At 33.5% G+C, this 72,089-nt stretch overlaps 4 protein-coding genes and 1 non-coding gene across 5 annotated transcripts; 3 read left to right on the forward strand and 2 right to left on the reverse strand.

Annotated features, from left to right (window-relative positions):
- Positions 1 to 18,345: 18,345 nt before the first annotated feature.
- On the reverse strand, positions 18,346 to 19,223 carry LOC136233494 (protein BOBBER 1-like). The gene has a single exon (XM_066023169.1). The coding sequence runs from the start codon at positions 19,060 to 19,062 to the stop codon at positions 18,454 to 18,456; it is 609 nt and encodes a 202-aa protein (XP_065879241.1). The 5' UTR covers positions 19,063 to 19,223; the 3' UTR covers positions 18,346 to 18,453.
- Positions 19,224 to 22,305: 3,082 nt separating this feature from the next.
- LOC136234146 (uncharacterized) lies at positions 22,306 to 24,994 on the forward strand. The gene is made up of 2 exons (XM_066023923.1): positions 22,306 to 23,592; positions 24,527 to 24,994. The coding sequence occupies exon 1, from the start codon at positions 22,440 to 22,442 to the stop codon at positions 23,580 to 23,582; it is 1,143 nt and encodes a 380-aa protein (XP_065879995.1). The 5' UTR covers positions 22,306 to 22,439; the 3' UTR covers positions 23,583 to 23,592; positions 24,527 to 24,994.
- Positions 24,995 to 28,211: 3,217 nt separating this feature from the next.
- On the reverse strand, positions 28,212 to 28,285 carry TRNAT-AGU (transfer RNA threonine (anticodon AGU)). The gene has a single exon. It is a non-coding gene; the product is annotated as a tRNA-Thr (tRNA).
- A 1,112-nt stretch (positions 28,286 to 29,397) lies between these two features.
- Positions 29,398 to 33,499, forward strand: LOC136232686 (uncharacterized). The gene is made up of 5 exons (XM_066022024.1): positions 29,398 to 29,554; positions 31,248 to 31,540; positions 31,633 to 31,755; positions 31,879 to 32,169; positions 33,131 to 33,499. Exons 2-5 carry the CDS (start codon positions 31,274 to 31,276, stop codon positions 33,335 to 33,337), a joined length of 888 nt encoding a protein of 295 aa, XP_065878096.1. The 5' UTR covers positions 29,398 to 29,554; positions 31,248 to 31,273; the 3' UTR covers positions 33,338 to 33,499.
- A 14,241-nt stretch (positions 33,500 to 47,740) lies between these two features.
- On the forward strand, positions 47,741 to 55,206 carry LOC136233304 (ADP-ribosylation factor GTPase-activating protein AGD5-like). The gene is made up of 10 exons (XM_066022926.1): positions 47,741 to 47,989; positions 50,356 to 50,414; positions 50,545 to 50,635; positions 50,759 to 50,813; positions 50,897 to 50,987; positions 51,084 to 51,375; positions 51,977 to 52,145; positions 52,226 to 52,317; positions 52,446 to 52,609; positions 55,001 to 55,206. Exons 1-10 carry the CDS (start codon positions 47,939 to 47,941, stop codon positions 55,110 to 55,112), a joined length of 1,176 nt encoding a protein of 391 aa, XP_065878998.1. The 5' UTR covers positions 47,741 to 47,938; the 3' UTR covers positions 55,113 to 55,206.
- Positions 55,207 to 72,089: the final 16,883 nt, after the last annotated feature.

A 72,089-nucleotide genomic window follows, 5' to 3' on the forward strand; every position in this document is an offset into this window, starting at 1 on the left:
TATGCTCCTTCTCCTCCATCTCATGATGCTGGCAAAACAGGGGAGAAAGATCCAACAAAGCACGCTGCTGGAACTCAACAGAGAACGGGGGAGAAAGGTAAAGCAAAAATGCCAGCTGCCGAAACTCAGCAGAAGCCTCCTGGCCAAACTTCTGCTGTCCGGAGCACCCACACTCAGCAACAACGAATTGCCCAAACCAAACCCAAGTCAAATCAAGTTCAAGCCAATATTAAGAAGTAGAACTAGCAATAGTCTATAGTCTTTGCTTGTAACTTATATTTTATGGCATGTTCATGTTAAGCTGAGTAATCTTATATATAAGCATTTTCTATCCAAACTGTCTATATTTATGCAATGCTTACTTGCTGTGTTTATATGCTGAACTGTCTGATATAATTATATAATTATCCATTGAACAACAAACAAACAAAGCTTGTGAACTAAAAAATTAAAACAAGTTAATATACTCAGCACACTTCCAACTCTGATACCTATATTTGAAACTGAGTAATGACTAAATATTCCAAGCATTGACCTACTTCTGAAACCTGACCTTAGGCTCATCTGAATTAGATCTTGGAAGGTCTAGAATTGAACTAAGTCAGTAAAGGCATGCCTTAATTTCACTCGATTAGATCTTAGAAGGTTTAGAGTTGAATTAAGTCAATAGATGCAACCCTTACGGGGGAGTAATTTCAGAAGAATAAGAAAGGTAAACAATCATGAGGGATGCTCAACACTGAGTTCCTTAATTAAATATTTTTTCCAACATCAAAATGGGGGAGTTTGTTGAAACACCTTTCTACATGATTTTGATTTGACAAAATTATTTAAGTTAATCCCATTATTAAGACAATTAAATTTAAGTGCTTTGATTTAATTGTACTAATGAGTTTGTTCAATGTTGAGTAAGCTTACTAACGAGAACAAGAACTAAGTGTTCAATAAAAAGAAAGACAGAACGAAGTCAGCAGGAGCAAAGACACACAGCAGAAGCTGAGTAGAATGTAACTCAGCTCTGTTAAAAGAAAAGTCTTCTTCAGAATAACGCTTGAAGGCGAAGCCGACCGAAGAAGATGAGTAGAATGTAACTTAGCATAGATAAAGAAATAAATTGAAAGCAAAGCCGATCAAATCAAGCTGAGTAGTCGTCAGGACAGCACCAATGATCCGTTGACTAAAAGACAAAGTCCGACACAGGTCTGTAACAATTCAGAAGCCTCGGAAATCCGCCTAAAGACCTTTTCGAGACGCATGGATCAATTAGCATTTGGCAAGAAGATAAAACTGACGCTAGAAGACGAACCTGGCGGAAGAAGACGAAACTGGCAAGCCTGATGCCTACCAAAATCAGACGACGGGATTGGCCTGCAATTCTGGAAGCTAACCAATGAATGACGTTAGAAGACCGTTACTCCTAACAGATATTTCGGAATTCAAATGATTTGAAGCTTCAGAATGCACTATAAAAGGACAAGTTCATCACTTGTATCCTTACGACACATACAAGCCTATACAGACAAAAAAGCAAATCTTCATAAGAGTGAAAATCCAAAATAGAAGCTGTCTGATATCCCCCACCTTGTTTACACATTCCTATCTGTATTGGTGTTTTTTTTAACAGTAGATAAAGATTTTAATTCTTTTTTATTAGGGAGAAAATATTTGGTGGCATTTTATTCCTAAATTTCATTAAAATCATGAAATATGGCTTGAAAAATCATGAAATATGGCAGTAAAGGGAAAGCACCCAAAGAATAGATTGCGGCAATGCTAAAGCCTTCGCAATACCTACGTCGGTAACTCCACTGTTCCAAGAGTTGTAGCAAGCCATGAAACTCCCTTCGAAGCTGCGAAGAACAGCCCCTATGTCGACTTTATTCTCACTGGCAAAGATACCCGCGTCACTCTTGCATTTAATGAAGCCTCTCCCTGGCTTCTCCCATACCAACACTTGATTGGATGGAGGACAGATCGCGATAGCCTTGGTCTGCTGATACGATTTTTAGTCTGCTGCAAACCGAAGTGAGGACTGGACAGCAACCTCAGGCAGGACCAGTTTGTTACTCCATATATCAGCTCATTCATGTACTTCTAGATTAACCATAACATACTAGCAATCTTACAAACCAAAGCATTAGGTAAACAATAACACAAAGGAACGACATGTTACTAAGATATTCATGGTGAAAAACATCAATGTTTACCCCGCATTGAGCCCAACATACAGAAGCATAAGTACACCCAACAAACAAAGGATAATCATGCTCAATCTCAGTTAGGCAAAAAGGGCAGGAGATGATTATGTTCATACGTCGCATAGTCAAACGGTACGAATGGAGATACAATTTGAGCATAGCTTCAACAAAAATGTTTTAATTTCTGGAGGCAGATTAAGAGTCAACAATTTCTTCCAACCCGTAGCAATAGACGTTGTAGTGTGATTAGCTTCCAATAACCAAATTTAGAAGTATAAAAGCGATCAATTGTGTGCCATTAAATTACAAAACGATACTAATAACTGCCTAACTTTGCTTCTTCCCAATTCAAGAAAGTAACAATCTTAGCTCGATCCTATCATTCTCATGGCCATTCAAAACCCGCGATGTCACTTTAAACTTTTACCGCTATTAAACCAAGGATGGTTCCAAATGGAGATTGAGTGCCAGCCGAGATGGTTTTATCAAAAATCAAATAAATAAAAATTTAATTTGCGAGACATCTTTAAAAATTTCAGAAAACCAACATATTAAGCATAAACAAAATCTTCAAATTGAATCTTATGGTGAATAATTAACCCAACATTATACTCTTAGGCTCAGAATTAATAAAAAATTAAAAACTAATTAAATAATGGGAAAATTACAAAACTGGCCCTATTTTATAACCCATTTACGTTTTTAGTGTAGTGCTCCAACTTTTTACAAATATAGGCAATTTTAGGGAATTTGGACAAATTTTCCCTTTCTTTCCCAACCCTGTTTTTCATCCTAAATTATCAAAGGGTTCGATTGCGATAGGAACGACGATTACGATTGCGATTGAGATAGCGATAGGAAGGAAGACGAAGGCGATTGCGATAGGAGGGAAGGAAGACGGCGAACGGCGAACGGCGAGGAGAACAAGGATAGGAAGCGAACGGCGGCGAAGCGGCAGTGATAGGAAGAGAAGGAAGAAGTCGAACTGTGAGAGGAAGAGGCGGAAGAAGGCAAACGGTGAGAGGAGGAGGAGGAAGAAGGCAAACCTCTTTCCGGCAATCTCGTTCCACCATGGGTAAGGGTAAAAAAGAATCCGGGAGCAAACGAAAGGTAAACAATCCTAAAATTTTCAACTGATTTTTTTGAATATACTGTCTATAAAAAAAAAGTCAAATCCACTTGCATTTTCATATATTATCATTCAGGTGGCAACTAATGGGTTATGCCAATTGGATATCTTGTTTTTTTCCCTTGGTAGGCATTGAGGCATTGTTTTTTTCACTTAGATATATGCTTTAGATGTCTTAGTCATTTAGGTATGGCTAACTTATTAGGAAAAATGAGTAACCATTTGGACTATATGCTGAAAGTTTGCACAGTTTTAGGAAACAAGAGTTCTTAATATAGTTGGACTATTTAGAAAACATTTGTGTAAGCTCATTTTTGGTATTCATTTGGCTATGCAGAACTAAAATCCCTATCAAAAGACATAGTAATACCAGTTTCACATTTCAATAACCCCATCTCTTTTATTCATTTCAAAATATGGCAGTTGCTCTGCTCTGTAAAATTTATTTGTGCCTTATATTAAATTCACACATGGCACTAATGTTTATTCATATTAGGGTCTAAAAATATTTTAAGTGCCCTCAGACACTGGGCAGGATGGCTTTTAACCTTAGTTTATGCATTATGGCCTATTGAGCTAAGGAAGACAAATAAGTATTCTGAAATACTTTATTGAGATGTCCAGGCAGCGTGCATCATATAACAAGAGGGCATTTCTTGTATAGTGTTCTGCTATGTGCTACAGACACCTGTTTTTTTAATTGCTAGAATTGCAGTTGACAGACTATATATTCTGTCGCCTGTCGAATTTTTTGAATATACGACAGGTACGACGGACTATATAATCTGTCGCCTGTCGCATTTTTTGAATATACGGCAGGTACGATAGACTATATATGCTGAAAGTTTGCACAGTTTTAGGAAACAAGAATTCTTAATATAGTTGGACTATTTAGAAAACATTTGTGTAAGTTCATTTGTGTAGACGAAGCCTACCTCGCGAGCTTTCACCCGCATGAGGTCCACCATGACTACTACGGTGCTGTTTGGACTCGAAGTCCACTAGAGAAAACGACTAGCTCGGCAGGGCCGGTGTCGGAGATAGAGTCGACACCCGAATTTTAGGTCCGAGAATGTTACTGAGATTCCTTGCGGGAAGCAAGTGGGTTCGGGAAGTTAGGTACGCTTGGGGAAGGTTAATATCTCCTCGAAAGGAAATATTAAGCACCCCCAAAATCGCCCGGTGAATCCACCGGCCTCCTACTTAGCATTTTTAAATACAATCAGGCTATTAATAACTCTTTTAAGCTTTTTAAATTCATTTTGAATGTGATTTGTTTGGAAAAGATCACTTTTTTATGCCATATTGCAGATTTGTATACAAAAGAAAATAAACAAAACATATTACAACCCCAAAAGCAATGATATAGGTACAAAATTAAATACAATTACATCCGGGCATTCCTGGGTCTTCAATCCGCACCAAAATAATATTCCTCCACACTCATATCAACCAAAATAAAAGATTAGAAACAAATAACATAATTGTACAATTAGTTATGGTGTAAAAATTGATAAAGGACTAAATTGAATAAACTTAAAAAGTTTATTTAAGGACCTAATTGAAAGAAAGTGGAAAACTTTAAATTAAGGACCAAAGTGAATAAAATATAAAGTTCCAAAATAGGGACTAGAAGGAATAAAAGGAAAAGTTCTAAATTAGGAGCTAGAGTGAATAAAATGAAAAGTTATTAGGTTAGGAATCAAAATAAATATAATATAAAGTTTTATTTATAATTATTGGTACCTAAACGATAGTGAGATGAAATTTATTTCGAGTTGATTCGTTTATCCCAAATCATTGTTACGAACGAAAAGAAGCAATTAGATAAATAATATTAACTCGTAATATTATTAATATTAGATTCAAAAATAAAAGTATAAGAAGAGTAGATTAATTGAAATAAACAAGAATGCTTAAAACAAATGATTTAACGGGTAAATCATTGCTTTAGAGTTAAATCAAATCAATTTAGGGATCAAATATATACAGAAAATATATTTGACAATCTATTGACAATAAAAATCAACAATGAAAAGTAAAATAAGAAAGGGGAAGAATAATATATACTTCGGAGCACCAAATATTAAATAATAGACAGGATTTGTCCCTCAGAAACCTTTACCTAGGTTGTGGAATGATTAGAAAAATCACAAATATTGGAACAAGAAATTAATAATCAGACGACTGGGTTTTACTCGGGTGATAGAGACAGAATTGCGGCTATTTTTAGTGTAATTTTCGTTGTCCTATCTCGCTGCCTAAAAGCTGCTGTTTATAGGCTTGAATTAGGATTCAGAGTTAAACTCGGAATTAACTAGATGAGGTAGGGTTAAAAGGTATTTATCCAACCCTTTTAAAAAGGTTTCAGCGCAAAAGCAAAAGTGAGAGGAGGAGAGGACAGGGCTGACGTCATCCCTGACGCGCGCTGCCACGTGTCAGCATGCGGACCAGTCGCACGCCGACACGTGGCATCGCTCCTCCAATCGCTTTTAAATGCGTTTTAAGTCTAAATATGCCTCTAACGATCTCCGATTTTGACGATTCTTGTTGCGTTGGATTCGTTTTGACGAGACGGACATTTTAATATCCAACAACCTATGATTAAAAATTACCCGAACTAAGATTGTTGTCCATCTTCATCCCGAGTTTCATTTGAAACTTCATCTGGTCATAACTTATTCATTAGCCCTCCGAATTGAGCTCGGAAAAAGTGCGTTACGGCGCTCTCGGGGGGAGCGGCCCACTAAGATATCCTAAAACTCATTTCAGCTCTCTGAAGGCTTTGGTTTTTGGATGGAAAATGTTTGACTTTGACTTTGACTTTCTAACGAGGGATTTTTCCGTGATCCATTTCTGATCATATTTCCAATCATTTTTAAAAGGTTTTCATCACAGGGCTACGACTCCAGTGTCTACAGTTGTCCCTACTTTATCATGCATTATGAGTTGTGTGCATTTTTAGAAAACTGAATTCAAAGTAGATGTTTTGAAAGAAAAACAGTTTTTGCCCCTACTTTGAAGATGTAGAAAGAAAATGCATGTAATGGAACAAAGTATGATAAAGTAAATACTCATCTGGAGTTGGAGGATGTTGTGATTGATTCATCGATCTGGTCTCTTAAACGACTGGGAAAAAATGGGCATCTGATTTTTTATCTCTTCAGCGATCTCAGATTGTAGGTCTTTTCAACGACTTGTTGTTGTGGATCTCTTGAACGATCTCTGATTTGTAGGTCTCTTCAACGACCTGTTATAGTTGATCTCTTCAGCGATCTTGCATTGTAGGTCTCTTCAACGACATGTGGTTGTTGATCTCTTCAGCGATCCTGGATTATAGGTCTCTTAAACGACCCGTTATGGTTGTGGATCTCTTCAACGATCCTGGATTATTGGTCTCTTCAACGACCGGTTGCGGTTGATCTCTTCAACGATCTCAGATTGTAGGTCTCTTCAAGACCTGTGGTTGTGGATCTCTTCAACGATCCTGGATTATAGGTCTCTTAAACGACCCATTGTGGTTGTGGATCTTTTCAACGGTCCTGGATTATTGGTCTCTTCAACGATAGATTGTGGTTGATCTCTTCAACGATCTCAGATTGTAGGTCTCTTCAAGACCTGTGGTTGTGGATCTCTTCAACGATCCTGGATTATAGGTCTCTTAAACGACCTGTTGTGGTTGTGGATCTCTTCAACGATCCTGGGTTGTAGGTGTCTTCAACGACCTGTAATTGCGGATGTCTTTAACGATCCTGGGTTGTAGGTGTCTTCAACGACCTGTAGTTGCGGATGTCTTCAACGATCCTGGGTTGTAGGTATCTTCAATGACTTATAGTTGCAGATGTCTTCAACGATCCTGGGTTGTAGGTATCTTCAACGACCTATAGTTGCGGATGTCTTCAACGATCCTGGGTTGTAGGTGTCTTCAACGACCTATAGTTGTGGATGTCTTAAATAATCCTGGGTTAAAGGTGTCTTCAACGACCTATAATTGTGGATGTCTTCAACGATCCTAGATGGTAGGTGTCTTCAACGATCTATAGTTGTGGATGTCTTCAACGATCCTGGGTTGTAGGTGTCTTCAACGACCTGTAGTTGCGGATGTCTTCAACGATCCTGGGTTGTAGGTGTCTTCAACGACCTGTAGTTGCGGCTGTCTTCAAACGATCCTAGATTGTAGGGGTCTTCAACGACCTATAGTTGCGGATGTCTTCAACGATCCTGGGTTGTAGGTGTCTTCAACGACCTATAGTTGCGGATGTCTTCAACGATCCTGGATTGTAGGTGTCTTCAACGACCTGTCCCAAAAGTTGATCGTTCTTGTCAAATAATCCACTTGTGAGCTACAAAACCCTACTCTCCCTTCAGGAGCCATCTGGCTTGATGATAATTTTTCTGTGACCCGACTCTTCCTTCAGAAGCCATCTGATCTGCAGGAGACAAAACCCCACTCTCCTTTCAGGAGCCATCTGGCCTTGTTGAATTGATGATAATTTTTCTGTGACCCAACTCTTCCTTTGGAAGCCATCTGATCTGCAGAAGACAACACCCCACTCTTCCTTCGGGAGCCATCTGGCTTTGTTGAATTGATGATGATTTTTTTCTGTGACCCAACTCTCCCTTCAGAAGCCATCTGATCTATAGAAGACAAAACCCCACTCTCCCTTCAGGAGCCATCTGGCCTTGTTGAATTGATTGGAATTCTTCTTGTGGGCTGACTCTTTCTTCAGGCCGCTATTGAGAAATTTTTTCTGTCTGTTGATAATTCTGTTGTTTTGCTTAGGACTAAATTTTCTCATTCAATGCCCTTGGATTCTCTTGCTTCAGAAGATGTTGTTTTGGTGACGATCCCTAGAGTTTCAGGTATTCCCTGCAATAAAGCAAGATGCCCATTTTCTCATAGAGTTGACATCAAATCAAATGACGAATGTGTAGTGATGCGTACGTAGCCTAATGTATGCATGTATGAATGTGTGTGTGTGAATGAATGTGCGTGCTAGACGTGCATTTTACTCTGTGTTTATACATTGGTACATGTGTGAAGATTATGCATGAATGGATGAAATGATTTCATAGATTCTCGTTTCCAGACTCGAGATGTGGGGCATTTTTAGGATCAATAAATGATGTTTTCACGATATGCCCTAGTTTGTGAGATCTTATACTGTCTGCAAATGATGACGATAGATAAGTCTGACATGAGCAGCTCTAGGGGCAAGGTTTTAGCTTGATGAATATAGATAGGTCTGACATGAGAAGTTCTGGGGGCAAGGTTTCAGGTTTATGAGGCTCATATCTTTTTTCAGGACATGTTCATTTTTCCCTAATTTTTGCCTGAGTCGCCCTTTTCAGGTTTTCAACTCAGCGGGATCTCTCTGTTGTTCTATATCTCTCCTTTTGCCTGAACTGCCCCTAGAGGTTTTCAATTCAGCTTTTTAATATCCCACAACTTTTTCTCTATCTCTCCTTTTGCTTGGACCGCCTCTTTTGAGGTTTTTAATCCAACATTATTTTTCCTTGTTTTCATCGATGCAAGGGAATTGGATCATTCGAAGTGCATGGACCCAAGAGTCATTTCTTTTATGATCGAAAGTGAGTTGGTGCTCAACCTTTTGACCAATGGAAAAGCCTTATGAATTGGTTGACAAGTGATCAGATCATGTGGATGTACCCCTTGATGGAGATATCTTGGGTGCTAAACAGCGTTTGGGTGGATGCCCATGAAAAAACTTGAGGTGAGGCTTCATTTGCATTTATATTGTGGAACACCACCGTTGGGAGTGAACCGTTGACACTCACTATGCTGATTGGTCTGTGTATACAGATGAGGGGTGAAGAACCCGATATATTCCTCAGTTTGGACCGGAGTTCACTACTCTGGATGATTGCAAGATGCTTCTCTCAAAGTCGGCTCTTGAGAGGACAACAGAGGAGCAGAGAGACCAAGCTTCAGGGAGCATAGAGATGGAGGAGTAGTCTTTTTTACTCAAATCTTATTCATTTGATTTTTTTTTTTTTTTTTTGGAAATGGGGTTCATCCCCCCTTCCTTGATAGCATATTGAATGTTCTAGAGGAACTTGAGATATGCACTACGCAATTGTCACCCAATGGCTAGCTAGATCTTCTAGATTTAGTCAAAGTATATTACCGTTAAGGATGACTCTTTGTATATTTTTATACTTCCCACCAATCTTCCATTTTTTTTTTTGTTTCCAACAAACCCTCCATCAACAAAAAAAAAATTTCAACCCATGTTGGTCTTGGATATGTCTACCTAATGAATTATTTTGTTGAAGTAAAAATTTATTTTAAAAATGAAATTAAATAACATTTTTAAGACTACAAACTTCAATAATTTACCTATTAGTAGCGTTTAAAATGAATACTTTAGCTTTCTTTTTTCTAACAGAATACTCACGTTATCATTAGTTGTAAAATAAAGTAAAAATATATTAATATTTTTGGAAATTTTTATTTTATTTTTATTCTTTTGGTAAATTTATTTTTTTTATTTAAAACACTAAACTATATTTTTATAGAATTTATCTTAATTTTCTCCCTGAGAATTTCCTAGTGATGCCTCATTTCTTCACCAAATTCATCAATCGATTTTCCTATTGATTGAGTTTTCTCCCTTTTCAAGTTACGGTTTTGTATTGGAAAAGAAAAAAGGAATGATGTCTTTTTTTTCCTCCTTGCACCGTTTCGATATTTTAATTTTTCTTCTTTTCTTTTTTTGTTCAATAAATTTATTTTAATTGGATTTCCTATATTTATAAAAATAGCACGGACTAGTTCATTCCGGTCTGTCTATTAATATTAATTAATAAATTTATATTTATTTTTAAGTGTAAATTTAACTTTTTATTATTTAAAATTATACATATATATTTAGGTGACTTATATCAATGAAACGATGTAAACATTTTTATATAGATAAAATATATATATATTTAGAAAATAGTTTTCAAAAAAAGTAAATTCATTCACCATTTATGTTTAGTTCCTAAAATTTTGAAAAATCTCAAACCCTTACAAGTTAGAACAGCACTCCCTCTCTTCTCTACCTTCCTAAATCTTCACCATTTTCCGATCAAATTCTGAGATTCATATTCGTGTTTCTTCTGTTTCCGAAATGGCCAATAATTTAGTAAAACACTTCTTTTCTCATATGCAAAAACGTTTTCTGCAATCATCTGCAGCACTTTCTTCCCCCTCTGCATTGCTTCTTCTTCATTGCTTACAGTTCAATTCCTCGTCGATTCATGCGGTTTTCCTTTAGAATCTTCTGTTTCAGTCTCACAGAAGATTCAAATAGACGAAAAGAATCAAGAGACTGTTAAATCTGTAGTCGGACTCTTCAAATCTCATCATTTCAGCGCTTCTCAGGTGGCCGAATTGATTGCAAACCGGCCCCAAATTCTCCTATGCAACGATCAACGCTATCTGCAGCCAAATTCTCCTGTGCAAAGATCAACCGAAATATGGTTAACCGAATTAAATAAACTGGTTAATAGTTTTTATTAATGAATTGCTTAACCAACCACGTGCAGTCCAGTCCTATCTTTCACTGTTCTATTCCCAACATTCACATGTTTTGTTGAAGCTCTCTGGAGCTACTAATGACTGATTGAAATCTCAACTGTCATGTCGTAGTCTCTTCTAGAGTTTGGTATGATTTCTTGATTTCTTATAGAAAAAGAACTGAAATAATACAAAATGTTTGAAGAACTGAAATAATACAAAATGTTTGTCTTAAAGAACTAGAGTAACTATATCGTTTGGCCAATTTGTGAATCTGGACATCGAAATTAAACAGCACGAAACTACATAATTTCAACAGCAACACAAAACTGTACCAACAATGCACAGCGTGACTCGTGAGCTTGATTTTATTGGTACTTCTAGTCTGCCTAGTAACGGATCCAAGATTCACTTATAAGAGTGTTCTAACCCTTACGGTGTTTAATTGCTACTTTCGAGTGCAAAATAAAAAAAATAGAGAGTTTTCAAATTTACACAATACCAAAAGCAACCTCTCTAATTGTTAAACAATGTTTTTTTAATGGAAAATGAATAAATGTAAAATGGTCCTTAAAACTGACCAATAGACATACCCGTTAAAAAATGATAGTATCATTCATTTTTAAGTAAGGATGCATATAAACAACACCAAACATTTGTTTTGTAATAAGTTTCATTATTTATTTAATGCATTCTTCAATGGAAAATGGGTACGAAAGGTAAAAACGCTAATGAAAAAACATGTAATTCCTAAAATATAAATTTGAGAAATGATTCTTATAATTTCCCAAAATAGCAACTATTTCGATCATATCAGCTTCTGATCCACTACCACCAGACTTTCAAGACAATGAATTGGACTTTTCCAATCAGGATCAATGTCTATTTTATGCTTTTCAAATTTTTTATTTTTAATATCATACCAAAACACATGTCATTTACGTTCATATTCTGAAAGATGAAGCAAAATCTTATCTTCTTCCTTTGAATATCTCAAAAGCTCTGCACTCGCAAACAAATGCAAGGGTTCTCTGACAAAAAATAACTTTGTCCAAGTAAATTCATCAACTCCAGCCTTCTTCCTCATGTAAAAATAAGCATGAAGTGGCTGATGTTGGATGAAGAAGCTAATGCAAAGAGAGGCTTCTAAAACATGCAATTCCGTTACAACTCCCCTCATTGAACTGATTGGGCAAACAGGTCGAGGCACTAAGTAGAACCTCTCTTCTCTCATGTCAAATGCTACAATCTCATTCAATTTTTCAAAAGATAACCAGTGCAAACTACCATCTGCAAAATAACCCATATTGTAAGTGGGACAACCACCGAAATAACGCATATGCATTTTGTAATTGAGGTAAGGGAAATCAGGACCTTTTCTCCAAATATTTGATTTCAAACTGTAACTCCAAACTTGAACTTCTTCCTCCGGTTGAAGTTTTCGTTCAATAATAATAATAAAAAAAGCCTTGTAGTCATCAATAGAGTCATCATAACCCAAACCCAATCCAAGTACTGTTCTAAATTTAAGATCAACTATTACTTTTAAAGGACAATCAAGAACCTCCTTATATTGGCGGATGGATGGATTCCACAAAGCAAATCCTAATTCACCCTTTCGAATTGAGAGAAGGAACAAACCGTTGCAGTAACCATATACACGCCCCCACAAGGATGATACTCCTTTTTCGAGGAGTAGAATCTCTTTTTGGAAATCAACATTCACATCACAAACATAAAAATTCCACATATCAGTGAAAATTAGCTTGCTCATATTGAAATTTTGAGAAGATCTGGAGAGGTGTGAATGGATAAAATAAGGGGTGTTGACAACTGCATATAAAGATTTAGAAAGACATTTCAAACGCAAAATAGACTTCACAGGCAGCCGTAGCAACATTTCAACAATTAACTCTTGGGGGAGTTTTGTCATTAAGGGTGATTTGTGAAAGACTTGAATCTAAATTAATGATAAAGTATGTTTAAATATAGGATTTAATTTGAAATACAAAAGAGGAGCAATAGACTAATTCAAAGCAGATATATTTTATAAAATCAGTTTGTTGAGACTTAACAAACCGTGTTCCTATCCATTTGAACAGGAAGAAAGACTGAATATTTTTAGGGTTATAAATTAAAAAAAGTTATATTCACAAGGTTATTTAGAAAGATATTCAAATAAACAAGTCAAAAAGTATAATTAAACTCTGAATTATTTTTACTGTTTTAAGAATTAACTCATTGATGATTGATTTTGTTATAGATTCAATCTTTATTTAATTTTTCATCGAGTTTGGATGACAAGCGTCGTTAAGGGAATCAGACTGATGGTGTAGACATTTTTACTTCCATGTGCGCAAATATAAAAATAAGTTTCTTGACTAGGGGAGAGGGTAAAAAGTAAAAAGAAATTACAGAAAGCGATTTCCAAGTAGGTTTTTTTAGGCTGACAATCAAGCTTAGAAGAATTTGTTGGAAATAGATTTTGGTGTTAGTGGAGAAGATCAATTTGGTGATTATGATGCTGGAAATCGCAAAATTAGAGTGGAAAAGATGAGTTTCGAAAAACCTAATATAATTTCTTTTTACTTTTTAATTTTTTATATCTCTCCTAGTCAATAAACTCTTATTTTTATTTATTCGTGTCAACATGCCGAATTGTCCTAATGATATATGTAGTCCAAACTCGACCGAAAAGTTAAATAAAAGTTTGATCCATAATAGAATCAATGAACAAAGGCTCAATGTAGAAAAATAATTGATTGACTTGATCCTCAAAACAGCAATGTTATTAGAATCGGACCGGAGATCGAACCGGATTTATAACTGGGTCACGGATCACTTGGTCGGATCAGATGACTCGGATTGGTCGAACCAGATGATGTAATAAATAAATAATATATATAATTAATTTAAAATCCATTTATTTTATGAGAACTAATGATAGTTTTATTTATATAGTTTACTAACTAGTTTTTGGTCCGTGCGATGCACGGATTCATCTTAATATATAAATATTAATAAAAATACAATCTAATAATTATAATTAATGACATAAATGTGTTATATAAATTAAATATTATTATTTGATTTTCATATTTACTTTAAATAATATTTTTATAGATAAATATAATAATAAAATAAAAACTAATATATTATATATTATATTATATTTTTTATCAGTAAAAAAGGAGGAAGTGACACATCAGTTCCATCGTTACTGTTTTATATTATATATAGATATATAGAAAATTAGAGAGATTTTAGGGATTAATTTAAATTCTGTAGTACTCTTAAATATATGGGATAAAATAATCTTTTTATAGATAAATATACATAATAAAATTAAAATTAATATATTAAATTTTTTATCACTAAAAAATGAGGAAGTGACACCTCAGTTCCATCGTTACTGTTTTATATTATATAGATTCTTGGATCATTTAAATTATTTTTGGTCCAATGAAATTAACCTAACCCATTAGTCCATGAGTAAAGTGCAAACCTAGTTTTATTTATCCTATCTTTTGCTCAAGCTTTTCCGCCTCTCTTTCTCTTTCTCTCTCTGCTCTTCTATGTCTCTACTCTTCCATCCACCGCCTCCCTTTTTCTCTCTCTTTTGCCTTTCTCTTTCTCTCTCTTAGTATCTTGGGTGATTTTAATGAGCAAGAAGCTTGAAACATGATAGAAGCATATACTTCCTTAGAATCAGAACGCTGAAAAAGAGATCAATCTATAAAGTCTCTTCCTGAAAAAACCATTGTTAAAAGCTTTCTGATTTTTCAAGCCTTCTATGGTCATTGTTGATAGATTTCACTACTGAACCGGAGTTGCACCGGTTCCCGGTTCGTCCTCCGGTTTCCAGTTCAACTCCGGTTCATACCGGTTTTTTTAATATTCAGTAAACCAGTGAAGTTCGGACCGGATTTCTTACCGGTTCCCAGTCCGACCGGCCAGTCCGATCAACATTGCAAAACAGACAAAGTTTAGGAGCTTAATTATGTTTTTTTTTTCAATAAACAAATAAAAAATGTTAGGCCTAATATTTAAAAGACCTTTTCTAAACCTTTCATCGGGTCTCAGACTGATGCCAAAATAGTAGCTGACAGCATCAACCATGGTACGGAATGAATATATATATAGCAATATAAAAGAAAAAAAATAAGAGACAAATTTGACCTTAACTTATTTAGATCATTTTTATTAATTTATATATTATAATTTTTATTTTTATATTTTATTTGTTGATTAATTTAAAATACGTCCATATTTAATATTTAGATAAATAATTTTATTAGTTCCTACATTTCTACCTAACGCATATTTGAATTATTAAACAGTTTATTACTTTAACTAAACTATTGAATATAACAAAAGTTAAGGACTAAACAGTGTAATATTAATATACGATGACTAAACAGTGTGATAGGTAAAAATATAGGGACTCCTAATTATATACTATAGACATTTTACATACTAACAACAACATTTAATCATAATCTTACCAAACACTACTAATCAATCAGCTAATAATATACGGTTAACAGCAACTGCAAATAGCTGACAGAAACAACAAACTGCTAACAGCTTAACCAAACAGGCTCTTAGTCCTACGCAGTTGAAATTTTGAAAATGTTGGTTTTGACTGTTATTAATTGTCACACCGGACCTTCCAATATCAATATTGTCTAAGATATTTAATGGGCCTAATACATCCCCAACCCCTTAACTTGTCCAAATTGGTCATTTTACCCCCTCAACTCATCGAATGTTCTATTTACCCCCTTAACTCCATAAAAGTGGTATTTCTTACCCCTTCAACTTGTCCATTTATCCCCCAACTTATACAATATTCTATTTAGCCCCTTAACTCCATAAAAGTGGTATTTTTCACCCCTTACAATCCGTTAGCGAAGCCTAAATTGATAACTTTTTTTAAGCGTTAAACCTATATTTATGTTATTTTGTAAGTGGAACCTAAATTGATACTTTTCTAAAAATCATAGGCGTATTTTGGTACATTATCCCTACATACAATGTATTTAACTTGTTTATATTAATGTTCTTGTTATTTGTATTTTTTATTCGTTCTTTTTCTTTTCAACTTTTTTTACTACTATAAAGGGATAAGAAATACCATTTTTATGGAGTTAAGAGGGTAAATAAGATCATAAGTGGTGAGAAATACCACTTTTATGAAGTTAATGGGGTAAATAGGATATTCGATGAGTTGAGAATAGGTAAAATGATAAATTTGGACAAGTTAAAGGGGTGAGAAATACCATTTTTATGGAGTTAAGGGGGGTAAATAGGACATTCGATGAGTTGGAGGGGTAAAATGACCAATTTGGACATATTAAGGGGGCTGGAGAAGCATTAAGCCATATTTAATGTGTTACTAATATAATAAAAACAAGACAAAAAATGCAAGGATGAGTTGAAATAGATGTATATTTTTATGTAAGCATGATATATGGGTTTATATGTAAGGATATAAGTGGGGCAAGGATTCTCCGTCCCTGGTGGTGGCCTGCCCCGACGGGGATGGAGAATCCCCATGAGACAGGGATGAGGAAATGTATCATCGCGCCCCATTAATTCCTGATGTGGGATCTCCGGCTATTTCCCATGATAATTGCTTTTTTTTGGATGAATTAAGTACATTTTAATTAGGTGATTGATTGTTTTCAATTTTTATCTTTTTGTGATTTGGAAAATTTGAGAATGATTGTTGATACTTGTTATTATTAACTGCTGATTTTTAAAAGTTTTAGGTTTTACTAATTTTTTTTAAATAATGATTCTCCATAGAAAATGGGGAACAGGAAAAAAGTTTTTAGAACATCAGTAAACGGGGAATAGAGATTCTCACGTTGATTGGGATAAATTTATCCCTGTCTAACTTGTAGGGACGCGAACAGAGACGGGGAATCCTCAACTAGCCGGGAGACGAAGAAGAGAAATGTATCTCCCACCTCGTTTACACATTCCTATCTGTGTGTTTTTTTTTTTTTGAACATGAGATAAAGATTTTAATTCTTTTTTTTCTCTCGGGAAACAAACACTACCTACTAAAGACTTTAATTCTTTACTATTTGGGAGAAAATATTTGGTGGCATTTTATTCCTAAATTTCATTAAAATCAAGAAATATGGCAGTAAAGGGAAAGCACCCAAAGAATAGATTGCCGCAATGCTAAAGCCTTCGCCTCGGAAGCGCGGACATGCCGGCGACCCAACGTATCGTGTGTCTGATACGTTTCCGACACGGACACGGCCGGAAAGGCTTGGGACACGGTGTCGGGGCCATGTCCGTAATATCGGAAAGTTGGACACGCGTATCAATGAAGGATACGCGTGTCCCAGAAGAAAAAAAACACCCCGATTCTTCAAATCTGAAAAAACATCCGTTCAACTCCAAAGTAATTCTTCAATCATCGATTCTTATTCCAAATAGATTTGGAGAGCCAGAAACCCCAAAGGACGGGGGGGAATTAATGCCATTGAAGAAATAGGTTTTTAGTGTTAAGGATGAAAGCTTTTATTATGTTTAGTTAAGAGTTTTATAATTTCGTTTATATGTATTTATTTAGTTATATTACAAAAAAAATCATATATAAAAATATATTTTTAATATTTATAAATGTGCCCCAATATTTTTAATATTTACACGTGTTCCCTACGTATCCGTGTCCTGTGTTTTATAGAAATGACGTTTTCCGTATCCGTATCCGTGTCGGATATTGTATCCGTGTCCGGGTAACATAGGCCTTCGCAATACCTACGTCGGTAACTCCACTGTTCCAAGAGCTGTAGCAAGTCATGAAACTCCCGTCGAAGCTGCGAAGAACAGCCCCCGTGTTGACTTTATTCTCACTGGCAAAGATACCCTTGTCACTCTTGCATTTAATGAAGCCTCTCCCTGGCTTCTCCCACACCAACACTTGATTGGATGGAGGACAGATCGCGATAGCCTTGGTCTACTGATACGATTTTTAGTCTGCTGCAAACCTAAGCATGGCTTAATACATCATTATTTTTTCAGAACTTGTCCAAAATAGTTGATTGGCTCCCTAAACTTTCAAAGTGTCTCAATAGTAAAATGCAATCAATTAATCATTTGATTGTAAAAAAGCAAATCAAATGTGGAAGATATGTTTCACATGTCTTAGAATGTTATTACATACTTCTATTCAATTATAAAACATTTCATTCTCTAATATTATAATCACATACCCCGATCTTGGTCGTTTTACTTTTTTAAGATGCGTGCAATATATTTTTCGCATTTAACTTACTTTTTTACAACCAAGTGATTAATTAATTACATTTTATACAAGATTAGAGAGCTAAATGAATATTTTATGCAAGTTCAGGAGGCTATCGATACACATTGAAAGTTCAGGGGCCAATCAACTATTTTGATGCAAATGATGTATTAAGCCCCTAAGCATAAACAAAATTTCAGAAAACCAACCTATTAAGCGTAAACAAAATATTCAAATTGAATCTTATGGTGAATAATTAACCAAACATTATACTCTTACGCTCAGAATTAATAAAAAATTAAAAGGTAAAAACTGAATTAAATAATCTAAAAATCTACATCATCTTCATATTGGGGAAACCATCCATCATATTAGGATTCTGAGCCATGAATTTCTTGAGAAGGTCCTGTTTTTCAATCTCATGACTAGTAGGAAGTCCCATCTCCTTCTGTCTTTGATCAAACATCATCTTCTCCACAACCGATCTTGTTTCCCCCTCCAATTCCGATAGTCGGCTTGCTTCTGGTTCTGCTTTTTCTATATCTATTTCAGGCCCTCCTTTCAACAAACTCTTCCACCAATTTTGCCGATCGAATTTCGTCATTAACACAGAAATTAGCTTTTGATCTTCCAAATTCCAAAAGCAATCATCCAATTTGATCGTCTCAAACAGCTCTCCTTCAATTATAGGTGCTTCACCTTTGAGCCCAACTTTTAATGACTTCTTCTTTATCTCGCACACGATTTCCCTCGATTTGGTGCCGGGAGGAACTGGCATTGAAACAGTTAGGTCTTGCAGAGTTTGAGTCCATGAATGATTATCCATGTCTAGACCATTGCCTTCGTTTGGGTCGTGTTTCTCCGGCTTCTTCTCCGGTGACGACTTTGGGGACGGAAGCTTCTGGGTTTGGCCTACTTCTTCATAGTCGGAAAGGATTGCCATGGCTGAATCGAGAGGATTAAATTGATGAAACTGATCTAGGGTTTTATGCAGAGAGGTTTTTGTGATGTTTGGTGGAGATTGATATAGAGTATTTATAGGCTTTTTTAGAATCCCAAAATTAAAAATCCAATCTTGAATAGGATTTCTATCCTTTTTTGAAAAGGATTTGAATTTCTTGATTGAGACCCAATACATCAGCTCCTGAATTTCGTCCTAAAAAGAAATTTGACTCCGAAATTACAAAATATCTATATAGCTCCTTGTAATCACTTAAAATGTGATCTCTTAGCATTGAATTTACTTACAATAGTTTATTGACTCTGATAACTAGATATTAGATCTTCGCCTCTGTGTTCAAATCGTCTTGACAACTCGTCGTCGTATTAATCTATAAAACAGAAATCAGAAGGGTCCGGACTCTAGCAAACCCGCTCTGATGCATTGTGGTTTAGACTGAATTGAAAGGTATGGACTAGTTATGAGATAGTAGTTAATGTACTGTATCTTGTGTCAATACATATTTATATATAGGGTTTTTAGGTTAAGCGCTTCATCTGATTAGGAACCTTTATTAGTCTAGGATATTTGTCTCTTAAGGAATCTAAGTCATGGAAGGAATCCTATCATAAAAGATTCTCGAAGGTTCATCTTGTGGAAGAGGCCGAAGCCTTTCTCAATGCCTTTGGGCAGGTTCCTTTGCATGTGACCTTTAATCTTAAAGGAGGCAGTGATGACGTCACTCACGTTATGCCATTTTGCATGATATCAAATGTCATCTCCCCCCAATTTTTCTTTCTACTTTTATGCATTTTTTCAGGATTTTTTATTTTAAAGGATATTAAGGCTATCGAAGAGGACCTTTTTATAAATTATCCTTAATTAATTGTACTTGAATCTGTACTTGGACAATTGCGGTTATTTTGCTTCATGCGTGGCTGGCGTGTCCTTCTTCCACCTCATCTAAAATGTTGCGCTGATGGCTCGCTTTATGGGGAAGTGTTTGACGTCTTAATAATGAGAAGCTTTAACTCAGTCTTTTCGTTTTCTCAGCGTCTCTTCATTTTCTCACTACACTTATTTTTTTACATAAGCTTTACCTAATTTCTCTCTGTCTTCTTTACCACATTTCAACTGTTAATGATCTATAGGCTTTTTTCATTCCAATGCGTTTCAATCTTTCTTTCTTTTCGTTACAACGTCTTCTTCTTGTTTTTGTTTCAATAAAGTGGTTGATATCGTGTTTAAGTAAATTTTTCTTTTTCTTTGTTATTTTCATCTTGTTTATCCATCTTTATTATGTAATGGGTCGTAAGAGTTCGTTGGCTGGAAAGGGTAAGGAAGGAATCCCAAACTGGTAAGGGAAAAGCCTTCGGGGCGAAGAAGGGTGATGTTGCTGGGGAATCCAAGAAGCCTATAATCTCCAATCTTCAGAATCATGAGCAACCTTCTATCTTAAACGAGCTTTCGTTGACTAAACTGGTAACTTGTTATCCCGAATTTGCCCACTTAGGGATTAGTGTTCCAACTTCTAATCAGGTGATGACAAACGTCTTTGAATGATGCCTTAGTTTTTATGAGATTTTTTTTTTTTGGAAATGGGGTTCATCTTCCCTTCTCTGATAGCATATTGAATGTTCCAAAGGAACTTGAGATATGCATTGCAATTGTCACCCAATGGCTAGCTAGATCTTCCAGATTTAGTCAAAGTATAGGAAGATTTGGATTTCATGCTGACTTGCCCTTTGTTTTGGCACCTCTAGACTCCTACTACTAGAGGTAATGATAACTCTTTGTAGATCTCTATATTTTCCACCAATCTTCTACCTTTTGTTTCGAATAAATCCTCCATCAACAAAAATTTCAAATCATCTTGGTTTTGGATATGTCTACCTAATGAACTATAATAATTTTGTTGAAGTAAAAAGTTATTTTAAAAAATAAAATTAAATAACATTTTTAAGACTTTAAACTTCAATAACTATTAATCTAATTTACACATTAGCAGCGTTTAATATGAATACCTTAACTTTCTTTTTTTTTAACAGAATACTCAAGTTATCATTAGTTGTAAAATAAAGTAAACGTATATTAATATTTTTGGAAATTTTTATTTTTATTTTTATTTTTTTGGTAGATTTATTTTTTTATTGAAAACACCAAACTATTTTTTTTTATAGAATTTAGTATTATCATAAATATTTTAGAAAATCTCTTTTCCCTCGATGAAACATCTTCTTTTTCACTGAGAATTTTCTAGTGTCGCCTCATTTCTTCACCAAATTCATCAATCGATCTTTCTATTGATTGAGTTTTCTCCTTTTTCGAGTTATGGTTTTGTATTTGAAAAGAAAAAAAAGGAAGGATGTCTTCTTTTTCCTCCTTACACCGTTCTAATATTTTAATTTTTCTTTTTTTTCTTTTCTTTGTTCAATAAATTTATTTTAATTGGATTTCGCATATTTCACTGGATCTTTTAATCCGTTTAAATTGCATATGTTGTTTCTTATTTTTTCATTTGTATTATTTTATGATTTAACAAGAGCAGAAACGGTAGATCTTATACGTAGATCATTACATCTATGTGGTTGCAAAAGACAAGACTCAGGTCCGAAGATTCGAAATAGTTTAAATGTTTCATCTGTTTGTGTTACTTGTACTTTTAGTGATTTATTTTGGTCTTTGTATTACTTTTCTTATCTATGTGGGTATAACTAGACATGTTCACGGGTCCGGATACCTGCCCTGACCTGTGTTCCTTGGACCGGGCTTGGATATGAAAATTTGTCTCTACACCCAGCCCGGTTCAAGCCCGCTAAATCCTACCTCTCTTTTGGACGGGTTTGAGATTTATAAAAATAGCACGGACCAGTTCAATTCGGCTTGCCTATTAATATTAATTAATAAATTTATATTTATACATATATATTTAGGTGGACTTACATGAGATGAGCTTGAGATTTGATTTTTGAACCCGAACCCCATCCGGTCTGAATCCACGTAAATTAGAAGTGGGCTGGACTGGAATTGGACTAGCATTTTTAAACAAAAGCCTGTTGAGCCCGATTCCAGCCCGGCCATAAACAGAGCTAGGCATAATCAGTATTTTTTTTAAAGTTTTATTTTTATTTTTTTTATCAATGAAACGATGTAAGTATTTTTATATAAATAAAAAAACTATATACAGTATATTTTAGAGAATAGTTTTCAAAAAAATAAATTCATTCATTGTTAGGCATTTATATTTAGTTCCTAAAATTTTGAAAATCTCAAACCCTTACAAGTTAGAACAGCACTCCCTCTCTTCTCTACCTTCCTAAATTTTCACCATTTTCCGATCAAATTCTGAGATTCATATTCGTGTTTCTTCAGTTTCCGAAATGGCCAATAATTTAGTAAAACACCTCTTTTCTCATATGCAAAAACGTTTTCTGCAATCATCTGCAGCACTTTCTTCCCCCTCTGCATTGCGCACCAACGGAGCTTCTTCATCATCGCTTACAGTTCAATTCCTCGTCGATTCATGCGGTTTTCCTTTAGAATCTTCTGTTTCAGTCTCACAGAAGATTCACATAGACGAAAAGAATCAAGAGACTGTTAAATCCGTAGTCGGACTCTTCAAATCTCATCATTTCAGCGCTTCTCAGGTGGCCGAATTGATTGCAAAGCGGCCCCAAATTCTCCTGTGCAAAGATCAACGCTATCTGCAGCCAAAACTTGAGTACTTCGTAAACAAGGGCTTTGCAGGTGAGCGTCTTACTATGCTTATCATGTCAAACCCTAAAATTTTGGCGAGATCTCTAGACTCTCAAATTAAACCTTCTGTTGAATTCTGGAGCTCTAATCTTAGTATTCATGAGAACTTTGTAGGGCTTGTTAAGCGTTTTTCGTGGTTATTGACCTCTAATTTGACTGGTAATGTACAACCAAATATTGATCTTTTAAGGAAAGAGGGGGTGTCTAAGCATAGTTTAGGAAAGCTTATAAGTTTGCAGCCTAGACATATAACACAGAATCTTGATAGGACATCTTATGCAGTGAATACTCTTAAGGATTTGGGTTTTGAACCTTCTGCTACTATATTTGTACATGCTCTTAGGGTGATCCTATCAATGAGCAAGTCAACTTGGAAGAAGAAAATTGAGTTTATGAAAACTATGGGATGGAAAGAAGAGCAGATTTTGTTCGCTTTCAGGAAAAGCCCTTCCTTCTTCTCATGTTCAGAGCAGAAAATCAAGAATGCAGTTGATTTCTGCGTTAATACGTTGAAATGGGAGCCTCAGGCTGTAATTGATAACCCCATACTAATCAATTTATCCATTGAGAAAACACTTCGTCCTAGGTATAATGTTTTGAAGGTTTTGGAGCTGAAGCAGCTCTTAAAAGGTAGCGAAAACATATTGTCTCTGCTAACTCGAACTGAGAAGGATTTCCTGAAATATATCCGTAAGTACAATGATGAAGCCCCAGATTTATTGAAGATGTATATTGATAGCAAGACTGCCAAAACAATTGGTGCTTGATGCAGAGCAAGTAAGTTTTATATCCACAGTTTAGAATTCATCAGTAGAAAAGTAGCTTCTGATTTGGCGAATGAAAGATGATTTGCTCTTTGTGATTTTTATTAGTTATTTTGTTGTTTAAGTGCTACAAAAAGAGGTCTTTCCATGTTATTTTGCATTTTAGCTTTAAAACCTTGTTTGTGGATGGTTATTTGTTTTTTGTTCTTGCATCCTTCTTTTGTTTTGTCATTTTTACGCGTTTTGGAGACATACTTATGGTCACTGGTTTACTTATTTCTTCTGATAACGGTTTTTTGGAACTGAAAGCATCAAGGGTGTCAAATCGGGTAGCATGTCATAATCGTATTGTGTGAATTATATATTCCACATGATTATATAATATGTATTTGTAACAAAAATGATAATCATGTTAAACGGGTCGTTCTCTTCAGACGATTTGTTTTTGTAAACCGTATTATCATGTCAGAAATTCACATTTGACAGCCGATTTCAGCACTTAACAAATTGAACAGATAGTATTGATATTTGGTAACTTCTCTAGTTATGATGGTGCTAAAAAATCTTCATGGTCTTTAAATAAATTTAAATGTTAATAATATAGTATTAAGTCATCTATTGATAATCTTCATGTTACTTTGCTACTTGCTTATGGTCACTCACTCTTTTTCTTGTATTTTCTAATAATATCGGTTCGGAATTTAACATAAGCTGCAGAACTGCAGATTTGAGCTCTGTTTTCAGGCACCTTCTGTAGTTATAATTGTTCTTAAATCTCCGAGTTCTGAAAATAGAACTAAAATCCTAATGATATAGTGCGCATCATCGGTTCATAACGTTTTAATATTTTAAATCCACAGTGAAATGAAAACTTTCAAAACAGTTTGTTTTTATGGATTTTAAATTCAATGCCTAAAAATACATATTTTGCATTCCAATGTCTCTAGGAATTGTTCATTAGCTCCCTGCAAACCTGGATGGGCAGCTTTGGTAGAAATCAAAAGGCTGAACCTGAACCTGAACCTGACCCCGAACCCGACCCTGACCCGAACCCAGCCATCGGTGAAACATGTGGAGAGGATGATGTTTGACAGATACAGATGGGAGTTGAAGATTGAAAAGCAGAACCTCCTCAAGAAATTTCATGGCTCTGAATCCAGAATTGGACTTGTTCAATATGAAGATGATGAAGAACCCTTTTAAGAAAAGACTGTAAGGATTAATTCTACAATTTTATTTATTATATGTAGAATAGTTTGTAGTATATCATTAAAATGTTCTTCAAGTTTGTTGTTTTCTTTTGTTTAGTGCATCATTTAATCATTTATAAGCATACATCATCATTAAATTTTAGAGGCAGAGCAAATTTTCTCGTACTTGTCAATTTTGTCAGAGCAAATTTGAGGTATATGGTAATTATAACCTTTTTTTTCCCAGTTTTACGTTTATATTTATCATTTCCTGATTAATTTGAAATGTCTATATGAATTTAGGGGGCACCCTTCAAATTGGTTATAAAAAATGTGTTTATGATGACAACTCTTTTATTCAATTATTTTGTGATTTTATTGCATTTCGATTTGGTAAATAAGGTTTTGTGGAGAAGATGTCATTTGATTAACAAAAGAAGCAAATGAGTTATTGATATCTGATAGTCCTAATTTTGAATTCTTTTTGGGCCAAAGGCCCATAGTTTTGGTCACAAAGACCCTAAATCCAACACAAAGAGGAAATTAATTTAGAGGAAAATCATATCTTATAAAAAAAATTACAATTATGTCAAATCTTATTTTTCATTTTGAATTTTATTATTAGGTAAGTTATCCATAACTAATTTTTTTGAAGAAGGTTGAAAGAGGATAGAATACTCTATGACATTTTTAAAATAAAAATGAGCCTATATGATATAATTGGATTTAGGTTTAAAAATACTTCTAACATTTCGGGTAAGGAGCAATTTTACCCTAATGTTTAAAATAGTGTAATTTTATCTCTAACATTTGTAGTCAAGAGTAATTTTACTCATAACGTTTATAATTTGGGTCAATTTCAAACACTATTATAAAACATAGATATTTTTGTTCTTTATTTTGCACCAATTGCATATTAATTCGTGTTTTTTGTGATTTAATAATAGAATTGAAGATTAATATTTATATAAATTAAGTAGATTTTTTGAATTTTTTTGCCTAATTTGTACAAAAAAACAGTATATTTTTTTTCACATCCCAACATATGTTTGTGATTTGTTCCTAATAAAATGATGCACGTGTGAAGTGTAGATGATAAGACGAAAAGACAGTTTGATGATCAAATTGATCCAATTTACTAACGTTATAGGTAAAATTGCTCTTGGCTTCCAATGTTAGGGGTAAAATTACATCATTTTAAATGTTAGAGATAAAATTGCTAATATCCAAAACGTTATTGGTATTTTTACACCTTAATCCTGATATAATACAAATAAATAAAATTGTCAATTTGATTAAAAATAAAATATTATTATCATTTATGATTTGAATGTAAAATACTGGTTAATTTAAGCTCATGGGCTTATCAAATTTATGCTGATCCTTCCGTTTGTTTGTCTCATGTTTCTAGTATTTGTTTATTAAAAAAAAAAAAGAAAAAGGTTAACATGGCAATTGAAAAAAATAAAACATTTTGAAATCACATATTTTTCTTTTTACCTTTTTAAAACAATCACCATATCCACCACTTCTTTCCATTGTCAAACACTCAAAAATATTTTGTTTTTTTTTACCAAAAAAATTTCAAGCATGGTAAACAAATGGGTCTTAATAATAATAATGTAGTATTTTCTCTATAATTCTTAGGGTAAATTACACCCATGGCCATTAAATTTTATCCATTTTAACATTGTGGCCACTGAACTTCAATTGTTAACTGTATAATCATTAAACTTTACCATGAAATATTCAAGAATTAAAGTTATCAAAATGACCGTTAACGATCTCAAAATAAAAATATTTAAGAATTAAAGTTGTTCAGAACGACATTTACTATGAAACCAGATTTTTTATTTTCCAAAATCACCTTTTTTGGAGCTTTCTCTCTCTAAAAATTCACTTTCTCTCTCCTAACCAAACAACACATAAATGACCTCAAAACGAAAATTTTCAAGAATTAAAGTTCCTCAACACATAAACAACACATAAATGACCTCTAATTGAACCTTTTATTTTCAGACTGTTAGTGGTCGTTTTGAGACATTGAGTGGCCACCGGTATTAAAAAGTGTAAAATTCAGTAGTCATACTATTAAAAATTGAAGTTTAGTGGCTATAATATTAAATGGGTAAAGATCAGTGGCCGTGGGTGTAATTTACCCCTAATTCTTATGACCAATTTATCTGCTGAATCTAATTGATCTGGCCCGGCTTGACAAAACTGAAGATTATTATGAGCATTTTTGTATGGATTTGTCAGGGTCAATTTCACCTATGGTGTACAACCTTTGCCTCATTTCATATTTTGGTGTACAACCTTCAATTTGTCTCACTAATATATACGAACTTAGGGGTGACCTCACACTGTGGTGTATAGCCGGTGAAAATGACCGATCAATGCCTGGTCAACGTGCCACCTCAGCATTTTTCACCCAACTATTTAGAAAAGTAGGACCCCCTCTCCCTTTATCTTTTAATTTCTCTTTCTAAGTCCCCCTCTCACTCATCTCTCTAAAAAACGAAATAGAAAAGAATAAGTGTTTCTTCATGAAACTGAAAACACCAAAAAAAATTAAATAACGTTCACATACAGTAAATGAATCCAAAAAACCCAACATCACAAAATAAATCATAGGAACACAAAGAAGTAAATCGAAATCAGAGAAGGGAAGAGAGTGTAGAGAGAGAGAGCAAATCTTTAGTTTCTCAGCTTGCATGTCGGAATGGAGGCTGACCGAACCCCATCAGACAGTTAAAAGCATCATCGGGGTAGTTAGTCATCGCCGGAATCCGTTCGACAGGACCTCTCAAAGGTCCGCTTAAGAGAAAATTGGGCACTTGGTTTTGCTATGTGGATTTTGAAACTTTGCTGAAACGTAATGGAAATATTGCTTCATGTTTATGCTTTAACTTACCTATTAATGTTGTTAGTGTTGATAAAAAAAAAAAAAACTTTGTAATTCTATTCCAGTTTGTTACATTAATCTTGGTTTGAAATCAGTAATAACTCTCAGCTCTCAATTTAGAACTCCTTGGGACTAACATTCTAAATAAAAACAAAATATGTTATTGGCCTCATGGTAATTAGGGAGGTGTTCCACTTTTTGAATGCTTCATGAACATCGAGGGAAGGTTTTGGGTGTTATTTTGAAAATTGTCTTGACCAGTTCAACAGTATTATTGTACACCAAAGTGTGAAATGAGGTAAAGGTTGTACATCATAAGTAAAATTTACCCGAATTTGTCACATAAAAATCTTAGATATAAAATTACAAAATCATATTACAAAAAGTAATTATAATTTGTCACTATTTTTTATATATCATAAATAAAATATGATTTTATATTTGAATTTTAAAATTAAGAGTTTCTTTAAAAAAATATAAAGTATTTTCTTTTCATAGTTAATTTTTTTTTGTGCTGGAAATAAAAATCTTACAAACTGCTTTCATTGAGAGTCGAACTCAAGACCTCCCGCTTACTAAACGGGTGCTCTAACCAACTGAGCTATGAAAGCTATACATAAAAAATTACTTTTATCTATTTTTATTTTTCTTTGGAACAAACACTCAGTATATTATGAATTTTCTTTAAATTTTTTATACCATATACTACCTTATTTTTCATTCTTTTATATGCCAAAAATATTTTTAAAATTTTCTTGTAAATAATTTCCCAATTTTAAATTCATTTTTGGCGAGGGCCCATAATTTTGGTCCTAAAACCCCAAATCCAACATAACAAAATTAAAGGGAAATTTACATAAGAATACTGTTTTTAAAAAATGATTTATAATTCTATCAAATTATTATTCAAATTATGTAATCATCATTTTTAATATATTTTAAAGACTTTGATTTATAAATCATTAACATATACTAAAAGTTTAATATATCAGTTGTTTTCTAAATTTGTTCAAAATAGTTGATTGATCCCTAAATCACACGTTGTTTCGTTAGTTCCTCTAAACTTACTTAAAATATTATAATTAAGTCTATAAATCTATAAAAATATATAAAACAGAAAGTTAATTTGTTTTAAAGACTTGAAATCAAGAATTAGGCTTTTGTTTTGTAAATTTTGAATTTTGTTACGGATTTAGACAAATTACAATTTATATCACTTTAAACAAGTTCAGGAGGTAAATGGATCACTGTAAGCAAGTTCAATATGCCAATAGATCATTTTAAACAAATTCAAGTGGTCAATAAATTATTTTAAGCAAGTTGAAGAGACTAACGAGACATTTGTAAATTCAGACGGCCGATTAAACTTTGGGTCAAATACATAAATATCATAATTAAATACAAAATTACAATTAAGTCATATCATCAAACTTAATTCTTAATATGTCATTATTTTCTATAATTATAATTTAAAAATTCTCGACCCCAATTCATAAATAAATCATAAATCGTAAAAATAAATTCTAGACTTCTAATTTATAAAATCTAATCTTTAAAATATATTAAAAATACTAATAAAAATATAATTCAAAATAATTATGTAACATAATTAACACTTTTTTTTTTAAATTGAATTTATATATAAATTTCTCTTAGACTTTCTGGAAAAAGTGCAGAGGATTTTAATGTATTGAGCCTATATTAAATTAAGCCCATACCGACATGTGTGCATATCGTTTTTCAAACGTGTCTAGCTGTCATGGGCCCTCCTCCTCCTCCTTCTTCCTCTTCATTTTTTCCTCTCTTCCTCATCCACACAGACAGAGGCCATTGAAGTAAATCAATTATTCAGTTGACTCAATCTTCCTGACCTTGATCTGGTAAGTTCCATTTTCTAAATGCTAATTCTATATACTCAACTTCAATTTACAGCAAATGGCATGGAGTTTTGATGCTGATTTTGCGCTTTTTAGAGGAAATTGATTGATGATCTTGTCTTTATTTATTTCTTTATTATCTGATCTAAGAACTAGTAATGGAAACAATGATCCTGTTATGAAACTAAAGAAATTTCTTAAAACAATGCCTTGATTTCTGCGTGCTTCTCGTGTTTAGGGGTTTTGTGAAACATTAGAAACACTCGAATATGTGTAGTGAAATTTAGTTGATCGAAATTTTCCTGTAATACTGATGATTTTAGTTTAATATTTCTGTTAGATTGAGCTTTCCTGTTTATTTCTTTAGTTGCATCCTTGTAATTTTGTGCTCTTTGATAATAGAGTTTAGTGATGTGCTAATAATGGGGTTTCATAAATTCTTTTATTGAATTGGTTACTGCTATTACTTGATAGTAAGATGATAATCTATGTTGCACGAAAACTGAAACTGGAAATGTTAAATCTAAAACGAAGACGGAAACAGGCTGGAAATGCAGAAACACTACTCAAAAGGGGCTAGGCTTCAGTCATGTCGCCTGAGAAGCCAAAAGGTGGGTTTGCTCAAGAGGCGCATGCTTGAGTGCGCCTAGATGCAAATTTAGAAGCTACATAGGTTTTCTAGGAGTCAAAGTTAAACTAGGATGTTTTAATCTTAGCCCTTTCCTATCTATATGATCTTTGGCTGAAATTAAGTTAGAATAAAAAAAGAGGAAATAAGATTTGGACAGCAGAAATATTGTAAAGAACAAATACTCTTCCATTTTGAAGAGTTAAAAAATATCTCCAAATGGAGACTTTAGTTTAGTCTTGATGAAACAGTAGTTATTAGACTATTAATTAACTTAGGATTTGGTTGAACTTTAGTCTTTAGATCTGTAATTTTTATTATGATTATGGAAGAGTTAGTAATTAATTTGGAATTTACTTCGTGTACTTTATGATTACCATTATGCATAGTTATTAAAGGCGCGCCTCGGCTAAGGCTCCAGCCTTAGCGCCTTGGTCAGTAAGGCGCGCGCCTTGGCTACCTTAGGGTATTTTAGGGCTGAGGGTATTTTAGGGTTTTGAGGGTGTTTTAGGGTTAGGGTATTTTAGGGTTTTTTAAGTTCAAAAAATAAAAGAAAAACAGAGACAGACAAAGATTGAAAGTTTTTACTACACATATCGCAGCAGACATTATGCCTTAGTAGTTAACTAGAACTTAACTCATGCATTTTATGGTTTTATTGTTGGTATTTGACTATTTGTGACTAGTATTATGAATTTCTGAATATTTTTTTGGTGCGCCTCGAGTCGCTCGGGCGCGCGCCTTAAGTTGCGCCTTGCGCCAAGGCTCCAGGACCCCCCTTGCGCCTTAGTGCGCCTTGCGCCTTTAATAACTATGCCATTATGGATATTGGATATGTTTTTAGTGCGCCTTGCGCCTCTAATAACTATGCATGAAAGCAAGATGGTAGTCATTAGTGGGCATAAATTGGCATTACTTGCATCATAGCTCAATGAGCTTGCGGAACCCTTAGGAAGGTCGTTTTTTCTTCTGAAATTTGTGCTGCTGGATATAGAGCTGAACATTTGATGCCTTGTATTAACAATTAGTGCATGTGATGATTAATATCTTGTTCTTGGTACTTGGCAGATTATTGATTATCAACTTCCGCAACAATGATTGACTTTAGTACTTTAGATCGAGGGCAAATCACCTTAATGGGATCTGCGTTTTGTACAATGCTTACAATGCATTTTACACTGCAGCTCCTGTCACAGCATATGTTCTACTGGAAAAACCCGAAAGAGCAAAAGGCCATAATCGTTATTATCCTTATGGCTCCAATATATGCCATCGACTCCTTTGTAGGTTTGTTAGATATCCAGGGGAGTAAGGAATTCTTCATGTTTTTGGACTCCATCAAGGAATGTTATGAAGCTTTGGTAAGTATCTCGTACCCAACGGTGATTTTCCTTTTGTATTGTTGCTCTTTTGGCTCATCACATCACTTGTAGCTTTGCATTTATACTTTCAGGTGATTGCCAAGTTCATGGCCTTGATGTATAGTTACCTGAATATATCCATTAGTGGTAAAGTTGTGCCAGATGAAATAAAAGGAAGACAAATCCATCTTTCTTTTCCAATGACTCTTTTCCAGGTGCAGAAATGAATCGAGTATTTTTACCTTTCTTGTTTCAAATTTACGCAGATATATACACACAATTAGGTTTGTGCATCTAAATTTATATTAACTATGTTGGACATGTTTTGAAAACTGCAGCCTCGCACCCTCCTGCTGAACCACAAAACTTTGAAGCTCCTCAAGTACTGGACATGGCAATTTGTTGTCATCCGCCCGATATGTTCCATTCTGATGATAAGTCTACAGCTTCTTGGGATTTACCCTACTTGGTTGAGTTGGACATTTACAATTATCCTCAATGTCTCGGTTTCGTTAGCTCTGTATTCCTTGGTGTTGTTTTACCATGTATTTGCAAAGGAGTTGGCACCACATAATCCGCTTGCCAAGTTCATGTGCATCAAGGGGATTGTCTTCTTTTGCTTTTGGCAGGTAAGATCTACTCCTGCTTATTTTCATGTTTCTGCTGCTTCGTCATGGGGAGGTGTTTACTAGGTGCTTTTAGCCACAGATCGTGAAGGGCACCAAAAGAAACCTCTAAAAATTGCTAGTCTGAACCAATTAGTTAGCTTGGGTGAAAAAGGACTATAGTCCCTTAAGTTAGATCTCGAGTTTGATTCCTAATATAAGAGAAGTAGTGGAACTTAATTATAATTGGAATCACCTAAAAGGTGTTTGAATCCGCCTACCAAAAAAAAAATCCTGAGATGAAGGCAATGAAACCGTTCCCATACACCAGCATTGCTTAGCAAAGCTGAATAAATGCTTTTACGTGTTTAAAGTTTCTGCAAGTAGACAATGGTTTTCTCTTTGGACGATTTATTCTCCTCTAATTTGCTTATCATCTTATCCTTTTCATCCTTTCACATGAATGAGTATTTATAGTTGGTTCTTGAGCCTAATACATCCACAGTCCCCTAAACTTGTCCATAAAAGCATATTCCCCCAAATCTTTGGAAACGAGGATTAATTTCTGGTCAAAGCCACTTTAGTTATAAGATGCGAGGGAAGCTAGAGAGGAAGCCGGAATGCTAGCGAGGAAGATAGAATGGATGCTATTAGCCACTTGAAATTACTTACAACCTATGTTGCACGGAAACTCTTCTTCATTAGTATTTCCACGTTTCATATCCGTTTCTGGTATCTGTTTCCGTTTCGTTGCCCGTTTCCGTTTCTGTGCAACATAGCTTAAAACAACATAATTAACCCCCCTCAATCCTATGTGGCAATGGGAGATTTGGACAAGTTGAAACGTGTATCATTTTAAGCAAGTTCAGGGGGGCAATAGGTCGTTTTCAAAGTTCGGGGACCAATCGAATTTTATAACCAATTTGAATGTATTAATAAGCCTTTAGTCTTGCTATAAACCAATGTCATCCGTGATTATGTGCAGGGAGTGGTGCTTGACATACTAGTTGCTGCTGGTGTAATAAAATCTAATCATTTCTGGTTGGATGTGGAGCACATTGAGGAAGCTCTGCAGAATGTGTTGGTATGTTTGGAGATGGTTGTGTTCTCTGTTCTTCAACAGTATGCGTATCATGTCGCCCCGTACAGCGGAGAAGTGGAAAGCAAGTTGAAACTGAAGAAAAAAGAATGATATGAATATGAACATACCATTAAACTTGAGAAATCACTTAGATACATGGAAATGGATCATCATATTTTATAGATTGTTCTATAAATTTGATGTTTTTATTTTTGTAATATATAGGGATTGTAATCTGTTCTTTGTTCTGAAATTATGGTTGTAGGTTTTATATGGTTCTTGTTGTCATATTTTCTGAAGTAGTATGATGTTCAATATGGATCATGAATCTCACTGATTGGATGTGTCTGAATATGGTTCCATACATTGGTCAAATGGTGGAACGAGGACCGTCCTAATATATTTTTCGTTTCGTCTCATTCTGCGGGGATGGAGATCTTGTAGGATATGTATGACCAATAGCATGGATCTGGGTGACTAAATTTAGTCGGGGCTACTGTTAGATTTAGAGCATCTTCAAGAGACTCTTAGTGCACTCTTTAAAAATAATATAAATAACTGATTTTTAGTGATTTAAGAGTAACTAAGACATATCATCTTCAACAATACTTCTATATTCACTCTTTATTTATTATTTTATTATTAAAATTATTAATTATTGTTCAATTTACCAATAATGAAAGGAGAGAGATTTTTCAATAATATATTAGTAATAAAAAGAATGAAATAAATAGACACTAAGAGGTGGAGAGATGCTCTCTATTAATAGAGATGATGAAGAGACTCTTCGGAAGTGTTTGTTTATCTACTTTTCATCTCATGTTTACTTTTTTCCTAATATTCTTAATTTCTATACAACTATCTAGAAAGACATGTAATATGAAACGGACGGAGTAATATAAACGCTTTAGCTAACCGAAATTGTCGGTTTTTTACAATACAAAATTTAAATCTAAACCGATATAATCAATATATAGTAAAATCTCTATAAATTAATAATGTTGGGATCATAGAATTTTATTAGTTTATAGAGGTTATTAATTTATTGAGTATAAAATTAGTAATCTGGTTCAAATCGGGATCAGAAAAAATTATTATTTTAAAAAAATTATTAATTTATCGAGTATTAATTTACGAAGGTTTATACAAACTTAAATTGTATCCAACGGTTCGATTAACCCATTTTTCCTGTTCAAATTTCCGGTTTTCAATCCGGGTAACATAACAGTTTGGTCGGGTTTTTGCTCACTCCTATTTTGCATACTTGATATGAAAAATAGACCAACCAATATGTCAAATGCATATAAAATAAAATCTAGAAGGAAATGTGGAAAACGTTTCTTCTTCTCCCCTTTGCAATCAATAATTGAGCAAGGACTAGATAATGATAACTATGTAAAAATAAATCAATTGGATTAACCAAATTGAGACTGCTATCTTTCAAAAAAAAAAATTGCTTAATCAAAATTTTCTAACGTAACATAAATAATTAAAAATTATAATCTAGAGAATTTGAATCTGTATCTTTAATTTACTGGAAAATATCGAAAGATTTATAAAAACTATACATGAGATTTTCATTTTTTTTATGTAAACGTAAAAAAAAACGATGATCAATTTAACACTAATAAATTACGAGAGACAATTGTAATTATAAGCACCCTTGTGTTAATTGTGGTGAAGCTCTTAACCTGTTGGTTGAGAGCTTACCTATGACTCTAGAGGTCATGGGTTCAAATCACATCCGGGTGGGGTGGGTTAAGGGTTTTTCTTTATCTTTGATGTAATTTTTCTTTGTTTAATGTAAGTGCAATACGCACAACTTTAAAAAAAAAAAAAAAACCCTTGTGTTAATATAGCTAAAAGCAAATTATGATTTGATACCACCAAAGATAAAAGATTAGTGAAACCCAATGGCCATTTGCAAAGTTTGTCAACGAAAAATGATGAAAGAAGATTTTAAAATAAAAACTTATTGAAGGCCAGCCTATATATAATGGACAACAGGTTGAAAACAAATATGGAAAATAAAATTAATTATAGATATTAAATTTATATAAATTTTGGAACATATGATATGCCGACCTATCCTATGGTTGGTCTAAAATAATGTATGTCATCATATAATTGTCTTTTAGGCTTCATTTACCAAGATTATTAAAATAATAAGATTTATATGCAACATAATATGGTTATGGTACACCAACCATCTCCATTTCATAACTTCCTAAGATTTTCAGATTATGAATTTCTTATCTTCCCAAAATCATAAATATTAGGGAAAATTATAAAACCAGGTCAAATGGGAAGCCTATTTACATATTAAACTCATTTACTCAATCTATTACATATGTAGACTATTTTGTGTAACTTTCCCATAATACCCCCAATCTTTCATCTCTCTCTTCCTCTTCCTTACGGTTTCTTCTTCACTCAAAATGGCTTATCCTCCTTCCACAGAGATCTAACCTGCAAAATCCGCTGTTGTTTGAGGGCGTTCTCCAGCAACTTCTACTCCGGTGAGAGAAAAGGGAAGCGAACGGTGGTAGAGGAAAAACGAGAGGGCGATTTTAGGACGAACGACGGTGAGAGAAGGTGAACGACGGTACAAGAAGGTGAATAGTGAGAGCAAAGAAGAGGAAGAATGCGAACAGACGGTAGAAGAAGGTGAACAGTGAGAGAAAAGACGAGGAAGAAGGCGAACAACAGAGAAAATGGAAGAAAGAGGGCGATTTTAGAGCGAACAACAACCTCGTTCTGTGAGGCGGAAGATTGAAAAACGCAGATAAAATGCCTAATTCTATAAATCTCACTGAATTATTGTTGGTGTATTCATCTATGTTCTGATTGTTTTGTTAAATAATGTTAGAATCTGTTGTTATTTGTCATTTTTTGTTATATACCACTTAGCGAATTTTGTTAAAAACACATCCAGACTTCGCATATGCTAACTAAAATCATCAACTAAACCAAACATTCGTTTCGCAGGCTTCGCATATGCTAACTAAAATCATCAACTAAACCAAACAATCACTTCGCAGGCTTCGCATATGCTAACTAAAATCATAAACTAAACCAAACATTAGCTTCGCAGACTTCGCATATTTAGCTTCGCAGGGTTCGCATATGCTAACTAAAATCATCAACTAAACCAAATATTAGCTTCGCAGGCTTCGCATATTTAGCTTCGCATATGCTAACCTCTGCGAAGTCAGGCGGGAGGAAGACAACCGTGCGTAAATATTGAGGGTATTATGGGAAAGTCACACAAAATCAGTCTAGATATGTAGTAAGTTGAGTAAATGGGTTAAATATGTAAATGAGTTTCCCATTTGACCTAGTTTTGTAATTTTTCCTAAATATTAACTTATTTGAGGGTTATTTATTGGCTTAATGTATATTTACACATTTAAACTTTACAAGTATTACTTATTGGCATCCTGAACTTTTAAAATAACATATCACACACTTATAATTGGTTTTAATAATCTATCACATACATATAGTTTGTTTTAAAAACCTATTGCATGCTTATAGTTGCCCATTATGATCTCCTATATATAAAATTGCTGATCTGTCATTTTTAACTGATGAGGTGGATGTGCGTGCTATAGAAAAAAGAAAAGCATGTGAATTAGTTATGTACGCCAACTATATGTATGCGATAGTGTTTTAAAGCCAACCATAAATATGTAATAGGTTTTTAAAGCCAACTTTAAATGTGTAATAAGATATTTTAAAAGTTTAGAGTACCAATAGACAAAACATGCTAAGTTTAAGGATCTACATTAAGAGGGTGTTTGTTTTAGCGTTTCGCATGAGCGTTTAGCGGTTTTACACCAAACCGCTAATAATATAGTGTTTGGTTATGATTATAAAACCGTAGCGGTTAGCGATTTCGGAGCACGAAAAGCTCCAATTTGAAACGCTGTTTTTAGCTGTTTAGCTTTTGACAAAATTAACCAAATTTTTATTTCTATTTACTCCGAGTACTTGATAAAAAAATATCAATGATCACATATTGATAATAATCTAATATATAAAATCATTTTTTATTTATTTTCATCCCAACAAATTATACATTTATCTTTCATAAAATATACCATAAGATAAGATAAAATATACCATGGTTTTCGGTTTTCATAAAATATATCATGGTTTTATTAAATTTAAAAGCAATGTTTGGTTTTATTATGGTTGCATTGAAAAAAGATGAGATTTTTTTCCTAAATAGATCCATTATTTACATTTACCCCAACAATATTCTTTTTATCAATATTCGTATATTATTATTTTATATTGTTAATTAATAGGTATTTTCTTTTTTTCGTATATTAACAGCAACCGTTCTTTATAAATTTACGAAACACTAATTACCAAGTAGCTAACAGTAAACAGCTACTACTTAACTGCAAACAGCTTACTGCAACCGCTAACTATAACAGTTAACAGCAACAGCTGAACCAAACAAGTCCTAAGTCTTATTTATTCCAAATAAAAAAAGGGTTAATTACAAAAATAGGTCAAATGGGAAGCCCATTTACATATTTAACTCATTTACTCAACTTACTACATATCTAGACTGATTTTGTATGACTTTCCCATAATACCCTCAATATTTACGCACGGATGTCTTCCTCCCGTCTGACTTTTCAGAGGTAGCATATGCAAACCTTGCGAAGCTAAATATGCGAAGCCTGTGAAGCCTGCGAAGCTAATGTTTGGTTTAGTTGATGATTTTAATTAGCATATGCGAACCCTGCGAAGCTAAATATGCGAAGCCTGCGAAGCGAATGTTTGGTTTAGTTGATAATTTTAGTTAGCATATGCAAAGTCTGCGAAGCTAATGTTTGGTTTAGTTGATGATTTTAGTTAGCATATGCTGTCACATCCGACCCTAAACGACATCAAACGGCATCAGGTGTGAAATAGAAAGATAATAATCAATACTTAGGAGTCTCCAATTTATCCCAATATCATAATATCATATATATTACAATTGAAATACCAAAGTTCTAACCATAATTCTAACAATAAGCAACAACTTCTGATTCTCGCCTAATTGGTCGGTAACCTTCTCTCTATCTTGTACTTTCTCACCTAAAACATTAAAACATTTAAAAAAAACGTGAGACAAAAATCTCAGTAAGAAACTATCAGCTATGAAAACCAGCTTTACTTAACTTAGCTACATATATATCTTTAGAAATGGGTTTAATCAAAACCTTATAAAATATACTCAAAACCAAAGTTCATAATATAGTCAAAGTAGTAAACCAAAACCAAAAATATATAATCTTGTATCGATTTTTGAGTTCAAAACCTTATAAAATATTATAATCAGATAAACGTTTTATCAAACCAAATCGTAATCAATCAAACGTAAAACCTTATATCAAAATCAATAACCGAAAATGTACTCCAAATGAACTTAAAACATTGTATCCATCCTCGAGTTTCTCCCCTTAAGTATCAATCCATAACCACATATATAATCGAGACGTCTCTTAACATTACCTATCCCATATGGTCTTACCCAACACTTCTTTGCCATACCCAATAGGTCTTCACACTGTGTACACAGGCCATGTCCCTCACTGAACATGGTCTTCAAATATGGAACCACCGATCCGGATAGCTCTCGATGGATATAAAATCATAAAATCATAAAAATCATATTTGGACTTCAATCCAAAATAATAATAATAACCGTAACAGATTTCTCAATCCAAACACAATTCATAAGAAATCATCAAATTCATTTTATTCAATTGAAACCAAAAACATATATGTATATATGTAAATCAACCAAATGAACCCTTAAATCAACATAATCAAGTAAAATCTGAAATTCACATAGAAGCATAATCAATAGTTTTATTTGAACCGTAATTTCACAATAAAAAGCAAAATCATTAATATCCGTATAAACCCTGAAATATGAATTTCTGAAAATTCTTTGATTATATATATATTGATATACATAAAACTCAAAGTATAGTTGATAGATACTTACCTTGGCTACTAATTGAAAACCACACACCCGTTCAATTCGCCTCTAAACTCTGTATAAGCCATTTCCCTCCAAACGTTGCCGAAACTCAAAAACTCTTCGACTAGGACTTAGATCTATGTATAAAGATATTATGGTTTCAATTCTAAGTGATTCGGACGGTCGAATATCCGTAAATCAAAGAAACGGTGAATAAACGGTTCAAAGAAAATTGATGAATTTAAAATGAATTTAAAAAAAAGAAATAATGGATAAGTTCTGCCTCTTCGGCACATTTCAATTTATATATACCAAATCTGGCAAATATCCAATTTGGTCCTCCATCTTTATATAATCTTTTAATTATACATAAAACTATCAAATTATTCTCAAACTTTTTCTAAAACACAAAATAAAAATCACCCACCTAATAATTATCATATATACTAATATAAAAATATAAATTCTAAAAATTTAGTCACGGATGTGACAATTCTCCCCACCTTAAGAAATTTCGTCCTCGAAATTCACGTTCTCTAATCTAAATTTTCTTCCTTAAATAATCTCCAAGATCACAAAATTATTTCACATTATCAAAATTCTCATAATCATCATAAGACCACAAATTCTAATGTTTCCCTCCATTAACTTCATCATTTATCCATATCAATATAACGTAACTCTAAACTTCAACTTAGTTACTTCCATCAACATAATCCACAATAAAATTTCAAATATCATATATTCAACTTTATATAATATGATATACTTTATATTCGTATCTTCCTAACATACACCAAATCTCATTTTAATAGATGTAGATCACAATTGATTTCACATATCTCCAAGTTCTATAGACTTCAAAAATATCACTTTTGAACCGCTAATATGTGTAATATTATATTTTTCTTAAAGTTCAAATAATTCGAATAATGATCTGCCTCCATATATAATCTTATTTCATCATAATAACAATACTTGTATCTATAATTTTTCACTCCAATCATAATTCGTATCATTAACTTCAATCGTCATCATCATCATCACTTATAAGAGTCATTTCAGAAACATCAACATCATTATCACTCTTATCATTCTCCATTTAACTCCTCAAAATCAATTAAGCTAACATGCTATTTTTTTTAATCACCACTATATATACCATTTATCAATCTAAACAAACTTCAATCTTTCCTCCAAACCATATAACCAAGAAAGATAGAGTACCTAAATTACAATAATCAATGTTTTTTTTTCTTAACTCAATAAATCTATAAAACTCAATAAATCTATAACATCATTCGATTTTCTTATTTGACCTATAAACACTCAATTTGATCCTTAGATAAACTTAAACCATAATCACACAAATTTCAACTAAAAATAACTTCTATTAACAATATATGTACTACCAATTATCAACTTCTATATCCTCCTATAACATATTTATCTCTTAATTTCCTACATCAAACTGTGCTTAAGATCTGAAAAATTTGTCCTCAAAATTCATATCTTAATTATTTCCTCAAAGTCATATATCATCAAATCATGAACTCTACTATATTCTAATTGAAATCTCCACATTTTCGCTTTCTTAATCACATATATATTAACTTCAAAACCTATCATATCATTTCAAAGTCTACTAACCTTACTTCACATCTGAGGTACGTATATTTTCAGCTACCTATTAAACTCTCAAATATCAATTCCAAGTCATACTAAGGAGAAAAATCAAACAAAAACCAAATTCTGGTTTAAAGCTAAAATGACCAACATATGTCATTTACAGCATAATTTTTTTCATACGGAGTCCGATTAAGGCGATTCAAAAACCTTTGGAAACGTAAGATAATAATAAAGAACTTTCATTTAGGACTCCATGTCAGCTTCGGCCTATATCTGGTTTAAAAATGCATCACAAGATTCAGGTACGAATCTGATTTTCCAGTAGCACTTATATAGACAGTTCTCTATATCTCTAGCTCAAAGTGATGGCTTACTCATAACCCATATCACCAAAATTTCATACACCTAGATATTGTTAACCATCAAATCTTATTTTTACACCTCATTAGCTAGTTACTCAATCCTTGAAAAATTCCAAATTATTTTTTAGCTATCACCAAATATCAATATTCCTTAATTACTATCGATTATTTCTTAGCTATCATCAAATATCGATATTCCTCAATTACTATCAACCTTAGGTCCGAAGAATTTAACTACTATGTCCGAGGAAGATAACCTAGAGCTCTGATACCAAACTGTCACATCCGACCCTAAACGACATCAATCGGCATCGGGTGTGAAATAGAAAGATAATAATCAATACTTAGGAGTCTTCAATTTATCCCAATATCATAATATCATATATATTACAATTGAAATACCAAAGTTCTAACCATAATTCTAACAATAAGCAACAACTTCTGATTCTCGCCTAATTGGTCGGTAACCTTCTCTCTATCTTGTACTTTCTCACCTAAAACATTAAAACATTTAAAAAAAACGTGAGACAAAAATCTCAGTAAGAAACTATCAGCTATGAAAACCAGCTTTACTTAACTTAGCTACATATATATCTTTAGAAATGGGTTTAATCAAAACCTTATAAAATATACTCAAAACCAAAGTTCATAATATAGTCAAAGTAGTAAACCAAAACCAAAAATATATAATCTTGTATCGATTTTTGAGTTCAAAACCTTATAAAATATTATAATCAGATAAACGTTTTATCAAACCAAATCGTAATCAATCAAACGTAAAACCTTATATCAAAATCAATAACCGAAAATGTACTCCAAATGAACTTAAAACATTGTATCCATCCTCGAGTTTCTCCCCTTAAGTATCAATCCATAACCACATATATAATCGAGATGTCTCTTAACATTGCCTATCCCATATGGTCTTACCCAACACTTCTTTGTCATACCCAATAGGTCTTCACACTGTGTACACAGGCCATGTCCCTCACTGAACATGGTCTTCAAATATGGAACCACCGATCCGGATAGCTCTCGATGGATATAAAATCATAAAATCATAAAAATCATATTTGGACTTCAATCCAAAATAATAATAATAACCGTAACAGATTTCTCAATCCAAACACAATTCATAAGAAATCATCAAATTCATTTTATTCAATTGAAACCAAAAACATATATGTATATATGTAAATCAACCAAATGAAGCCTTAAATCAACATAATCAAGTAAAATCTGAAATTCGCATAGAAGCATAATCAATTATTTTTATTTGAACCGTAATTTCACAATAAAAAGCAAAATCATTAATATCCGTATAAACCCTGAAATATGAATTTCTGAAAATTCTTTGATTATATATATATTGATATACATAAAACTCAAAGTATAGTTGATAGATACTTACCTTGGCTACTAATTGAAAACCACACACCCGTTCAATTCGCCTCTAAACTCTGTATAAGCCATTTCCCTCCAAACGTTGCCGAAACTCAAAAACTCTTCGACTAGGACTTAGATCTATGTATAAAGATACTATGGTTTCAATTCCGAGTGATTCGGACGATCAAATATCCGTAAATCAAAGAAACGGTAAAGAAACGGTTCAAAGAAAATTGATGAATTTAAAATGAATTTAAAAGAAAAAGAAATAATGGATAAGTTCTGCCTCTTCGGCGCATTTCAATTTATATATATCAAATCTGGCAAATATCCAATTTGGTCCTCCATCTTTATATAATCTTTTAATTACACATAAAACCATCAAATTATTCTCAAACTTTTCCTAAAACACCAAATAAAAATCACCCACCTAATAATTATCATATATACTAATATAAAAATATAAATTCTAGAAATTTAGTCACGGATGTGACATATACGAAGTCTGGTTGTGTTTTTAACAAAATTTGCTAAGTGGTATATAACAAAAAATGGCAAACAACAACGGATTCTAACATTATTTAACAAAACAAACCAGAACATAGATGAATACACCAACAATAATTCAGTGAGATTTATAGAATTAGGCATTTTCTCTATGTTTCCCAATCCTCCGTCTCACGAAACGAGGTTGTCATTCGCTCTAAAATCGCCATTTTTCTTCCCTTTTCTCTGTTGTTCGCCTTCTTCCTCATCTTTTCTCTCACTGTTCACCTTCTTCTACCGTCTGTTCGCATTCTTCCTCTTCTTTGCTCTCATTGTTCACCTTCTTCTACCGTCGTTCACCTTCTCTCACCGTCGTTCGCCCTAAAATTGCCCTCTCGTTTTTCCTCTACTGCCGTTCGCTTCCATTTTCTCTCACCGGAGTAGGAGTTGCTGGAGAACGCCATCAAACAACAACGGATTTTGCAGGTTAGATCTCTGTGGAAGGAGGAAGAGCCATTTTGAGTGAAGAGGAAACTGTAAGAAAGAGGAAGAGGAAGATGAAAGATTAAGGGTACTATGGAAAAATTACACAAAACAGTCTAAATATATAGTAGATTGAGTAAATGAGTTAAATATATAAATGAGCTTCCCATTTCACCTGTAATTTTTCAAAAAAAAAAAAAAAAAGGGATTAGCCTAATATTTTAGGGGATATATTATATTGGCCTAAACCATATGCAGCCTCCTGAACTTGTCAAGTGTGGTCATTTTGCCCCCCTGAACTTACGGGACGACTTATTTGCCCCCTCAACTATTTAAAAGTGGTATTAGCAACCCCCTATTTTCATTATAACGGAAACAAAATGAAATTCCAATATTAGTGCAAGTGTTCATGGAAGTATTGAAACCATCCTACATATATATAACCTCATTTGCAGCTTGTTTTAGTAGTGCATAACCATATATGCAATTTTTACAAGAGAACTTGTGTATTGTCTATACTAACCTCATTTGCAACTTATTTTAGTAGTGCACAACCATTTTTATTATGACATTGGTGCTTACAATAACTCCGCCTGTGAGGGTCACTTGGTGGCCTTTACAGCCGGTCCCAAGCCCGGACAAAGGAGGAGGGTTGCGGTAGGTTTGTGGCGGCCAGCGTAAAACTTAGCCACATCTTATGACATGAACCATAATATAAATACCGTTGGGGCGTTCCCTACTCAGCGACGCGCTGCACTTCCTAGACCCGGGTGTAGTGATAAATGTGCAAGGGTTGCTAGGTCGTCGCCCCGAAGCGGCGCGCCACCCCAGGACCCGGGGGTGGTGTCAAATATGCAAGGGTTGCGGGTAAATAAGCTAGTCCACGGTAATGGTAGGGGTAAGGGTAGTAGGTTACGCTTTGGGACATGGAACATAGGTTCTTTGACAGGAAGATTAGCTGAAATTGTAGATGTTATGAAGAGGAGGAGAATAAATATATTATGCCTACAAGAAACCAAGTGGGTTGGAGCCAAGGCTAGAGAGATAGCTCATTGGGGTTATAAGCTTTGGTACTCAGGAAAGGATAAGGGTAGAAATGGAGTAGGTATTCTTATTGATAGGGAGTATATTGATGAGGTAGTAGCGGTGTCTAGGAAGAGCGATAGAATTATGAGTGTTAAGCTAGTGATAGGGGATGAGGTTGTGAATGTCATTAGTGCATATGCGCCACAAATAGGATTAGATGTGTCTATAAGACAAGCTTTTTGGGATGACTTAGAGGAAGTGGTGCAACAGGTTCCTAGGGATGAAAAAATGGTACTAGGGGGTGATCTCAATGGACACGTGGGTTCTAGGCGAGATGGGTTTGAGAGTGTTCATGGAGGGTATGGTTTTGGAGATAAGAATGAAGCAGGAAATGATATTTTGGAATTCGCATCAGCCTATGACTTGAGTATCATGAACACATGGTTTATGAAGAGAACATCCCACTTAGTGACTTATCGGAGTGGCGGTAATGCGAGCCAAATTGACTTCTTCTTAGTAAGGAGTGCTTGGAGAAAGAGTTATATTGATTGTAAGGTGATCCCTGGTGAGAGTACGACAACCCAACATAGAGTAGTGGTGCTAGATTTTCGAAGTAGGAAATGTATAAGAAAACAAACACCTCAAGTAGAGACTAAGATTAAGTGGTGGAAATTGCAAGGGGAGAATCAACAAAAATTTGTGGATGAGATGACCAAAAAAGATATTTGGACTTGCAATATGGATTCAGATATAGATTCGATATGGAATAAGATGGAGCATAGTATAAGGGAAGTAGCGAAGGAAGTTCTAGGGGAATCTAAAGGTAGCATGCCACCGGGTAAGGACACATCTTGGTGGACAGAAGAAGTACGACAAGCAGTAAAGAGTAAGAGAGAATCCTATAAACTATTGGGGAAATGTAGGAGTGACGAGAACTACGAAAAATACAAAGAGGCTAAAAGGGAAGTAAAGAAGGTCATACGAGATGCTAGAGCAAAGGTGAATCGGGATCTGTATACAAGATTGGATACGAAAGAAGGGGAAAGAGACATATATAGAATTGCTCGGATGAGAGATAGGAAGACGCGAGATCTCGGAAAAGTTAAATGTGTGAAGGATGTGGACCAGAAAGTCCTAGTTGGAGATAAGGATATCAAGGAACGATGGAGGTCCTATTTTGATGACTTATTTAATGGAGATCGCCAACAAGATGTTGGAGATATAAGTATCCATCACGATATGATAAATCATGAATGCCTGCGGAGAATTCAAAAGGGTGAAGTCAAAATGGCATTAAGTAAGATGAAGTTGAAGAAAGCAGTAGGACCTGATGGCATCCCTATTGAGATTTGGAGATGTTTGGGAGAAAGAGGAATCGAATGGTTGACGACGTTCTTCAACAAAATTTGGAGAAACAATAAGATGCCATCAGAATGGAGGAAAAGTATCTTAATCCCTTTGTATAAGAACAAAGGCGATGTCCAAGATTGTGCCAACTATCGGGGAATCAAATTAATGAGTCACACTATGAAACTTTGGGAGCGAGTGATTGAACAAAGGCTAAGGAGGACGGTGAAGATCTCGGAAAACCAGTTTGGCTTTATGCCGGGAAGATCAACTATGGAAGCCATCCATCTAATGAGACAATTAATGGAGCACTATCGAAATAAGAAGAAAGACTTGCATATGGTTTTCATTGACTTGGAGAAAGCATATGATAAGGTACCAAGGGAAGTACTTTGGTGGGCCTTGATAAGGAAAGGCATTTCGCGGAAATATATTGACATCATAAAGGACATGTATGAGGGAGTATGCACGAGTGTACGTACTAGTGTTGGGAAAACTGAAGAGTTTCCTATTACGATTGGAGTGCATCAAGGTTCCGCACTAAGCCCATTTCTTTTTGCCATCGTTATGGATGAACTAACAAGTTCACTTCAAGATGGTATACCATGGTGCATGCTGTTTGCAGATGATATTGTGTTGGTTGATGAGACGAAAGAAGGAGTGGAGATGAAGTTGGAACTATGGAGGCAAACTCTAGAATCTAGAGGTTTTAAGTTGAGTCGAAGTAAGACAGAATATTTGGAGTGTAAGTTTAGCGGCCGTAGGAGTAGGGAGGCAGGGACAATCACCCTAGATGGGAGAGTTGTTCAGGCCTCGGATTGCTTCCGGTATTTAGGATCTATTATCCAAACGGATGGAGAAGTAGATGGAGATGTTGCCCATAGGATTAAAGCTGGTTGGTCGAAGTGGAAGAGTGCTACGGGTTTCCTTTGTGATCCCGGCATGCCTAATAGATTGAAGGGAAAATTCTACCGGACGACAATTAGACCAGCATTGTTATATGGTACGGAGTGTTGGGCAGTGAAACACTGCCACATCCATAAGATGTCGGTGGCGGAGATGCGTATGTTGAGATGGATGTGTGGTCACACGAGAAAGGACCGGGTGCGTAATGAAATAATTAGGACAAAAGTAGGGGTTACATCTATTGAGAATAAAATGAGAGAAAACCGACTAAGGTGGTTTGGCCATGTGAGACGTAGAGCGCTTGATGCGCCGGTTAGGAGAACCGAAGAGTGGCAAAGGGATGTAGTGGTGAGGGGTAGGGGAAGACCTAAGCAAACTTGGAGGAGGGTGATCGAGAGTGATATGAGTTTATTGGGAATTGAGGAAAATATGGTAGTGGATAGGACGGAGTGGAGGGAGCGAATCTGTGTCGCTGACACGACTTGATTTTCACGGTTTTATATGATGGTTCATGTTAGCCGACCCCAAATCATTTCGGGACTAAGGCTTTGTTGTTGTTGTTGTTGTATTGGTGCTTACAATGAGAAATGTCATAATTGTTTCCGTTATAATGAAAATAGGGGTTGCTAATACCACTTTTAAATTGTTGAAGGGGTAAATGAGTCGTCCCGTAAGTTCAGGGGGTAAAATGACTAAAAGTGACAAGTTCAGGGGACTGCGTATGGTTTAGGCCTGTTATATTAGAAAAAAATAAGAAATAAAAAATGAAAAGAGTAAACAACCGTTCAACCAACCCAAGAGAGGAACCGCGCCGCCAAAGCTCGCCGACGTATGACAAGAAAAGGCATAGAAAGTGCCACAATTTGAATGCACGCACGCTGCTCTCCCAACCCAATCAAAACCCATTTTCTCCCTTCCCTTTCACCATATCAAAAGTCAAGCATTTCCATAGAGAACTAAAAAAAAAAAAGATACCCACTTTGCCTTTTCTTCCTCCTATAGCTTTTCTTTTCTTGGAGGGTCTCTTCTCTTTGATTCCAACCCCAAATCCAAGATTTAAATTAATAAAGTTCGAGTCTTGATACTCTGCAAAACATGAACCAGAAGGCCAATGTTTCCAAGGAGCTTAATGCTAAGCATAGAAAGGTCCCTCTTTTTATCATCTTTTTTTTCTCTTTTGTTAAATTGGTGTGGTTTTTCAACTTATGAACTTGTGGATTACTGATTTGATTACCTCTTGTGTCTGGACTTTATTTCAATTCTGGGTATTATATATAGTCATGTTGAATGAATTGCAAATTGAGGATAATTACTGTCTAATTGCCATTTTTAGCACCACTTCTTGAAATTTGTCTATTCACCCACTTTTCTATAACTTGGCTCCTTGAAATCATGATGAGCTTTTAAAATTTCTTTCTTTTTTATGTTTAATCGATGCTAATGGTATGCTGTTAATTTTCCTTGGAGAATACATTTTGGAGAAAGAAAACAAAAATTAGGAAAACAGAGGTACGGATTGACTACAGCTTTTCGAGTTTTTGGGCTCCTGAATATGAAGAATACCTCGCAATATTCATGAAATTTGACATAAGCTAACATAAAAGTTTACATAACCATTGATCAATGTATATCTGTTGAACATAGAGGTGAGTACGGTTCGGTACAATTGAGGGATTTGAAAAATCTCCATCCGGTTGTAGAAATCTCCAACATATTTATTCATTAATATTAGGAATTTGAAAATCTCCAGAATTATACCTAATTAAGTCAACGGTACAATTCAGTTCGGTCCTATAGAAAAAGTCAACAGTTCAATCCAATTCTGGAGCTTTTTTTCGGATATTCGGTCTGGTTGTCCACGCTCAGTCCTAACACGTGAATTTTACGGGTAAATTACACATACTTTAATCTTCAACTTTTGTGTTACTAATATGATGGTCTCGGAAGAAAGGAGTGTGATTTACTTGCAATTCACATGGTCAACTGATATTTTTACACCGGTCAACAGTTATTTAGACTTTTATGTTAGTATATTGCCAGAGTTCGGTGACTTTTATATCCTGTTTTGAAGTACAAGGGTCATTATATTAGTAGTGCCAAAGTTGAGGGGCTATGAGTGTAATTTACCAGTAAATTCACTAGATAGATCATAGATGAACCATATTAGAGAGGTGGCCAAACATGGCATGAACTTGATATGTCACCTCAAAGTTGAGGGGCTATGAGTGTAATTTACCAGTATATATACTTGACTTGATGAATGATCATATCTATAGCTACCTTTTTTTTTGTTTGAGGTAAAGAAACTTGTTTTTGAGTTCATTCTCTAGCTCTGAAGGGGTTTTACTCTTAGGATGCACCGACACGGGTACTTGTGCGTGTGGATGCGGGTGTAGGAAACAGTATTTTTAAGAAATATGAGACACAGGTACGGCGGGGACACGCCAAACTTATATATCTATATCATAAATAACATTTTTTATTCATTATAAACCATAAATAACACCCATAATAAGTCATTAATTAATCAAAAAGAAACATTTAATTTTAAATAACCAAAAAATGGGCGGCTGCTATATTCTTTTCATTAGATTTTGATTGTTTATTTATTTATTAGTTTTTTTTTTCTTTCTATTATCTCAACCCCTAGAGGGCGAGCCTTGGCGCAACGGTAAACATTGTTTTCGTGTGACTGAGAGGTCATAGGTCCGAGTCTTAGGAACAGCCTCTTGCCAAAAAATTGGCAGGGGAAGGCTTGCCCCACTACGCCCTTGTGGTGGGACACCTCCCCAGACCCTCGCTTAAGCGGGGACGCGTAGTGCACCGGGCCGGTTTTTTTTATCTCAACCCTTCTTTTTTGTAAAATTATTAAAAAAGACCCTATATTCTATTTAAGCAACTTAGAATACCCTATATTATTAAAAGCCATTGGAAAGTTGCAGATTCAGTCTGATTGTTTGGTAGCTGTTCAAGCTATTAATCATCATGCGTATGATCTTTCTTATCGTTCGAACTTGATTGTTGATTGTATTCATTTGTTACATGAGTTAGCTGATTGTTCTATTTCATTTGTAAACCGCTCAGCGAATACGGCTGCCCATGCACTTGCTAAAGCAGTCATATCTGTGTGTGTGGGGAGAGTGGCAATCGCCGCCTCCGTTCCTTATCGATGTTCTTAATAAAGTCTTTTATTTCAAAAAAAAAAAAAAGAATCCATGTCCCCGAAAGTGTCCCAAAAGTGTCTCCATCAAAAAAGAAAAGAAGAAGAGGGGGTACTTATTTTGGAGTGTCGTGTGCGTGTCCCCGAATGTCCCCGGAGTGTCGGAGTATCCGACACTCATACGCTAACCTCTTAGAAGTGTCGGTACTTCCTAGAATTACTCCAAGCTCCAAATTGTTTATAACTTAAGTACATGATATAGATGTAGTTTTCTCTGATGATTTCTGTTACATATTGAAGTCTGGAAAATGTCATCATAATAATAACCCTTCTGGAAATTTTCTGTTTTTAGATCTTGGAAGGTCTCTTTAAGTTACCGGAGAATCGGGAGTGCGCAGACTGCAAAACCAAGTAAGTATCTAAACACTAATTACCATTTTTGTCTAATGAAACAACATTATATGGTATGAACACGAAAATCGGAGAGCGAAAGTCTTCGGATTTTAATGATTAGTTGTAATTTGTGGTGTTTGCTCAACAGAGGTCCAAGATGGGCTAGTGTAAATCTGGGAATCTTCATTTGTATGCAATGTTCAGGGATACATAGAAGTCTTGGAGTACATATATCAAAGGTGGATCATTTCTTTCCCTTTTGAAATATTTGCGTTTTTCGGATTCAGGCCGACCCTTTAACGGGAAACGCGTATGGTTTCTTACATAACATTGTATTCTATTGTGTGATTATTATATCTCAGGTAAGATCTGTCACTTTAGATACATGGCTTCCAGAACAAATTGCATTTATCCAATGTGAGCACTAGTTCTAATACGAATTTCCCCCGTTTTCCGAAGATTAATCGAGCCTAATTTGATCTTTTGTTTGTTCCTGACAGCTATGGGGAATGAGAAATCAAATGAGTACTGGGAAGCAGAGTTGCCTCCTAATTATGATAGAGTTGGAGTCGAGAATTTTATTCGTGCAAAGTAAGAAAAATCGCTTGTTTTGCCTGCTTTTCTCTATGATGTTGTCGCTGTTGTTGTTAGTTGTTACGGGTAGATGCTAACATTATGTGTTGTTAGGTATGAAGACAAGAGATGGGTACGTAGAGATGGTAAAGGAAAATCACCTTCGAGAGTGATTGAGCAGAAGGCTTCACTTTATACTAGAGGACTAAATGTTAGGCAAACGAATAGCGTGGTTCGTGTTCCCGAGGAGAGAAAAGTGACGTCTCTGCGTGTAATAAATGGCAGCAAACCTGGGCTGAGACAAGGAAATTATGCAGATCACGATTTGGAGGAGCAGAAAGTCACGAAAGACAGCAAACTTGCTTCTGAGAGTCGCAATCCAGCATCCGCTAAAGCATCTCCACAGGTGGATATACTTCTCTTTCTGCTCTTGTTGTAGTTGACAATTGTTGTGCGGAATTAATGAAAGATAAATAAACAAGCAATCGAAAAACACAGATTTACGTGGTTCACCAACGTTGTGTTGGCTAGTCCACGGGCAGAAGGAGAATAGTATTATTAGAAGGCGAAAAACAGATTACAAATTAGGTTTACATAATGGAGTATTTATGATACCCAATTTAACCTAATCCAACTTGGAACCCACGAACCCATGATGTCCCCACGATTCCGAATCCAAGTAGAAATTCGAAACACAATACTACTCCGAATAGAAAACAAGATATACTGATTCAGCGAGACCTCGTTGCTTCCTTCGTAGTGTGTTATACTGATTCAAGGCATTACGACAACAATAAATATCTACATTCGGTGTCCTTCATTTCGTTTGATCTATAACACCTATTTTTATTCATGAATGATGCGAAAAATGTCATGTAGGATTATGAGAAACTCGTTTAACTTGCGTAGGCATTAGTATGCACATGTTTAAATGCTTACTGTCAATGCATCAGTGAAAAATGATGCAATCTATCAAATTTTTAATCACATTCAGGCTGTATAAACAGGTCAGACATGATACAAAACAGCAAGAACCTACGAGGATTTCGGTCTCAAAAACCGAACTGGTAAAGAAAGAAGAGAAAACAACAGCAATCGCCGCACCAGCAAAAGTAGACTACGCGACTGAACTGTTCAACTTGCTTTGTACAGATGATTCTAGTGTCAACTTCCAATGTGAGTTTTACCTTTTCTGTTTTCTAATTCATCAGTAGCTTTACCATTGATCAATGTTGAGCCTCCTCGTCAACTCGCAGCTAAGACAACAGAATCAACATCGGGGAGAAGTGACGCATCAAAAGATCAAGCACCGGTTGCAAAGAATTATATCATGAATCTCTTTGACAAGGTATGAGTTTTTAACATTCTGGTTGCAGCAGAACTTAGTTCCTTTCATAGTTCATAGATTACATATTTTCTTAGAATACATGAATTCACAGTTGAAAGAAATTGATTTTTATTGTCAATCTGGTGCAGTCAAGCATGGCATCTCCATTTCCGGAGCATCAACAACGGGTTATTCCTCAGAACGTACATAAATTCAGTCACGTAGCCAATCCGAATTGGGGAAGTAATGGCCATCAAGTTCCTTATCAACAAATGAATGCAGTTGGGAGCTCAGTCAATATTCCAGTCCCAAGGTAAGCACACTAGAGAGTTCACAATTGTCATCTGGCAAAAGCCATGTCTTCCAAGACTCGTTGATAGGGGGTGTTTTCGGTGCTCTCCGGTGTTCTATGATTGCTCAATTGATATTTCTTGGGTGCTTTTGTAGAAAAAAACTTAAATCTCCGTATACAATTTCCATGGAGTTTCCAGCATCCAATGAGTGCTCAAGCACCCCTTTGTCCCCTTTTGGATCCGTCCTTGTGTGCGTACACTCACTAATGGATCTAGGGGGCCATGGGGCTTGAGCATCCACTGTTCGCTCGAAACGGAGAACTCCATTTTGTACGAAACTCTGTTAAACTTTGTGAGTGTATGAAAATTCATACAAAAAATATGGATTACACTCGTAGTCCATCAACTTAGGTCTTACTTCCTCTATGACTCGTTACCTCCAAAACTAGACATAAAATTCCATAAACTTTGACTTTTGCTAACATAAAAGACCCTTATAAAAGTAATCGACCTCAAGATGATCGTTGATAACCTCAAAATGGAAAAGTCTAAGAATTAAAGTTGTTTAGTACCACATTTCCTATAAAACCATTGTTTTCGATTTTCCTATAAAACCATTGTTTTCGTTTTTCCTATAAAACCATTGTTTTCGATTTTCCTAATAACCATTTTTTTTGTCTACTAACTAAACAACACCTAATCGACCATAAAATTAAAAAGTTCAAGAATTAAAGTTTCTTAGAATATTATTTTCATGGGTAAATTACATACATGGTGTGAGTAAATTACACCAATGGTACTTGAACTTTACCCTAATTCACACTTTGATACCTAGATTACATTTTGTCTCAAAAATATACCCGAAGTAATGATGACCGGACAATTAAGTATATTTTACCAGTTAATGGTCGGTCAATGCGATTTTGATGAGTAAATTACACTGATGGTACCTGAACTTTACCCGAATTCACATTTTGGTACCTAGATTTCATTTTGTCCAAAAAACACACTTCAAGTAAACATGGCTCAATATTTTAGTATATTTGACCGATCAGTGATTGATCAACCCGAGTTTGACCATTTTAAATTAAAAATTGAGATCAATCATACACTCAATTAACATAAAATTTTATAATACTGTCATTTAACTCATAAATGACAATATTATAATTTTATGTTAATTGAGTGTATGGTGAGTCCCAATGTTTACCCGATCACTAACCGATTAAATGAACTAAACCTTTCAGTCACCTTTGCTTGTGTTATGTTTTTAGAATAAAATAAAATTCAGGTACCGAAGTGTGAATTATGGTAAAGTTCGGGTACCATTAATGTAATTAACTCATGAAACTCGCGTTGACCGGTCATAACCGGAAAAAAAAACTAAATTGTCCGGTCATCGTTACTTCAGGTATATTTTTGGGACAAAATGTAATCTAGGTACCAAAGTGTAAACTGTGTAAAGTTCAGGTACCATTGGTGTAGTTTACCCTACATGGTGTACACAACACAACCTTCAATTTTGCATACAAAAGTGTACAATTTTTTGGTGACCTCCCACTAAAGTGTATAGTCAGTGGGAGGTCACCAAAAGGTTGTACACTTTTGTGTGCAAAATTGAAGGTTGTACACCAAAATGTAAAAATGGGTTAAGATTGTACACCACTTATGTAATTTACCATCATTTTCATCAACTCTACAATGGAGGGTTAAATGTTAAGAGTTTTATGTTAGTAAACCTCAAAGTTCAGGTCTTTTATATCTAGTTTTGAAGGTAAGGAATTATAAAGAAAGTAAGGCCTAAGTTGAGTAGAGTCATAATTTACCTCAAAAATGTCAAGTAAGAGCATCCACAGTGGTTGGTAACAACCATTATGACTTTAGAGGTAACAACCATTATGACTTTAGAGGGAGAAGAAATAAGATCTAGTAACAATCCACTAGAAGAGATAAGTTTTTTAAAATTTTATGGGGTAAAAAAATTATTAATTATAAATAGGTATCAAAACGGTAATTTACCGTGTACTAACATGTAATTTTGCACATCTAGCGATGTGCAAAAAGCAGCAAAAGATGGCGCCATACGCGCCATCTCTGGAGCGTGTATGCCACGCGCCAGAGATGGCACCTGTGGCGCCCTCCGTGGCTGTCAAATGCTTATAATTTGGATTTTAGGGATATAAAAATTGTTTGTTACTGTAACAAACAATATTTAATTAGGAACTCTCTAATAGTTGTTGTAACCACACATGGGATTATAACAAAAAAAATTCACCCCATTAGAGTTGGTCTAAGCATCCATAGATCACCGAACACCCTTTATCATCAGTGAATCCTATATCCGTCACTTATAGACTAGACTAGTAATGGTTAGATGTGCTGAGTTACAGTGTTGTTACATAAATTTGCAGTATGAATAGAGCAGTACAAGCAGCTCCAATAAATGGTGGAACTTCTGCTACACAACCTCAAGTATACTATGATCTCTCATATCTAACAGAAGGAATTTACAAAAAAGGGTAACCAAATTCAAGTATAGAGATAGATACATACATATCAACAAATTTGTATTTGATTTCATTATTCAATATAATAAAGTTGTGTTCATGTGTATTCAGATGTACATATTACGTTTCTCATTTATTTATTTATTTATTTTTGTTGCAATTGATACCCATTTTTTAATCTTTTGATGCAATACAACCAAATCTTTGAATTCTACAACTTCTTTCTTGTTAACAAAACGTATAAAGAGTTCATTAGTTATTGACGTATTTAACCGACCAGACCAAATGCAAGATTTGGAAAGTTTGATGTGAAAAGTTAAATAACGGTTAAATACTACTACTAGGGACAGAAAGACAAAAGAAGTCAACTGACTAATCTTTGGGCTCGTTTACAAAGGAAAATTACCAATGATTTAAAAACCGGACTGGACGTTGAACCGGATTGACAACTGGGTCAATTGGTTCAACTAGTTGACTCGGATTCGTTGAACCGGATGACATCATAAATAATATATATATACTAATTTCATTTAAATTATAAAATTTAGTAAGAGTTTAAAATTTTATTTTATGTATATTTAAAATTTAAATACTAAATTAACTTTGTTATACTGCAAAGATTAATTAAATTTTTAATTATATTTATCAAAATATATAAAAAATAAATACTAAATAAAAAATTTAATTTTAAGTATCAGTATATTATATAAGTATATAGTATTGTTTTTAATAACAAGTTGAGAACTAACTTAGTGGTAAGATATACGGGAAAAAAAAAATCTGATGTCCCAATTTGTCTATCCCCTTCTCTGTCCATTATTTATAGGGACAAATATAAAAATAAACCTTGTGGTTTGGTCCATTTTCGAAGTGCCCCTGTGGTTTAAAAGTTTGCAAGTCGGTGCCTTAAACTTCATTCCGTTAGCAAAGAGGGGTAAAATTGACTAACGGTGTTAAAAGTCAAAGAGAAAATAGTTAATTTGGTCCTTATATTTAATAATTTTATAAATTAAGCATCCTTATTATCTAACTATCACAAACAAACCCCAAAATAAAAAATAAAAATTCAATTATACCATCTTCTCCATTACTCTTTAATTTTTTTCTTTCTCCCTCATCTCTTTTAATTTTTCTCTCTCTAAAATCAAGTTTATCTTTGTAATTCAAACAGGCTATAAAATGAAACATTGAATTGATGAAGAGATCCCAAATTGAGATCAGGAATGGAACCATTGAGCTGATTTCGATTTAAACGTAGACTTGCTAATCTCCTCAATTTGTTAAAATTGGGTGAAATGACACCACTGAAATTATTACTACCCAGATTAAGCCTAACCAGATTCTGCAAATTGAACAAAAATTCAGGAATTTCCCCAGAAAATAAGTTCCCCTGCAAGTATAAATTGCGTAAAGAAGCTTGATTACCAATTTCATCAGGGATAGAACCAGAGAAGGCGTTGAACTGGAGAGACAAAGTTCGCAGCTCTGTCAGATTTCCAATAGCTACCGGAAGCTCCCCGGAGAGAGCCATACCGGGAAGGCGTAATTGAACAACTCTGTTTGCTTGACAAATAACACCGCTCCAATTGCAAGGGGTTTCATCGGAAATGTTCCATCGGAGGAATCGACCGCCGAGTGCTAACCGTAGAGCTAAAAGAGCAGTTCTATCTGATGCTAGATCTGAATCGACAATGGAGAAATAATCCATCAACAAGATGATGAAAAGAAATCGAAGTAAGAGTAGTTTACTGGTTTGTGGTTTCATTTTGGATTGAAGGCATCAAGAAGAAGAAGAAGAAGTCAATGTGAGTTTTGACTTAGAATGTATACTGGTTCAAATGGAAGAGGGCTTATGAATTATTGAAGCTTACTGTATGCAACGAGAGAATGGCCGTCGGCGGGAAGGGATAGAAAATTCCAGTTTCTGTCTGGAATCTGCCTGGACGCTTGGACGTTGAGCGGCGAAGGAGACTGGGAAACTCTTTCCCGGGCAGACATATCTGAATTACAAAATTAAGTCCTTCAATTTTAGAGAGAGAAACTTGATTTTAGAGAGAGAAAAATAAAAAAAGATGAGAGAGAAAGAAAAAAATTAAAGAGTAATGGAAAAGATGGTATAATTGAATTTTTATTTTTTATTTTGGGGTTTGTTTATGATAGTTAGATAATAAGGATGCTTAATTTATAAAATTATTAAATATAAGGACCAAATTAACTATTTTCCCTTTGACTTTTAATACCGTTAGTCAATTTTACCCCTCTTTGCTAACGGAATGAAGTTCAAGGCAACGACTTGCAAACTTTTAAACCACAAGGGTGCACTTCGAAAATGGGCCAAACCACAAGGTTTATTTTTATACTTTTCCCTTATTTATAATTCCAATAAGAATGCAACAAACGTTAGGATCCATATTCTCCAATGTGAAATTATGTTTGATTAGGGAAGAGAATGCTGCAATTTGTTGTGGCATAATTGGGTATAAGTTTTTTTATTTTTTTTCTGTTTGTGGGCTTGATAGTCGGGTTCTTCATTGATCGTAGTTATTTATCTTTTTGGTGCTTAATAACACTTATTCATTAAAAAAATACAGTTCAGCTTCTTTGAATTTGTTTTTTTTTTTTTTTTTTCAATTCACTATGAAAAACTACACTTGAATTTGTTAGAAAGCATTAATGAAGCTAATTGGAATCATGATTGAAATATAGAAGTATGCATGCATAAGATAATAAATAGAACAACAACAAAGACATGAACCCTTGTTTTTTTAGATGCACTTTTATATAAAATGTTTTTGTTTCTTCTTGTGACTTGAAATGGATGAATATTGATCTTATCATGCAATGGAGAGATGAATTTTGATTTATTTTCTCTTTGCTAGATTTTCCATTTAGGTTTTGGAATTTGGAATGGATTTAATGAACTTTAGTTGCAGTTAATAGAATGGGAAATGAGTCATTCCTTAGGAAAATGGATAACTTTTGAGCTTGAAAAATCTGAAACTAGTTTATGAAAATGGGAAATGATTTCTTGAATGATGTTATAACAATTTTTTAATTTACTATGGTGTTAAATCAAGTATCTTAGAATGCCATTATTGATGTCATAATCCCTACACTACACAGCCACCCGTCATTCAAGAAAATAGGACTAATAGTGAACAATAAAGCCAAAGATCTTACCCAAAGGACGGGATAATAGTCAAATGTTTCAAGCAGTGATATGACCTAGCTTGGTCTCCAAATCCAACCCAAAATTCTCAAAATAAAAAAGAAAATATATTGCAACACCAATAAAATAAATGGATTACTATACGTCGTCTCTATTTTACTTATCGTCGCTTCCTGTTTGACATTTTTGCCCTTTTCATTCAAAAAAGTGAAATTCTCTCAACCCCGAAAAACAAAACGAAGAAAAATCATGCATCCAAAACAAGGAAAAATACTTGAACATCTAAGTTTCGTATTTACCAATAATCTGAAATTTAACGAATTTAACGAATTTAACTTGAAACGAATTTTTTTTTCATTGAATTTGCTCTAAACGGATAGCCCATACGGTTCGATCCATGGACCTGAAGTATGGGCTACCCGTTTTTCCCTAGGAAAAACGGGTCCTGGACCCGTTTCCCTTTAGGAAAACGGATTTATTTATTTATTTTAATTATAATAAATATTAGTGATTACTTGATGATGTTATAGATGGAACAAGAACTTTTGATGTAAGAATTGGAAAGCAAACAAAAAACTTGTCAAAGGACAAGACAACCAAACTTGTCAGATGACAAGAATCATATCCATTGAACAGCAGCGGAGATGAAAGAACTTTGAGTTTGAGTTTGAGTTTGAGTTTAAGTTCATTAAAAGATACTACCTCCGTTTCATATTACATGACTTTCTAGAGATTCTTTTTTGTTTCATATTACATGTCATTTTATATGATCAGTACACGTTAAGTCATCATTTTTTCTGCTATAAAACGCATGTTTATGAAAATTAATTAGCATAATGAACTTATTATAGAATAAATAAATATTGGAATCAATAAATAAGGGGCAACAATGTCTTTTTTTCTAATATCCTTAATTTCTGTATAACTTTCTAAAAAGTCATGTAATATGAAACGGAGGGAGTACAATTTTGCGTTTAAATCATATATACATGTTACAGCTTTTGAATCGATTGGTGTAATGAATATAAACAATTGTTCATAAAAGATTAAAAAAAAAGGTTTTTTTGTGAAAAGATCTATTATTTCTATATAAAAAAAACTAACTAAACACCAAATTTGCTGTTGTTTATAGTTAATTGTTAGATGTTGTTTTAAAAAACTGAAATAAACCCTCTTAAAATTATAAAGTTATGTACTAAATTAACAAATTAATCTTTTTAACTTTTAGTGTTAATCAAATCGGTCAATAATAACACGTCACATTACGTATCAAAAACACACAAATATGTCAAGTAGTGAACTAAATTTATATCTAAAGTCAATTAATTTGGACTAAATTGATCCTCCTAACCAAGATTAGTGAGTAAGCATATAACCATATAGCTATCTTGCCTTAATGTCAGTGTAGATCATAGTCACTGCTAGTATCAGTGCTGAATTTGGAGTAGATGGGACTCCAGGACCGAGCTGGTACGCAATAGTTGTGGTGCTTTTCATTTGTGTCTACGTAGCTAGATTTGCCTGGTCTTGGGGTCCTCTCGATTGGCTAGTGCCGAGTGCAATTTTCCCACTTGAAGACAGCTCAAAGTGTGAATGTTTCAGTCAACATGTTCTTCACTTTTGTGGTGGCACAAATTTTCTTGACAATGCTTTGTCACTTGAAATTTGGGTTGTTCGTAGTGTTTGCCTTCTTTGTTTGTGTTATGTCGGTGTTTGTGTTATTTTTCTTGTCGGAAACAAAGGGAATTCCGATTGAAGAAATGGATCAAGTGTGGAGGTCTCACTGGTTCTAGTCTAGATTTGTTGATTCTCGAAGATGAGCTCATTATGCCAATCGCGAAATTCCAAGCTGAACCTTTTTTTCCTTAGCAGTACATATTATTCATTTTCTTCCATCGGTAATTAGAATGAAACTTTTGTCAGGCAAGAAGTAATAGATGAAGTTCCGATTGATTTTTAGCGATAACCTACAGAATTTCCGTAGTGACGCTACATTGTCTTGTAGTGATATGTTCCATTTGTTCACGAGCTTAACTCGCGAACTACTCGTTTATTTGATGATGATTCAAAAAAAACTCTAAATTTCTTCCCTATTCTCTTAAATTAATTCATATTTTACTATAATATCAAATAAAAGAATTTTGAAATGAGCCATATATCAAATTATAACTATTAAATATAAATAATATTCGATATTATTTGTGAGCTCATTCATAAGCTTTTATTGAACTTGTTCATGGACCTCTATCGATACTGTTCGTGGACATTGTAATCGTACTTGTTCTTGAACTTATTCACGAGCCTATAATCGAACCTGCTCGTGAACGTTTGAGCCAAGTTTTGTCATGCTCAAGTTCAGCTCGTTTACGAATCAAACCTTTAAATCGTGTTCGCGAATGGCTCGTTTATAAATCGATCCGCATTGAGCCGAGTTTTTATCGAACCGACCATCAAATCGTTCATGAGCGGTTCAGCTCATTTACAGCCCTACAAAAATATATATGTTTTTTAATTTTATTTTTATATTTTTGTATATAAATACGTTGAGTTTCCAAACACAAAAAGAAAACCTCACAAATTGTGAGAATAAAAATGGAATCAAGAATCATCTTAAAATTTAAGAAGAAAATTAGTTTTAAAAATTAAAATTATGATTATATTAAGTAATAATTTGAAGTATATCACATTAAGTAAAACATTATTTTTAATATTATATTTTAAGAAATATAGTTTATAAATTAAAAGTTTAAGATATATTTGTAAATCTAAGATTTATGAATCAAAATTTAAAATTTATAAATTAACATTTAAAAACATATTTTATTTGTGATATATAAAAAAAATAACCTCATATTAAAAATTATTTTTCAAAGTATACAAATATGATTTTCACGTAGGAAGCCCATATTTTAATCCATAGTTATGTAATTACGAAGTCATATGCCCATTATCTAATTAATTGGGCCAGAAGCCCATAATATTTTGAAGGTCAAAATTAGTAAGGGCCAGCCACTTATTAAAGGGTCAAATACATGAATATCATAATTAAGTATAAAATTACAACTAAGTCATATCACCAAACATAATTCTTAATATATCATTATTCTCTATATATGATGATTTTACACCCTAATTTAAAAAATCTAGACTCCAATTCTTAAATCATAAACCCTAGAAAATATATTCTACACTTCTAATTTATAGATTCCAATCCTTAAAATATATTAAAAATACTAATATTTCTAATTTGACATAATCCAAGACTATAACTTGACATAGTTGTAAATAGTTTTTAGAATGTGAATTTCTGTGTAATTTTCCCCTTATTAAATGGTCTAGAGCTTTAGACCGCCTTATAAGGATAAAACGGTCTTTTACAACCATCAGTATGTATGAAGGGTAAATTTGTAATCATCAGAGTAAATTACAACCATTGCGACTATATTTTACTCGTTTTCATGTATTACCACCCAATTTCAAACTGTAACATAAAAATTATATTTACTTAAAAAAAAAACTATATTTAACTTGATAGTTTAACTTTATACTTTTTAACATAAAAATCACTATGACGGTTAACCTATCATTATACCATTTGACTACTCTTTTAGCCTTTGTTTGGGAGTTTGGAGGTTAATGGAGGTGAGAGTTAAACGAGGTAATGGAAATGGAAGGGAAGTGATGGAATGGAAAGTTAAAAATTAACCTTGTTTGGGAGTTTATAGGATGTAAATGAGGTTAAATGTTTAACCTTGTTTGGGAGTTTAAATTTGGAGGGGAAGGAAGGTTAAATTTACTCTCCAGAGACAAGAAATTTTAAAAAAGTTTACGTTACTCCCATTAACCCCCAATTTGGAGGTTAGAGGAAGTAAAGATTTAACCTCATTAACCTCCATTTACTCCCAAAAAATAACTCCCAAACAAGGTTAACTTAATACTTAACCTTCCATTACTTCCATTTACTCCCATTAACCTCCTCCCAAACAAGGGCTTAATAAATAATCTCATCATCTTTCTTCTTATTATTTTTTTCCATTGTATTTTATGGAAGAAAATCTGTTGTCTCCATTTTGGTGTCCATTTCCATGTTCCTCTCACAAAAAGTGATCATTTTTAATCATGTGGATCCCCTTGACTCATAAAATATATTATTTTAATTAAAAATGATTACTTTTTGTGAGATGGATATAGAAGGGGACACCGAAACGAGGACAACAGATTTTCTCCCGTATTTTACCCTTAAAATAATTTATCTTCCTTTCTTCTATCTTAGATCTTATTTGATAACCACTATAATTATTTAATTTAACAGTTTAAGCACTTATCTACATTAAGTGTGTTTGATAGCTTAAATTCTTCAACTATTTAAAATCTTCAATTAAGTTAAAAAAAATTATTTATTTTAATAACTCAAAATATTTAACTTAAATTTTAAATTGAATATTATCAACTAATATTTTTATATTCACTATTTATTTTTAATATTTATCAAACAACTGCATCATTTAATATTTTAAACACTTATAGTATTAAACACTTAAAATTCAGTACTTATATTTTCAGCACTTAATTTTTAATTTTATCAAACAATATCTTATTCCAAAAAAAAATATTATTCCCTCACTTTTTCTCTCTTCTCTTTATATCTTTTCTTACTATATTAAATTCATACTAAAAAACATTATATAGTTATTTTCCCCAGTCAGACTTAAAATCCACTGCTCTAGCAATTACATGAGTAGTTATCACGTCCGGATCTAAATTTCTAGAATTTATACCTTGATAGTATTATATATTATAATTATTAGGTGTATAATTTTTATTTGGTGCTATAGAAAAAGTTTGGAGTTAATTTAATGGTTTTAGGTGTAAATTAAAAGTTTAAGATAATTTTTAAAAGATTATATAAAATGGAGGATCAAATTGGATCTTTTCTATATTTGGATATATATTCCAAACGAGATGATGATCATCATCATCTTTCTTTTCTTTTTTTCATTTTCTTTTCTTTCTCTGCCTCTTCATCTTCTTCATCAATTTTGCTGACCCGTTTCTTCACCGTTTCTTTGATTTACGGAGATTCGACCGTCCGAATCACTCGAAATTGAAACCATAGCATCCTTATACATAGATATAAGTCCTAACCGAAGAGTTTTTGAGTTTTGGTAGTGTTTGGAGAGGAAACGTCTTAGACAGAATTTAGAGGAGAATTGAACGAGTGTGTTTTCTTCAATTAGTGACCAAGGTAAGTAACTATCAATTATATTTTGAGTTTGATGTATATAAATATATATATATAATCAAAGAATTTTCAGAAAGTGATATTTTAAGGTTATGCAGGAATTTTGTAAATTGAGGTTTTTCACGATTTTGCTTTTTATTGTGAAATTATGGTTCAAATGAAGCTATTGACTATGCTTTTATGTGAATTTCAGATTTTACTTGATTATGTTGATTTAAAGCTTAATTTGATTGATTTATGGTTATGAAATAGTTTGGAATTTGATTGTGAAAGGAAAATTGAGCACGTTATGATTTTATGATTTTATATCCATCGACAGTTATCCCGATCGGTGGTTTTATATTTGAAGACCATGTTCAGTGAGGGACATGGCCTGTGTACACAGTCTGAAGACCTATTGGGTATGGCAGCGAAGTGTTGGGTAAGACCATATGGGATAGACAATGTTAAGAGACGTCTCGACTATATATGTGGTTATGGATTGATACTTAAGGGGAGAAACTCGAGGATGGATACAATGTTTTAAGTTCATTTGGATTATGTTTTCGGTTATGATTGATTTTGATATAAGGTTTTACGTTTGATAAAACATTTATTTGATTATGAATTGGTTTGATGAAACGTTTATTTGTTTTGATCCGTTTTGATAAGATGCATTATATATATATATATATATATATATATATATAAAGTTATATGAACTTACTTTTTGAGTATATTTTATAAAGTTTTGATTAAATCCCTTTATAAATGTATATATATATATATAGCTATGTTAAGTGAAGTGGGTTTTTATAGCTGATAGTTTCTTACTGAGATTTTTGTCTCACGTTTTTAAATGTTTTAATGTTTTTAGGTGAGAAAGTACAGGATATAGAGAAGGTTACCGACCGATTAGGCGAGGTCTAGAAGTTGGTTGCTTATGGTTAGAATTATGGTTATAACTTTGGTATTTCACTTGTAATATAATATGATATTATGATATTGTGATAAATTGGAGACTCCTAAGTGTTGATTATAATCTTTTTATTTCACGCTCGATGCCGACTGAGGTCGTTTAGGGTCGGGTGTGACAATTTGGTATCAAAGCTCTAGGTTAAATTCTTCGGACCTAAGGTTGATAGTAACGGAGGAATATGAATATTTGGTGATAGCTAAGAAATAATGGATAGTAATTGAGTAATATGGATATTTGGTGCAAGCTAAGAAATAATTTGAAATTTTCGAGGATTGAGTAGCTAGCTAATGTGCGGTAAAAATGAGATTTGATTGTTAGCAATATCTGGGTGTATGAAAATTTGCAAATTATTTGATATTTGGTGATATGAGTTACATATTTGATATTAAGTATGACTTGGAGTTGATATTTTAGAGTTTAATAGTTAGCTGACAACCATATATATATGAGATATGAGTAAATTATAACTTTGAGCTAGAGATAATAGAGAATTGTCTATATAGATGCTGCGGGAGAATCAGATTCGTATCTGAATATTGTGATGCATTTTTCGACTAGATATAGGTCGAATCTGTCATGGAGTCCTAAATGAAAATTCTTTATTTTTATCTTACGTTTCCAGAGGTTTTTGAATTGTCTTATTCAGACTCCGTAGGAAGAAGTTAGGCTGGAAACGATATATGTTGGCCATTTTAGCTCTAAACCAGAATTTGGTTTCTGTTTTGATTTTTCTCCTTATTTGAGAGACACTGCCTACTGGTTTATAAAATATACGCATCTCAGATGTGAAGTAAAGTTAAGAGACTTTGAAATGATATGATGAGTTTTGAACTTAATACATATGTGATTAAGAAAGCGAAAATGCGAAGATTTCAATTAATTGTTTTGGAGGTTGATTATAAATTGGAAATTATGATAGGAGTTTAACAAGTTATGAAATCGTAATTGAAATAAATGATATCCGCATTCAAAGTACAGATCTATTGTTGAATTTTATCGGGTTGAGGTTTAGAATTATTGAGAGTTATATAAATGATGTTTAGAGAGATACCGATGGTAGTGATCAATGAGAAGTAAAGTAGGAGAATATATTTGATGTTTGAGGAAATAATTAAGATATGAATTTTGAGGATAAATATGTTGATAATTGAAATTTTGTAGTACATATATTGTTAATAGAAGTTATTTTTAGTTGAAGTTTGTGTGATTATAGTTTAAGTTTATATAAGGATCAAATTGAGTGTTTATAGGTCAAATAAGAAAATCGAATGATTTATAGATTTATTGACTTTTATGGGTGTAAAGATATTATTTGGAGTTTGGAGGAAAAAAAAACATTGATTATCGTAATTTAGGTATTCTATCTTCCTTGGGTATACAGTTTCATGGTTTGGAGAAGAGATTGAAGTTTCGAGGATTATAGTCTAAATTTACATAAAGATCAAATTGAGTAGTTATAGATCAAATAAAGAAATTGAATGACATTATAAAAATTTTAGGCTTTTATTGTGTTTGAGGATATTGCTTGGAGATTTCAAAAACTTTCACATTGCGATTTAAGTAAATCGTATTTGTTATCCATATAGTTTGATGAGAAACTTAAATTTATTTGGAGTTATTAATGGGATGTAGGATGATGGGTATAAGAATGATCTATATTGATTTTTCTTATGGTAAGAATTTGATTATAGAGGTTTTACGAAAATAAATAAGTCAAGGTGATATTCATAGAGGAAATATGTTATCGATATAAGGTTTATATTTGATTGATGATGATGACTTGGAGTTCGTATTCATCATTATTGGAGTGAAAAAATATAGATATAATATAAGTACTATTATTATGGTAAATTCCAAATTTGGATATATATTCCAAACATCATCTTTCCTTTCTTTTTTTCATTTTCTTTTCTTTCTCTGCCTCTTCATCTTCTTCATCAATTTTCCTGACCCGTTTCTCCACCGTTTCTTTGATTTACGGAGATTCGACCGTCCGAATCACTCGAAATTGAAACCATAGCATCCTTATGCATAAATCTAAGTCCTAATCAAAGAGTTTTTGAGTTTCGGCAGTGTTTGGAGAGGAAACGTCTTAGACAGAATTTAGAGGAGAATTGAACGGGTGTGTTTTCTTCAATTAGTGACCAAGGTAAGTAACTATCAACTATATTTTGAGTTTGATGTATATAAATATATATATATATATATAATCAAAGAATTTTCAGAAAGTGATATTTTAAGGTTATCTAGGAATTTTGTAAATTGGGGTTTTTCACGATTTTGCTTTTTATTGTGAAATTATGGTTCAAATAAAGCTATTGACTATGCTTTTATGTGAATTTCAGATTTTACTTGATTATGTTAATTTAAGTCTTAATTTGATTGATTTATGGTTGTGAAATAGTTTGGAATTTGATTGTGAAAGGAAAATTGAGCACGTTATGATTTTATGATTTTATATCCATCGAGAGTTATCCCGATCGGCGGTTTTATATTTGAAGACCATGTTCAGTGAGGGACATGGCCTGTGTACACAGTCTGAAGACCTATTGGGTATGGCAGTGAAAGTGTTGGGTAAGACCATATGGGATAGGCAATGTTAAGAGACGTCTCAACTATATATGTGGTTATGGATTGATACTTAAGGGGAGAAACTCGATGATGGGTACAATGTTTTAAGTTCATTTGGATTATGTTTTCGGTTATGATTGATTTTGATATAAGGTTTTACGTTTGATAAAACATTTATTTGATTATGAATTGGTTTGATGAAACGTTTATTTGTTTTGATTCGTTTTGATAAGATGTGTTATATATATATATATATATATATATATATATATATATATATATATATAAAGTTATATGAACTTACTTTTTGAGTATATTTTATAAGGTTTTGATTAAATCCCTTTATATATATATATATATATATATATATATATATATATATATATATATATATATATATATATATAGCTATGTTAAGTGAAGTTGGTTTTTATAGCTGATAGTTTTTTACTGAGATTTTTGTCTCATGTTTTTAAATGTTTTAATGTTTTTAGGTGAGAAAGTACAGGATATAGAGAAGATTACCAACCGATTAGGCGAGGTCTGGAAGTTGGTTGCTTATGGTTAGAATTATGGTTATAACTTTGGTATTTCACTTGTAATATAATATTGTATTATGATATTGGGATAAATTGGAGACTCCTAAGTGTTGATTATGATCTTTTTATTTCATGCTCGATGCCGATTGAGGTCGTTTAGGGTCGGGTGTGATAGTTTGGTATCAAAGCTCTAGGTTAAATTATTCGGACCTAAGGTTGATAGTAATGGAGGAATATGACAGTCATAATTGCTTTTATAGATTTTCCCACTTCTCATTTTTCCTTTAATACGCTAGTGTTTGGATCTCATTATCCTATCTTTGATATTTCCTTAACGCTAGCTTGTTCCACAATTACGCGGTTCTGTAGGTATTTCCTAACCTAATACCTGCTACTAAGGCTTTAGTGAAAATAGCTAAATCGCCAATATAACAGATCTACGAATAGCCAACGCATCTGACAATGTCGGGGAGGGGTTATTAGGGGGGTTCTTTAAGCACCTTTACATCTACATCTACACACAAGCAAGCTTGAATCCTGTTATTTTAACTGAGAATGTCGTTACTTATAGGGCAGCTAGCAAATGAGTAACTTATCTGGTCTTGCCGTACACTCACTCCCGTTACGAGAATGACCAATCCATCAGCTTATATTCTTATAGTTAGTGAAGCATGAAAATCTGAGGATAGCTTTTGTTAACTTACTATTCCTTATGAACCTAAATAGAGTGTAGAGTGTAATATCACTCCTCTATTCTACCATATGATATTGTAGAAAGAAGGTTACAATCTGATATCTATTGAAGAAAAAATATAAAGTTCATGGTTTTTATGTTATGTTTTGAAATTCAATGGTCATACCGTAAAACAAGTAAAGTTCAGTGGCCATAGGTGTAATTTACGGACTTTGGTATTGAAGTTTACACAGAGATCTCATCCCAACATAGATCAACGTAAATCAAAGTCGTCGTTTTTATAAATGATCAAGCATTTGTAAGGGTAAACTAGAGGTGGCAAAATGACACACGACCCGATTACACGACACGAACACGACACAGATTTTTAGTGTTAGTGTTGAGCTTAATAGGTAATGGGTCATTTTTGGGTTGACACGAAACTGACACGCTAATTTTTGGGTTGGGTTAGTGTTGATATGTGAACCCGAAAACAACACGAAATGACACGGATATTGAAAATTATTGTTATATTCTCTCGTGTTTTTTTATGTCACTTTATTAATAAAGATAATAAAATTATAATTATTAATTGCAAGTATTGATTTGAATTTCCTAAATTGTTATAAATACATTACATGACCTCTAACATGATATTATCGAACTTTTCGATAATTATTGTTAACATACTAATCTAAAAATGATATAAAATGTTTAAAAACAGTACAATATCTTCTTATATTTTTAAGAGTTGTTATTAATATATATGCATAGCAAAATTACATGTAACCCGAAAACACGACACGAAATCGACACTAACCCGAACAGGTTAACACGACTTTGACACGAAAGTTTTTGGGTTGGGTTTGGATTTACTATTTTTGACACGAACCCGAAATGACACGACTCGAACACGATAATTGCCAGGTCTAGGGTAAACAATCTTTTATCACTATCACTATGTATATAAAGGGTAGATTCATAATGTTAAGGACTCTCTCCACTAGTGTTTAAGAAATCGACTGAGTAACTTGTTTAGGTATTTGAAATCGAGAAATTAATTCTGTTTTTCTTGATTCGCTCCTTGAGAGTTTTTTGGCTATTTGGACGGCGTCCAAGCTTCGAAACAAACAAATATTTTCTATTGTTATAATTCTCTTTTAAACCTTATCGTATGATTGTTAGTAAAAAATATTATTTTTAGATATTTTTGTTTAATTTCATTCTCTATTTGTTTCCCTGATATTTAAGAATTTAAGTGCATTATTTCATAGTTTCAATGAATTATTTTTTACTTATTTGAATCATTTCAATAATATTATTGTTCAGATGTTGTAACACTTTTTTTTTTGGTAGAAACATGAAAGAAAACAAAGCAACACCGAGACAAAAGCTAACCTGGGATCAGCCTAGGAAAGCTAACCCCAACTCTGTCCTCTAAAAGGAGAGAAGAAAGATAGATAGGAGGATCAGAAAGGGTGGAAACACCGAACATCCCCTCGTGCCCAGTCGCCAGTTGTAACACATTTATAAATATATATGTTATAAATATATATATTTTTCTATATAAAATTATTTTATATTATTATTTTTCGTTAGTAATTTTGAAACAAAAAGCAACTAATATGAATTATGTTCTTTCAAGCTAACCATTATTATAAAATTAATGTTGAGATTTATAATAATTATTAAATTTTAAGATTTAATTTTTAAATAATTAAATCTCAACTATTGATTTTATATTAATTGTTAAGATGTAATAAGCATGACCTCTTTTTTTCTTTCCCTTTCCTACCAAAAAAACATGACCTCTTAAGTTGGGATTAGAAGTCTCCTAAATTGAATTTAACTCGAGAGTAGACCTGTTCATGGGTTGGGCCGGGCCGGGCTCGGGCCGGGCCTAACCGGGTTTGACATGTAATTAGTTTGTCCAAGCGCAGCCCAACCCATATTAAATTTGCATCGGGCTCGGGCCGGGCTGGGCCAGATTAAGGGAACTGATTTCCAAGCTCAGCCCAGCCCGTCCAGCTAATTTATTTTACATTTAAAAAAATAAAAAAATTAAAAATTAAATTATAATTAGTATAAAATAACAATCAGCAATTTAATTAAATATAGATTTTTTTATATATTTCGTATAATGTTTCATGAAATATTAATAGTATGCAAGATTCTATTTTGTATTTCAAAAGAAAATGTATGTATTGTACATGGTGTATCATATACATTATATTTTATTGGGTTATACTCTCTAACAAATTTTAATATATCAAATATTAATTACTTTTTCAACAAAATAATGATAAAAACATAGTATATAATATAAGGGCGGGCTGGGCCGGGTTGGGCTTGGCAATTTTAGGCAAATCCCAAGCCCAACCCATTATATGCACAGGCTTGAACGGGCCTGGGCCGGGCCGGGCTAAACATAAAATATACATGTCCAAGCCCAATCCATAAAAGGCGGGCTTGGGCGGGCTGGGCGGGCCAGCGGGTTCTTGAACAGGTCTACTCGAGAGAGAGATCAAGTTTGTAATTTCAAACATCAATTAAAATCAACGGTTGAGAATTAATTGTTAAATTATATAATTAGAATTGTTTTTTTATTAAATAATTAAATTTTAATTATTAATTTTATAATTAATTGTTAACCTTTATCAAACATGACCTCTTTTAAAAAAAAATTAAAACATAATTTCTCAAATTGAAACTAATGGGTGTTTGTTTATCTATTTTTCACGTTCTGTTTCCCTTTTTATATTAAAAGGCAGAGTTTTAGGTGTTTGGTTAGGTTCCCCTGTTTGTCTTTTACAGTTGAAAAACAACATTAAGTGTTTGGTTAGTGACATCTTGTTTGCCTTTTACACCTGAAAAACAACCTTTTACAAAAGCAGAGAATCTCTGTTTTTTGGAAAAACAGATTTTTCCAACAGCAAACAGTAGGTAAATCAACGAACCCTAACTTAAAAGGATTTTAAGTGGAAGCTCATTTCAAGATGAAATATCTGTAATAAATAAAAAACAATAATAATCAAATCAAACAAATTTGACCCATAAATCAGAAGTATATTTTTTATTTTTAAAAAAATCTTGAAATTGGTTTATATTAATAAGCGGAAGCCCGTAAAAGTACTCCAAGTTGTTGACTGACTTCAAAGGATAACACCACACCACCGTCCATAGAAATTTCATAAAAGTCAAAAAGAGAGATCTTGGATCTTGATACAAGAAATAGTACAAAACACAATCTTAATTTTCCAAATTAACTCTATTCATATTTGATTATATATTTAGGATAATGGTCAAATTTAACAATGTTTTTAATTAAAATTTTAAAAAAACTGAGTTGAGTGTTATTTAACTGTCACATCAGACATTTCAAATAAATTTTGAAGCAATTCCATAATTTTTTATTAGTTTCTAATAACTATATTAATAACACATTAAATATTTTAGATTATTTTAAAAAAAAAAATTGTAATTAACTTATATGTAGCATTGGTTTTTAGCATTTTAACGGAAGTTTTGTAATATTTCAAACATAATTGATATTTGGAAGATCTGAAATGACAGTTAAATATCATTAAAACTAATTTTTTTATAATTTTCGATAACATAGAGTTAAAATTGATCTTGCTTGAAAACATTACGGTTAACAACAACAACAACAACAACAACAAAGCCTTAGTCCCGAAATGATTCGGGGTCGACTAACATGAACAATCATATAAAACCGTGAAATCAAGTCGTGCAAATTCTCTCCCTCCACTCTTTCGTATCCACTACCATATTTTTCTCAATCCCTAATACACTCATATCACTCTCGACCACCCTCCTCCAA

Source organism: Euphorbia lathyris, chromosome 6 (genome assembly GCF_963576675.1).
Source record: "Euphorbia lathyris chromosome 6, ddEupLath1.1, whole genome shotgun sequence".
NCBI classification, from domain to species: domain Eukaryota; kingdom Viridiplantae; phylum Streptophyta; class Magnoliopsida; order Malpighiales; family Euphorbiaceae; genus Euphorbia; species Euphorbia lathyris.

Coding starts and splice junctions, on each gene's coding strand:
- LOC136233494 (XM_066023169.1), bottom strand. CDS start 19,062: ATGGCAATCCTTTCCGACTATGAAGAAGTAGGCCAAACCCAGAAGCTT.
- LOC136234146 (XM_066023923.1), top strand. CDS start 22,440: ATGGCCAATAATTTAGTAAAACACCTCTTTTCTCATATGCAAAAACGT.
- LOC136233304 (XM_066022926.1), top strand. CDS start 47,939: ATGAACCAGAAGGCCAATGTTTCCAAGGAGCTTAATGCTAAGCATAGA. Junction 51,376..51,976: donor CCGCTAAAGCATCTCCACAG/GTGGATATACTT, acceptor CTGTATAAACAG/GTCAGACATGATACAAAACA. Junction 52,610..55,000: donor GTCAATATTCCAGTCCCAAG/GTAAGCACACTA, acceptor ATAAATTTGCAG/TATGAATAGAGCAGTACAAG.
- LOC136232686 (XM_066022024.1), top strand. CDS start 31,274: ATGATTGACTTTAGTACTTTAGATCGAGGGCAAATCACCTTAATGGGA. Junction 31,756..31,878: donor TTCCAATGACTCTTTTCCAG/GTGCAGAAATGA, acceptor TGAAAACTGCAG/CCTCGCACCCTCCTGCTGAA. Junction 32,170..33,130: donor TCTTCTTTTGCTTTTGGCAG/GTAAGATCTACT, acceptor GATTATGTGCAG/GGAGTGGTGCTTGACATACT.